The sequence below is a fragment of the Coffea eugenioides genome, chromosome 3 (genome assembly GCF_003713205.1).
Source record: "Coffea eugenioides isolate CCC68of chromosome 3, Ceug_1.0, whole genome shotgun sequence".
Classification (NCBI taxonomy): Eukaryota; Viridiplantae; Streptophyta; class Magnoliopsida; order Gentianales; family Rubiaceae; genus Coffea; species Coffea eugenioides.
In genome coordinates, this window is record NC_040037.1 from 16,729,016 (window position 1) to 16,795,844 (window position 66,829).

Here is a 66,829-nt window from a genome sequence, read left to right on the forward strand (position 1 = left end):
TATATATATATATATTTTCACGGCTTATGAACTTAATAGTTAACTTTTACTCTCTTCTGCTTGTTTATATTCATTGCCATCAACTCGATTCACTCTATTGTTCTTTTCTTTTTTTCTTTTTGTTTCTTTTCAAAATTTCTTTGCCTTGCTCATAAAACTCAAGTGCTTTTTTTATTTTTTTATTTTTTTGTATATTAGAGCTTTTCATAGTTGGGTGTGAAACGACCTATAATCATTATTAAAATATGAGTTAATAATTTTTAAGGAATGAAGGAGAGGAAAACAAATGTAACCTTGTATGCATTTTGGTTGTGGACTTCCAGAGTTATAGGATTCAATATTTCATTTGATTTGGACTAGAACTTTTTTTAAATCTAATTATTTTCCCTAACTACATGAGTGTTAAGTTACTCTATATACTTGACCCTATTCCATAGGTTAATCCAGTTGAATAGAATTAGGATATGAATTAGGGTTCGTGATTGGATCCTAGTTAACTATTGAAATCAAGTGTGTTGGTGGCTATTATCAATTGAACAATTTAATGGGTGGTATCCTTGTTTCAATTGCTTGGCAAGAAGCATTGATGGTGAAGGATGGGAAGTCGGAAAGTATGGAGATACTTGACGATGAATCTAGACAGGTGATTCAAGGGTTAAGGAAAAAGTGAAATCCAATGTTGATTTTGGACGTGAATCGGTGAAAATTTTCTCACAACTCTATCGATTGATACTTCATCCCGGTGGTTTTTAGATTCCAGTTATATTCTTTAGGCGGTGTGGCATAGGTTCTAAAAAAACAAAGGAATCTAATTTTTAAATGCTAGAAGACTCTAACAGTTACGAGTTTTCATTGCAAATGGAGTCTTAGAAACCACACATGGCGAGACAGTTCTGAAAATAGGAAGAGTATGGTAATTTTACCACTTGGTTATCTCAATGATTAGAAATAAAATTCACAGAAGGGGATCCCAAATAACAAGTGGTGATGAGAAGAAATCCTGTAAAGGGAAATGGTGAGTTGAGGCACCTTCTCGTGAGCCAACTGAAAGTTAGACTCGGGGTAACTACACATATTCATTTGTCGATTGAATCAATTGGGTGTCAGGGCTATATTGATTCGGATGTGTAGTTCGGTACCATATTATTTGGTAGTTAAACGAAAATAGTTGTTAAAAGAAATATTTGCCAAGGTGGAGATTTATTAGGAAATTGGTTTAATTTCTTTTAGATAAGTTTCTTAATTTGTGTGAAATTAACTAGTTTCCTAATTAGTTTTAATTACTTGAAGTAGTAACCATGGAATTTTCTTTTTTTGTTTAGGATTTAGAAGTTATTTCCTTTTATGTACAAGTATATGAATTAGTATTGGTTTCTTGTTGTTATTTGGTTTTAGCCAAATAATATTCTCTATAAATAAGTAGGTTAGCATACTACAAAGTGGCACACAGTGGACACACAAGACGCACAAAGGAGCACAAAAGTACGACATGTAGCTTTATACATGGGGTGAGAAAGGTTTCTTGGAAGATGAGAGATGGTATACAGGAGTTAGGTTTGGGTTCAAGTTATATTTTTGTATAGCGTTTTTCCTCTCATAATAAAAAAATGAGTTTTCTCTCAGTAGATATAGGTTCAATGATGTCAAACCACATTAAATCTTATGTGTCGTTTGTCTTTCATACTTGTAGCTTATTTATCATTAAATTGTTGTGTACTTTATGTATCAATACTTATTTGTTCCGTGTTTGGATCCCAATAGTAAGTGTTCAAACCTTTTTTATTGCACTTTTCTCCCCACTCTTTCAATCGTTAGATTGAATGCTTCTGTACAATTTTCAATTTAGTCAAAATCACAGAGTATTATAGTATAGGTTTCCAAACTAGAAAGAATTAAATTGAATAGTTGTTAAATCATATGGAGTTTTTTGGTATTTTACCCATTAATTACTGAAACGAGAGTATGATGCAAGGCTTACACAAGCGTTGATTTCTGCTGCTAAACTTAAATCCTTTTGCATGTTCTTCAATTGTCAAATCCTATAGAATAAAGCTTTCTGTTCCTAAACTTGTTTTTCCTTTACGTAATTGATGTTGCATTTAACGCCTTTCATTGATTTCGATGGTATCTTGGATATTGTCAGCTTCTTTGCATATTGTCACTTTCTAATGCGGTTTCAGCCTTTCTGGCAATTGGACTAATCTCTTCAGCTTATTGGCATCAATTAGTGGAGAAGTTCCAAAATAGGCTAACCTCTTTTTTTTTTTAACTTCCCAGTGACCACCCGTCGCCATAACCCTTCCCACCTCCAACTGTCAAACTCAGGATTCAAATCATAAACCCGATAGCAGGGAGAGGGCTAGCTTAGTTATACTTGCATGGAAATAGATCTATTCGCAAACAGATATACATACACACACACACACACACACATATATATATATAATATTATTTAACCAAATTAAAATTAAAAAAGTGGTATCATATAGAAGTATGATATATAAACATCACCCACGAATGTTCAATATGCATCCAGAAACTACAAATCTAAACTTCTATAAAAAGCATTAGCGACAGATCCGCAAAAGATGGAAGCTTAAGCCCAATAGAGCTTATTAAGAATTTAAAGAAATGACACCAAGCTAAGTTGCAATAGCAATGGTTACAGAAGTAACCTCTATACAAGAAAAAATTAAGGCGAGTTAGAACAGATGTATTTTCTAGTCTGTTCTTTAAAGGCACAAAAAATAAAAGACAAAATAAGCACATAAAATAGATTCAAACATTAATTGTTATCAACTCTAGAATTACGTCAATTTTCGCCCAAAAATTTTAATCTTTTGCAGACAATTAAACACTGATCGCACCTCTTATTTTATGCTTGAAGGGCACAGTATAGAAAAAATTCAAAAAAATTAAAAATTTTAGTTCCTGAATACAACCATTTTATTGTTATTGTTATTATTATTATTTGTTATAGTGTACAACTTTACAATATTATAATCGAAATCCTCAATGGTATTTTATGTACAAACGAATTACATATGATTAATAATCCTCATAAATATGGTGGGAACAACACAACGCGTCCAGGGCTAAAAAAATGGCTAGTAGAATCCAAGAAGCGTAGCCTCTTTGTTTTCCAGCAGTTTCTTGGTGCCTTCTTTAATAAATTTCTCACATTTAATTATAAATTTTAGGGTTAAATGCAAAAAAACCTCACAAACTATACACCCAGTTGCAGTTTACCCCCTAAACTATAATAATAAGCATTTTGCTCCCTTGAATGATATGTTTGGACAATACTACCCCTACTATCTTAAATCCTTTCTTCTTTTTTTTTTTCTCTGTTAGCTTTTTTAATTTTTTTCCTTTTATTTTCTTTTTGTTCTCATTCTCTCTTGGAACTAGCCAACATCTCTCTCCGATGTGAAAGACTTACATTAAAAATTTTAAAATTTTTTAAACTGCCTTTTAAATTTGTTTATTTGTTAAATTCATTCTTAATAATTTGTCATAACTCTTTGTTATTACAAAATATATGTAGCTTATATTGTAAAGTGTATTAATCTAGTAATTCAACAATTTAAGTACCTATAAACTAATTAAGAGTTCACAGTTACTCAACTACTTATAATAAAAGTAACATATTATATATCACATAAAAGAGAAAAGTTAGCAATTGTTATTTGTAATGAAATAAAAAATAAGAATAAACAACAATAGTAGTTCATCTTTTTTGTTATTGATACTACTGATAATTGATTAATCAATTTCTCTATTTTGTTATTATATATTTGAAAAGTTCAATTTCTTAAATGACATTGACTTTAACATTTGGAAAAAAAAATCTTGTATTCCATAGATTTTTTTTAATAAAATATTGACATACGAAATTAAGAAATAAACAAATTTTGACTAATCTAGTCTACTTATTTAAACAATGTTTAAAGAAAAAAAAGGAAGAATTTAAAAAGAAAATGATAGGGAAAAAGAAAAATAACAATGCTTAAAATAAAAGGGGTAGATTTGTCCAAACATATCATTCAAGGGGGCAAAATACCTATTATTATAGTTTATGGGGTAAACTGCAACTCGGTATATAGTTTGTGGGGTTTTTTTGCCTTTAACCCTAAATTTTATTAAAACTTTTCCCAAAAAAAAAGGCTAATTTTATTGGGAGTTGAGACGAGTTCATACAACTACCGACCAGTAACTTTTTTATTCTTCCAACAATTTTTTTTTATTTTGCATAGATCGCATCACAACAAATACAACTTCTCGAATAATCTACAATCCAACAGCACTCATTGCTCCTGTACCATCTCCACAAGAACCAACTCTGTGACTTGATTATATGGAATTTCTTCTTGAAGTAACTCTTATTTTCCGCTTGAGAAAGACAGCGTAGCTAGCCTCTTTAATGTACCTCTCATCAGACAGTATAGGATTCTCGATATATTTTTCTCTATGACGTTCGAGTAAGATATCAATTACTCCTTCACCAAAATGTTCCTTGATGAGTTCCCCAAGGACAGCTCTCAAGTGAAGGATACAGGCATCAACGTCAAGCAGAACCCGTTTGTTTGCGATTGAAGAGACGAGCTTCTCTATTTTCTTAATCTCAAACAATCCATTCACCTCAATCAGTGTTTTCAGCTCAGATGGTGATGGATAATAAAAATGCAAGTTAAATGAATCCACCATTTCTTGAGTGATGATTCCCTGCAAGGATACTATGGTGTCAACTTTCAAGTATGCTACTACTAAATTAAAAGATGGAAAACTGATTTTGTGAAAGTTGATGCAACTGGACCGCTTCCTTTACCATTTTGGCCATGTCCAGGAAACAGGATCCCAGAACGTTAAAATTTTCGCCTAAACTGGACTCACATATCTGGACATCATCAGGGAATCCAACTGCTACAATCATCATTAGTCCTCCAGGAACAAGCTCTTGTGCTCTGGCTCTTAAGAACAAATCAAAATCTTTTCCAAACTGAGTTGAATATGCATCTTCAACTTCTCTAGCAGCTCCAGTATAATGAATTCTGCCCTTGTTCCAAGCAGGGGAGTTTTTATCCGTCACTTCTACTGGGATCTTGGAGAGCCAGTGAAGAGCGGTGGAGCAGTGTGCAAAGTGTAGTGTGGAACGAGGAAGTAGGCGCCCATAAAAAGAACCCGGTACACCTGTTGCAAAGTACCGTCCTGTAGCAGGAAGGTTTCTGAAGAGTGTGTTGAAATCATTATTGACATGATCGTTGAAGAAGACGTGAAATTCTGGCATCTCTGCTTCCATTCGTAGGGATTTGTATTTGTTTTCAACAGCTTCGATGATGTTGTGCACTGCGTGGAACGTGTTAGGACCAGCAGAACATCCAAAATCTGCAACTCGAAATGAATTACTGAAAGGATTCATAGAGTGCAGATGGTTTTCAGGATGAAGATGTTGGTCAATCAGTTCATTCATCATTTTCTTAGCTGAATCCAGTGATTCTTTCTGCATCAAGTTAAAAACTTACACATTATGTTCCTCTCTTTTTGTGTCCACGAGAATTAAGCAAGTAAATTTGACTGTCACGTGGCAGATTAGTACCTGATAATTGGAATTGCGAGCATAGCTGTATGGACCATCACCACCTACCATGGGATATGCAGAATTGTCGAGTATCTCTTGAGCCATATTCATTCTCCCGTTGATCAGCCTGAAGCCTTTTGGTGGTGTTTAATTTCTGAGAAATGACAATCCCTTTATGAGGATTTAGTGAAAGAATTAAGAGCTTTTAGTTTTCTTATATTGTTTTCAGGCATTAGACACGACGGACGGATGTCATTTGTTTTTGTGCATGTATATATATATATATATTTTTTTTTTAAAATAAGGGTAATATATACTTTGCCACCTTACGGTTTAACAATTTTTCACATAATCTCCATGTGGTTTCAAAAGTTATACATAACCCCCTCATAGTTTGGATTAAAGTGACAAAACGACAGAAATAATTCTCTATAATGAAATCTACTCAAATGTTGAGATTATCCTTGTTTATAAACTAAAATGACTAAAGTGACAAAAATATATAAACATAATATGCATGACATTTTAACTCTTTATGATTTTGTGTTTGACTATATAACTCCCTCATGGTTTAGTCCTTTACCACATAATCTCTTTGTAGTTTTTAAAATATATACATAACTCTCATAGTTAATAAATAATTTCTAACTTTGCTTAAGAGTACTTTAGATATATTAGTTGATTTCGTTATAAAATTTAAATTTCATCATTTTGATACTTTAGTCCAAAATTTTTGAAATTATGGAAAAATTATGTGAAAAAACGTTAAATTGTAGGTGATAAAGTGGAATTTATCCAAAAATAAAGTTATAACAGATGATGATTGAATTATCCCGGTGTCTGTTGGGCTTGGTCCAACTTGATTGGGTTGCCCAAACACAACCAAAGCCCATCATTTATTGTCTTGGTCAAAGTTTTACTTGTGCATGGTTCCAGCCGGAAGATGCACCAATCAAAATTGAGTAGCGGCAGCCGCTGGTCGCGCTCTTGAAACTGGAAAGTATCAGCAGCCACTTTGTGAGGAACCAGGAGAGAGAAAAATTGAGACTGGGGAGAAAATGCTAGAGGAAGAAGCAAATTCATTGAACTTCAAGACCTTAATTGGATAGTCAAATAAAGCATGATTGGAATGAAATTTTAGTCTCGCGATCTACTTATTATGTTCCACCCATCTATTAATTCTGATTTTGGATTTCCTCTTCAATTGGTAATATCTTTCCGAACCCATTTCTTAAAAATTTGTAATTTTTTGGAGATGTATTATAGTAGATCACTTGATTGATATGATTCATGTTGTTGTTATTCAAATGCTCTGAATAGACTTGTGTCTCTTATTATTGCTATAGTGAACATTTTTTACTAAACTAAATTTCATAGTTTTTTTCAATTTAGGTTTTTCACATTAAAAGTCTTGACATCTTGTGCCTTTTACTTTTTCATGTTTTACTATTATTGTTGATATCATTTTGACAAGTCGTCGAGCCTGTGCAATAATAATAATAGAATCCTAGATACCACTAAAAACAGTCAATAATTAATCCTAGGTACTGGAGCAGGGACTCTAGGTATGCAATGGGTTACTTGATTCACCCTGTTCCCGAAGAGTTTGCTTAATCCGATATACCAGAATTAATTAGGTGACAAAAATTACTGAAAAGTAAACAGTGGCAAGCAGGGTCGTCTCCTCAGGGACTGGAAATATTTGTCTCTTTTAAATTCCAATGGGTAAGGGGGGGTTTCACCAGAATAAAACTCAAGAGAAAACAATTTAGCAACTCAACTAAAAATAAATAAATAATTAACCAGCACGAATATAGCAGGAGTTAAATCAAGAATAAATAAATTCTAGCCAAGGATGCAACTATTCAGACACAGTCCATTTATCCGATCATTGATGCAAGGGAGGTTCTCTTAATTTCTTAATAGGCTAGTTAAAGTCGTCGATGAATTCTAACAACCAATTTTTCCTTAAATTATTGGTAACCAAGGTACGACCATTGATCACCCCTAACCAGAAAATACTCCTAGGTACGACCGTAGGAATTAATTTTCCAATTGCATTAATAACTAGAAAAACCTAACCCTAATCAATAACACACTACGAGGGTTATTTAAATTAGATTGCACGTTCCCCTAATGTGTAAACACACCAGTTGCCATACTATTAATCAATCAAACAATTACGGATTTAATTGACTAAATTGGCACGAGATTAATAAATCACATTGAACATCGGGCCCTTGACATCCAATTAATAAAATAATCCCATGAAAATTCAAGCAGACAATGTGCAAATATTAATAAACGCGTGAAAACTAATTAGATCTCACAGATTTTCGGGACTGCGCCGTCGAGTTGACCCTTGACTAGATGGAAGGTTTAGCCACGCCGCAAAATTAAATCACCACACGAATTAATGGATTGCAAAGGCATTACGTTTTTTTACTAGAAAGCAAAGAATAAAAGATGTTTTTCCCTTTGGGGAATATTGTCGAACACCTGACGTGTGTCAGAGGCCAGTCTAAGGAAAAAGAAAGAAAACTCAAAACTAAACTAAAAGCTAAAACTCCCCGCCGTCTGTACGTTTCTTCTTGTCTACTTAAAAGGCAAAAGAAAGAACCTATTCTTCTCTCCAGTGGTCCCCACCCAATTGGTAGTCAAAGCTACCCAAAAGAAAGGCCTGCCGATTTGCTCCAGTCTCTGTACGTTACTTTCCTTTCTTTAGCCAAATGCGGATACGGGGCAGGGACGGTCCTTCTCCTAAGCGGTCCTCTCACAAAAGAAATGAGAGGACTGCAACAGGCCACGTATAATGGGAGCAACAGCAAAGGAAAACGACGTTGTTTTAGTAAGTGAGTAGGATAAAAAATAAAAAAACATTTGAGGGGCTAACGGGCTCCGTTAAAATGCCTCAGCTGTCCGTTCCAAAAATTCCCGCTCAAATTAATGAGGCACGACTCTTCATCTGAAATCTTCAAATGAAATAGAATTTTGGTCTCCCTCCAAAAACATATCTTGTGAACATTCATTCATTCACAATTCCAGAGTATCAGCAAAATGATATCCCTACCCCAAATTGGGAAGTTTCAGATGAGAGGTTTTTGGAGAAAGTGTTGCAGAAATATAGTGTCATCAATCAGAAGTATAGTGTTGCAGAAGTAACTGTTGCGGGACAAAAATTTTCCATAAAGGCTGCAAAAAGACGGAAGTTGGTGAGATCTGAAGCAGAGATAGACTCGATCGAATTGGACTAAATCCCAAAGGTAAGAATATTGCAAACTCATTGCACTATTTGGCTTGTTTTGCGACAGAAGGGGGATGAATTTACTTGCATGATTTTGTTTGTACAACTCGTTTAAGACAGTGTGACATGAATAATGAAATTGGAATTCTAGCGAAAACTCCTAAACAAGGAAATCATACGGGTAGCATAAATTATATACATTGAGAGCCAACTTAAAGAACGTATGCACAGGGAACTTATGCATGCCAAGTGTTTGTAAATTTGACTCAATAGACGAATTAAAGTTCTCACCTTTTAAAATCTGGTTGCATAGTATACATATGTCTTGGCTAAAAGAGGTTGAGTGGGGTGGCTTGTGTAGCAAAAATTATTAGGGTAGTTGATAAGTACATGTCTATCAAAATTTACAACCGCATGGCGAGAAATTTACATAACTTAGCTATTTCTTTGAATTTGCAATTGGGTGTTGGTTCATCGGTAATGTTGTCTACATGGCACATAATACGATAATAAAGTTGCTATACAGATGGTTAGTAATTATGTTGACTTCATCGCAGTGTGTATGTGTTGAAATGGGCCAAACGTGTACATATATAATTAATGACTTATGTGCAATCTTTTTGTTGATGGAACGAGTAAGTGCAATGGTTCACATTGTGATGACTGATGTACACGTGGTAATTGACAGAAAATGCAGTTGTTGATAGCAACAAGTTGACAGAGGATGGGATTCCTAAAATAGGAATGGGGTTTGACGCAGAAGATGAGGCTTATAAATTTTACAATACATATGGTTTTGTCATAGGTTTCAGCATCCAAAAAGACTACTTGAACAAGGACTAGGATGGCTTGACAACATCAAGAAGGTACACTTGTTGCAAGGTATCCCATAATACTTGTGTATGCTTACATGGTCATAAATTTATAGAAGTTAGCCTATTGTTTAAATTTGCAATTAATTGTTGGCCCTTACATACTATCACGTACACACACATAATGTGAAAATGAATTTACTATATAGTTGTTCGTTGGTTATATAGAATCGATATAAACGTACAAATTGGGATCTAATATGTTATACCCTGCATGCAATTGTTAATACATTATATCTTGTTCAATTTATTTTGCAGCATACCAAGGATAAATACAGCTTCTTTTCACAAATTAATGGATATCAATCAAAGGTGGTAGAGCAAAGAAGTTAGATTAGATAATTAGATGATTTTTTTTTTATTTTACCAAACTCATAACACTCATTAGAATATATTTACACTTAGTTCTTAGTGCATTACCACATGTTCAATCTATTTTATAATGTACTAGGAGAAAGAAAAGTTAAATTGCTAATTTTAGATTTTGTTTATTGATATTGCTAATATGCAGTTATTTGTCCACATGCATATTGCAATTAGTTATCGCAACCACATGCATAGTGCAATGGTATGCATACATTTGGAATGATTATTAGTGCTTTAATCCACCTGTGCATCTCCTTGCAGGCTACAGTGGGTGTGTAATTTTATTTGTATGACTAATACTAATTTGTCTATAAGCAAATTACATGGGATGATCTATCAGGTACAATCAGTTTACAAAAATGTACATCATATTAGATGTTAGTTACTTGACTGTGTATATCTATGAAAGGTAGTGCAATGGTATGCATAACTTTGGAATGGTTATTAGCCATTTGATCAACTTGTGCATCTCTCTACAATTGATGCATAATTTTACTTGTATGAGTAATACTAGTTTGTCTGTGAGTATCTTACACGGGGTGATCTATGAGGTACAATCAGTTTATAAAAATGTACATCATGTTAGGTGTTTGTTACTTGACTATGTATATCTGTAACAGTGAGATTAGATATAGTGCAATAAAAAGTAGCCACCTGAGTTGGAATGTATTTTAGAAACTTTGGTATAATACTATTAGCATTTTTTTTGTGAAGTGTACACGTTGTTAGTGGGTACGGAGTAGTGCTATATGTTATGTATGCTTACATAGTCATAAATTTATAAAAAGTTAGTCTATTGTTTAAATTTGTAATTGGTTGTTAACTCTTACACATTGTCACGTGCATATACATAATGTAAGAATGAATTTACCATATAATTGTTCGCTGGTTACATAGAGCTCATATAGGCATACAAATTAGGGTTTGATTAACTATACCGTGTATGTAATTGTTAACACATTATATCTTTTTCACCTTATTTTGTAGCATGTGAAGGGCAAATATAGCTTCTTTGACAAATCAATGGATTTCAATCAATGCTGGTGGAGCAAAAAAATTATATTGGATAATTAGATAGTTTCATTATGTTGTACTCATAACAATGTGTAGAATGTACTTACATTTAGTTCTTAATGCATTATCACATGTTCAATCTATTTTACAATGTACTAGAGAAAAAAAAGTTAAATTGCTAATTTTAGATTCTATTTATCAGTATTGTACATCTAGTTAGTATTTAAGTAGTATTTGTTGTTAATTTTTTTATTGTTAGCTCGATTTGTTTAACAATATATCCAAAGTAGTAACTTCGATTCTATCAATTGGTAAAAAAAAAATTCTATTGCTAATTAGTAACATCCCGATGTTGTACCCCATGTTAGTATTTATTGACTTTTTGTTGCTATCATCTTACAAACTGTTTAGTCCATTTTATGATATGTTTAAGAAAATAAAAATTTTTGTTTTACAAATTGGTGAAAACTAGTTACATTTAGTTATTTATAAGTTACATACATGTTGATTAAACACAAATTTAACTAGTCATATACCACTATTATGGAAATAGTAGCTTTAGGTAAAATTTTAGTTGTCAATATATTATAATCTCAAAAAGTAGTAATTGTCCATCAGTAAATTTGTAACACCCAATCATAGTGTCACTCGTTTCTGTTTTTATCAAACCCCAAACTAAAAACCTTAAAAACGTGGTTGGAATATCAATTTTGGCATACTTCTATCATTTAATTGATCTTTGAACAAATATCCTTAAGTTTATTAGCTGTGATGCATATAAAAATAAACCAAATGAATACTCTAGTTATAACATTATGGACAACAATTCTAATGGATATATACAATGCTTCAAACAAATCTACAAGTTGAACAAAAATCTACGATGATTACAATGATATCTACAAGGATTCTTACCTATCAGTACATAACATTTTGTATAAATCGAAATTGAAAATTTACAAATGTCGTGCTAACAAAAATCTATAAAAATAAATTAAAAGAGTTATACAATGCTGTTAACTGAGTTTCACTTGCTCCATTTCTTCTTCTCAAGTTGATTTCTTCTTTTTCTTTCTAATTATAAATGGTGGGATTGGTTCTGCAAGGTCAATAGTTCCCACTTTTTATATTTCTTCCTTTTCATTTGGATTCTTCTTTATCCTTTTCCGTGCCATCTTGCCACTACTCATGCAAATTGTAAAGGCTATTTACTTTATTCAATACATATCAGTTTGGCTATTAGTGATATATGACTAGTTAAATTTTTATTCAATCAGCGTGTATGTAACTTACAAGTAACCAAGGGTCCGTTTGGTTGGATCGAAATGGAAAATATTTTCCTAGGGACAAGGGAAAATATTTTCCATCGAAGTCATTTTTCTGAAAAATCACTTCCTTCTCTATAATTTTCCAGTGTTTGGTTATTAAGTGAAAATATTTTCCAAATTCCTTTTTTCATAATTTTCCAATGTTTGGTTTGTCAATGAAAATATTTTCTAATATGTTTGTTGATATGTTGCAAATATTTTTCTACTCTTAAAACATTCATTTCATTACAAGTTAATTTTAGTTTCTATCCATTATAATCATATTATCATTTCTATAAAATATTTATTCATATTACACCATGAATTCTTAAATGAAATTATTAATGATACTAATGAATTGGCTGGGAAAGAAGAATTAAAAATCAAACGAAAACCTAGCTGAACACTATTCTTTATTGGTATAGTATCATGTCATTATGTTGTTCCTTTGAAAAGGGAGAAGAACCTAAATGCAGAGAATCCTATATTGGAATATAAACCAAGATTTCAACTCCAGAATCAAAAATCTTATTCATGGTACAGAATTAGAACCATTGGTACATACAAGCACCCTAATCAAGCCTAGAGTGACTCAAATCCCTGCTTTAAATGTTGTTGGCCTCAGTTGGATAAAAAATCTGGAACAATTCAATACATACAGAGGCAAATATAAGCCAAAATATAAAATATTGCTCAACAAAAACGAAAATCACATCTCCAAATGGAAAATGGTCCCAAAAATATCAGTTGCCCAGGTAGTAAATCATGGATACAAAAGGAAACATCTATACAACACGTCACCAATGTTCATGTGAACGTTTTACAGGAAAAAATTTAGTGACCAGAGCTTTGAACAAATCCAGTTGGCGTGCACCTACAAATTCCCAAGGCCACTGCAAGTGGCAAGGTACTCAGTCAGCCCTCCTTTTTTCCACTTGTAGATCACCTCCAAGGTTCAATGGTGCTGAAACACAACAGGAAAAATAAATATCCTTATACGTGATAGGATCTAGTTCTTTCTTAACTAACCGATGCTTTCTTTTTATTTTAACCTGCCACATGCGTTGATAACTCAACAATGACACAATGGACATTGTGAATAGCCAGTAAATAAACCCCCAACAAGGATTTATAATGACTTACCTTACTATCTATGTGACATACATATGGGCATGTTGGACAAAAGAATCTGGCAGGGCGGTCCATATGCGGCAATTCATACTGCAATAACATCCCACAAGTCCGGCAAAATTCCATTGCAATCTCTTTTAGGATAATCCACTATTTATGTATGTCTCTATAAAATTAAAACAAGGGCAAAAAAGCATCAGAGTAACATAATATTAGCACACAAACTTAATCTTCACTTGATTGTTTCATTCACAATTTAAAATAAATAAGTAATACATATGCAAGATGCGCAAAAATGAAGCACTAACACAGTGGCCATAAAGAAAGGAAAACAGAAGTATCTAGATGATTAGAAAAGAAAACAAACTCTTTGATTTGACTCAAAATGATGAGCATTTCATTCCTTTCTATTGTTTACCTTTCGACACACACGCTCTCTCCTTTCTCTTCTTTCTTCTCCCTAATCCCAGAAGAGTATATGCGCAACTGAATGAATATTTAAGATACTAGAGAACCTCACCTTGCGAACGTCTTAACAACTTAACCTTTACCCCAATCTCAAAACATAAATCCTAAAATTTAAATTCTCTAGACAAGAAATCCCAACATTCAGTATTTTATCGGTCAGAGAAATCAATAACAACCATATACATTTAACAACAAATTTCTCAATAGAAAGACAAAATCAAACTCTAAGGACACCAATTGATTGATAATTTACCAAAAACTACTAAAGTTTCTTAATCTATCAATCAATTGATACAAAAACAATCGTGCAAGCTCAAGCCCTTACCTCAATAAGAATCGTCAGAAAAAGGGAGCGGAGCAATAAATTTTACCAGAATTCCTAGAGCTTCATATAATTATAGAAAAAGAAAACTTAAAACTAAAGACAAAAGAAGCATCTTTCAAAAAAAAATCCAAATTCCTCCGTGAAACTAGTGCCACAATTCTCAAGAACTATAGCATCAAAATTAAAAAAAAAAAAATCGATAGAATCCTAGACTGGAACAACCGATTTTATCAGATTTTTTTGGAAAAAAATAAAAGATATTCAAGACAAAGCCCTAAATAAGAATCTCACCCAAGGCACCTTGCCAGAGTTGGAGATGGCTGCCATCAGAAATGATCATATTGTTGGTGATTTCTCAGTCTCTCCAATCTCCATTGCTCACTCTCTGTATCTTTAGCCGCAAAGCCTTTGTTTGTTTTTGTTAGAATGTGGGAGTAGGGAGCTCTATTGTGAAGTGCAAGAGCCGCTCATTTTAATGAAGGAAAATAACTTCAGTAAGTCAAAAGAGGAAGTTATTTTCCACCAAGTGAAGTAAAATATATTCCCCGCGTAAATCTTTTTCCAAGATAAAATGATTACCAAACACGGGAAAATTTGAAAAATATTTTCAGGAAAACATTTTACATTCAAACAAACACACCCCAAATGTAACTAATTTTCACTAATTTATGAAATAAAAATCTTTATTTCCTTAAACATATCGTAAAATGGGCTAAACATACCTAATGTCTTTGCTTCACCAGTATTGATTGATATCCATTGATTTGTCAAAAGACGCTATCTTTGCCCATGACATGCTGCAAAATAAGGTGAATACGATATAATGTGTTAACAATTATATACAGAGTATAGCTAATCAAACTCCCATTTGTATGCCTATATGAACTCTATGTAACCAATTAACAACTATATATTAAATTCATTCTTACATTATGTGTATGCATGTGATAGTGTGTAAGGGCTAACAACCAATTACAAATTTAAACGATGGACTAACTTCTGTAAATTTATGACCATGTAAGCGTACATAACATATAGCACTATTCCATATCCACTAACAACGTGTACACTCAACAGAGAAATTTTAATATCAACTATACCAAAGTTTGTAGAATACATTCCAACTCACGTAACTACTTTTTTCTGCGTTATATCTAATCTTTCTTTTATATATATATATAGTCAAGTAACTAACACCTAACATAATGTACATTTTTATAAACTGATTGTACTTCGTAGATCACCTTGTGTAAGATACTCACAGACAAACAAAGACTACTCATACAAGTAAAATTACACATCTACTATAGGGAGATGTACAAATTGATTAAATGGCTAAATAACTGCTTCAAATTTATGTATACAATTGCACTACCTTTTATAGATATACGCATTGAAGTAACTAACATCTAACATAATGTACATTTTTGTAAACTCATTGTACCTCATAAATCACCCTGTGTAAGGTGTTTATAGGCAAATTAGTATTATTTACATAAATAAAATTACACACCCACTGCAGCCTGCAAGGAGATGCACAAGTGGGTCAAAGCATCAATAACCATTCCAAATGTATGCATACCATTGCACTGTGCATATTGCTGTGATGACTAATTACAATATGCATGTGAACAAATAACTGCATGTTTAACAATTTCTATGCATTGTATTGATGAATAACATATTGTACATTCTGATAAATATGGTGTACATCACACACCTTATCTAGGCCAATAACCATTTCAAAGTTATAGATACCATTGCAGTACCTTTCACAGATATACACAGTCAAGTAACTAATACTTAACATGATGTACATTTTTATAAACTGATTGTACCTCATAGATCACCTAGTATAAGGTGCTTATAGGCAAATTAGTATTACTCATACAAGTAATATTACACATCTACTGCAGCTTGTAAGGAGATGCCCAAGTTGGTCGAAACACCAATAACATTTCCAAAGGTATGCATACCATTGTACTATCTTGTATAGATATACACATTTAAATAACTAATACCTAAGATGATGTACATTTTCGTAAACTAATTATATTTATACATCACATTGTATAAGGTGTTTACAGACAAATCAATACTACTCATACAAGTAAAAAACATTTACTAAAAATCAGTACAAGTTGTAGCTGCAACGGCTAATTGCAATATGCATATGGACAACTAACCGCATATTCAATAATTTTTACACATTGTATTTGGTCGGTTACATGGTGTACCTTATTTCAATCAGATTGTACATTTACTAAGTATGTATGTACTGGCCATTCATTGAAGTAAACTATCTATCTAATTTAATGCACTCTCATAGGCACTAATTGTCAATTTCATAGACGATTGGAACAAATAACCATCTAGTAAAAATATCTGATATAAATGTTATTAATAACTAACATGCTATACGTTCCATTAAACACGGTGTACATCACATACCTTGTCTAGGCAAAATCTTACAAGTTTTCAAAAGTTTCGCCATACTTTAAAAGCAATTACAAGTAGTAAAATTTATACCGTGCAACAAGTTACACCATACTTTAAAAGCAATTACGAGTAGGCAAATATCATTGTAATCATGTTATGGGATACCTTGCAACAAGTATACCTTCTTGATGTTGTCAACCCATCCTAATCCTTGTTTAGTTAGACTTTCCGGATGCTGAGACCTATGACAAAATCATATATGTGAGTGATGGTCATATAGTGTCACAGTTGTGCACAATAGGTTTTCGATAATATACATGTTGTTAGATGACAGTTACGGTTTATAGTCATAAATGTACGCATTGTGAGTCAGGCATTGCAGTGTTGTACTCCCTATTTCATTTGTATAACTCACTTTACTTAACTTTTATCTTTGTATACTGTGATGTAAGCGTCCATACACAGTCGGTAATACAATTTAAACTATACGGTGTCACTGCTATTCTGCAACAAGAATAAAAAAAAAAAGGAAGTAACAATTACCTTCACACTTTACACTCTCCCTGTTATTTTATATACCTATAAACATTCTAAGTCATTTAATTCGTCTATTGAGTCAAATTTACAAACACTTGGCATGCATAAGTTCCCTGTGCATACGTTCTTTAAGTTGGCTCTCAATGTATATAATTTATGCTACCCGTATGATTTCCTTGTTTAGGAGTTTTCGCTAGAATTCCAATTTCATTATTCATGTCACACTGTCTTAAACGAGTTGTACAAACAAAATCATGCAAGTAAATTCATCCCCCTTCTGTCGCAAAACAAGCCAAATAGTGCAATGAGTTTGCAATATTCTTACCTTTGGGATTTAGTCCAATTCGATCGAGTCTATCTTTGCTTCAGATCTCACCAACTTCCGTCTTTTTGCAGCCTTCATGAAAAATTATTGTCCCGCAACAGTTACTTCTGCAACACTATACACTTTCTCCAAAAACCTCTCATCTGAAACTTCCCAATTTGGGGTAGGGATATCATTTTGCTGATACTCTGGAATTGTGAATGAATGAATGTTCACAAGATATGTTTTTGGAGGGAGACCAAAATTCTATTTCATTTGAAGATTTCAGATGAAGAGTCGTGCCTCATTAATTTGAGCGGGAATTTTTGGAACGGACAGCTGAGGCATTTTAACGGAGCCCGTTAGCCCCTCAAATGTTTTTTTATTTTTTATCCTACTCACTTACTAAAACAACGTCGTTTTCCTTTGCTGTTGCTCCCATTATACGTGGCCTGTTGCAGTCCTCTCATTTCCTTTTGTGAGAGGACCGCTCAGAGGACCGTCCCTGCCCCGTATCCACCAAATGCTAGTGCTCCTTATTCCGTGGGCCCCCACCGAATTGAGAAGATGAATTACCAAGGATAGGCCCTGCCGAATTGACTCTTGTCTTATTGCTAGTGGGACCTCTGCGTACCAGTCTTCTCCTCATCAGCAAAAGGGTAAGAAATTAGTTTTTGTTCCTTTCTTGTGGGCTGCGTTGATAGAGCTTTTTAGAAATCTCCCATGTGTGAAGTAATATGCTCTAGAAGGTCCCTCCTTTTGGTAATTTTCTGCTTCACTCCTGAAATTGATTCCAAATACCAAATATAAGTAAATATAAGCAATTAACACAATATTTGTCAGGGATAAAAGGGGAAATTAATAATAAAATTACTAACAAATGATACCCTATCACATTCCTTAGTGATTTGGTTTGTTCCTATTTTAATTGATAATTGGAGAAAAAGTAATTTATCTTGAATTAATTCTAATGTTGTGTACCTATACCAGTATCTCATTTCCAACATAGTAGTATTAAAGTAGCCAGGTTGGACTATATATTTGTACTAACTAAAATAAATGACTCGAATAGTGGTAGTACAATAAAATTGAATGCAATTAATTATTCGACATGAAAATCTAGAATAGAAGATTACTTGTATTGTTGAGATTTGTTTGAAACTGATCTAAGGGATAAAGTTAAGTCAAGCAATATGAGTGATGAAAAGTGGGATGTTATGCATAGAAAAACTATTGGCTGTATTAGAAAGTGGATTGGTTAGAATTTATTCCAACTCTTTGCTAATGACACCAATGCGAATATACTGTAGAACAAACTTGAAAGCATGTATAAAAGGAAAATTGGTTTAAACAAATTCTCTTGACTAAAGCGGATTACTTGGATGATATATAAAGATGGCGTAGATATGATTGTGCATCTGAGTAATTTTCAGGATTTAATAAAACAAGTAACTGCATTGAAACTTGAACTTAAATGATATGGTGTAGGTTTTGTTGTTGTTCAATTCACCACCGGATAGTTGGAAACAATGTTGGTCTCTATTTGTAATTTAACTCTGAATAGTGTGTTGACCATGGTCATAGCAAATGAGTCTGTGATGAATGCAAAACTCAAGAGAAAAGAACCCCGGTAATAGAAAAGAAAAAGCAAGGGAGAGAAGTAAGAACAGAGAATCTCACAACAAAAATGACAAATCTAGAAACAGGTTTGAGTTATAGAGAAATGATGAGTATTAGCATTGCAAAAAAAAAAAAATGAAGGAGCATTACATAAAATAGTGCTATTAGAAGGTTAATTGTGCATCTAATTACTGAATATTTTCCATTTTTATTATGGCAAAATATAGTGTCAAGTGTTAGATTCGACTCATATTTGGTGTTTGTATTGTTTCTAAGAATTTAGAGATAAAAGAAGCTAAGAAGCGCAATTTCTAGAAGATTTCTATCAGTATGACGTGGGCACGCGTTATTCTACTTTGAAGTCCGGATATCGTAGGATTGAGCATGAACCCCCAGTTGGAAATCTTGCTGATCAATGAAAATGAACTATTCATTTCCTTATAGGAAATGGAGTTGTTGGTTATTTAAAACAATATTTCTTATTTAGCAGTATTATTAATTATTCAAATGATATTAGTTGAAGAAATCATCTTCCTTTAGGTGCGAGAAACACAAGTAATATTTAACCTAGCGATTGTGACTTTTGGGAACAGTCTTTGGACGTAGGAAACCGAAGTAGTAGGCATGTTCTCTTTTTCTTTTCCTGCCGAGTGGCTCTTCTTTTATCCTTCAATTTATTTTCGTTAATAAACCCTAATCGGAGTTTTAGCTGCAATTCTATCATGAAAAGTGGCTAATCCCTTTTTTTAGTTGAGGATAATTAAGGATTTTAGTTCAATTATAATTGTGAGATCTAATTTGATTTTCCATATTTTACTAGTTCATGATTATTTATATATTCTCTATTTTTTATTTCGAGATGATTGTGTTCATTTTAGAGATGATTATTTTGCATGATTACATAACTAGCCAGTATTTAATTGTTCTAAATAATCTACTGCTATCTAAAATTTCAAATCAGTAATTGTTTAATAGTTTTAATACTTGTGGCGAGTGATTATCATTTGATTGTGGATTAATTATTTTTTGGGATATTTTTGGGATATTTTACTATATCATTGTATATGAAAAACTTTTATTGTACATGTTTTTGTGGTATTTAGGGAGGGGATTTTGGATTATATTTTTGGATACTTTCTAAAATTAAAATATTTTAAGGGTACCTTTAAAAATTAATACTACAACCCACAATCACAACCACCACTCACCACTGCAACACTGCCACCACCCTCTCCCTCTTCCGTTCTCTTCTCCCTCCCTCTTTCTCCTTTTCCTCCACTCCTCTCTTCCTTCTTTCTCTCCTTCCCTCTTCCTCCACCCATCTTCCCCTTCCCTCTTCCTTCTCCCCTTGACAGGTGCCGAACCTGTGCAATAATAAAAACCTACTCGAGAAAAATACAGATTTTGTATATAGTGGTGAGTAGGGTCGAATCCACAGGGACTGGGGATAATTCGTTTCTTCTAGAGTCCAAAGTATGGGGGGTTTTTGGATCAAATGCTAACCAAATAAATTAACTGCAGAAAATAATTAATTTAAAAGAAATAATTGGGGAAACTCTAGCCAAGGGTACACATCAGAAATGGTTCATGCAACTGATCATCGATTCAAATATAATTCTAACATTTATTAATAGATTAGTTATAGTTGTCATGCACGCGATAAACAACCAACCTTTCCTTACTTTTTCGATAGTTAAGGTACGACCGTTAACTATTTCTCTAACCCAAAAACAACCCTAGGTACGACCGTAGGATTTAATTTCTAGATTGCATTAAGAATTAGAAAGGCCCAATCCTAACTAACAAACAAACTAAGAGGGTTTGTTTAAGTTAGATCGTATGTTCCCCTGACATAAACCCAATTACGCCAGTTGCTACTGAGATAGAGATAACGAACAATTACGGATTCAATTACCCCTAATTAGCACAATAGCCTACGTGAATAATTAAATATTGCGCATCTATTCAATCATACACGATAGCTATAACAAAAATTAAAAGCAAAAAACATACGAATACCAATAAATGGAGGAAGCAGTTAAAATAAATTAGATCTCACAGTAATTGTTGAACCAAATCTTCAGTTGTCCCCTTGACTAGCAGTGTAAAATTAGTTCTCCATTAATGGAGAACAAGCCATGCAAATAATTGTTCCAAGCTTTTCCGTTGTTTCTTTCTACCAAAATCGGCTAAGCAGAAAAGTCAAGGCAAAGAGTACCAGCCGAATTGTTTTTTGATAAAAAAAAACTGCAGGGAACAAAGGATTGGCCAAATGGCCAAATGGCTCTGCCGTCCTCTCCTTTGCAGCCGACCCCGCAAAGATAATAAGAAGTCCCCGAAAACGTAGGTGGCTTCCTCCTTAGTTTCCTAATGGAAATCTACTACCAAATAGAACTAGTTTCCTAAATAGAAAAATAAACCACAAAAGAAAGTATTTCAAGTTTCCTAATTCAACAATAAGACTAGTAATTAGAATTCAAGTCTTCCAAATCTTCCTCTAAAGCTGCCCAGAGTTTGAATCGAACTTGGAAATCGATCCCGAACGTGCCACCATCAAATTAATTGGAAGATTGCCCCTTTTTGTCACGTTTTGCTCTTTTTCCTACAATTTAGCACCATTAACCAAATATAAGTAGAATCCATCAATTAACGTAATATTTGGCTGAAATCAAGGGAAGAATAATTATAGATTTAGCGACAAATAATGACCTATCACCCCTCTGCTTCCCCGCCACCTCTCATCCCTCCCCTCCACCTTGCTTTGGCCTAAACTAGGTCACGGCTTTCTTGTCGTGATCTAGCCGCAACCAGATTTCAGCCTCAGGTTGCAACCAATGGCCTCAATCTAGTCAATGCCATATTGGGCGGGGAGGGAGGGAGAGGTGGGTGGTGGCAAGGTAGGGGAGGGAAGGAGAAGAGGGGAGGGGGAAGAAGAGGGAGGAGAAAGAGGAAATGAGAGGGAAAAGAAAAATAGGGAGGAGGAGGAAGGAAGAAAGAAGGGGGTCGTGGCAGTGGTGGTGGGTGGAGATGATAGATGGAAGCACACAGGATTCTCAGTGCCACTTTTCCAGTGGTAATTCAGTGCCACTTCTATATTTATGCCAAGTGTCTTATTTATTTAATTTGTCATGTATTGTTTATTTAAATTTCTTCTACCATTACGTGATAAGTGGGATGGGCATTGGATTTGGCACCGAGTAGTGGTATAGAGGATCCCAACTGAGGTGGAAGATATTGTAGAATTTATTTTTTTAAAATTTTTAGTATAATTGTGAGTTGTTTTTGATAGATAAGTTGTTTTTTGTTTGTATATTATTGTAGCATTGTATTTGTAAAAGAATTTTTTAAAAAATAGGCCAATCCAAATGGTCATACCTAGGGTTATCTTTTAATTAAAGAAGTAACTAACGGTCGTACATTGATTACCGAATACAAAAAGACAAGTTGTTAGAACATTTGGATAACCATAACTAGTTTATTCATGAGTATGTAAATTGATCTTTGCATCGATGATTTGTTGAATGAACCAAAATTGAAATTATTGCTTTAACTAGAAATTGTCCCTCATTAATTTACTTTTATTAAATGTTGCTTTGTTATTCTATTAATTGAGTTATTTTAGTTTAATCCCTTGAAAATCCCCCTTTTCTATTTATTGTTCTTGTAAGAAATAAATCATCCAATCCCTGAGAAAATATACACTCACCACTACACTCGAATTTATATTTTGGAATAGAAATTTTTATATTTACTAGTTTGACACCTAACAAATGCAAAATTTTGAAATGGTAACTTGTTTAGAAAAAGGGCAAAGGTAAAGCAAAGGAAAAGATGAAGAAAAGACTATAGTAATTGTGACAACCTATGATGATATGGTTGTATTCTATGATGATGGTCATATCAGTGTCACTTGTCGTGACAGTGATTGAATGATTGATTCGAGTGCATTCTACCATGATACCCCATTTTCCATTCACAACCATTTTTTTTTCAACCTGCAATGAATGATAATTTAACTATGTTAGGATAGAAAATAAAGTCTCACGTAATGTAGTTGGCCAGAAAGACATATACTTAAACACAAATATTGAGTGCTAATTCTTACTTTGCAAACAAGAAATAAGTTTAATGGAACTCCCTAAATGGGATGGGATGGAGGGAGAGATTATTGGACTTGTCGATCTTCATTTGGTGGCCAAAACACAACAAAAATGCATCACTCATTCCTTGGTCAAAGTTTGACTTCACCAAATGGCTTCCAAGTGACTAATAGTCACCTGTGGGTTCACGTCACAAGATGCATCAATCAATTTAGGGGCAGCAGCCACAGTCGCATTCTTGAAACAAGAAAGCATTAAGCCGCCACTTTATAAGGAACGAAGAGAGCGAAAAAAAGAGACCGGGTAGAAATGCTAGAGAGAGAAGGGGATTCTTTGAACTTTAACGCCTTGGAATGAAAATTTAGTCATGTGATTATCTAAGTCAAATAGCCACTGGGCCAATGGCTCAGTGACCACCAGGGAGGGACTTGTGTCTCTCTTTGGATTGTAGGTGAGGGTTCGAATCTCACCTGCAATAAAAAAAATCTAAGAATTGTGTCATAGTACTTCCTTGGTCTAATTAGATCTGTATACCCACTAACCCCTACAATGTTGCTGATAAAAAAAAAAAAAAGATTATCTAGTCAAATTCTACTCATCTATTTATTCGGAGTTCAAATTTTGTCTTTAATTAGTAACAGCTTTTCAAATTTACTTTTTAAAAAGTAGTGGGTCTGTTTGAATAGAGTGTTATTTGAAATATTATTTTGAATAATTATTGTAGCACTTTTTATAATGTGATGTATGTGAGATAAAAATGTGATTAAAAATATAAAAAAGTGAATTGAAAAATATATTTATGATGCAAGCAAAATATTATTTGAAAAATTGGGATATCCAAACAAACCCAGTATTTTTGGGAGATGTATTATAGTTTATCCGCTTGATTGATGTGGCTGTTAGTATTGTTATTCGAATGTTCGGAATAGACGTGTGTATCTAATTATTGTTATAGTGACAATTTTTTATTGGATCAAGTCCCGTGAATATTGTGGCTTTTTTTTTTTTTGAGGGAAAACTGCTGTCTTGGGAAATTATTTGCAAGAATGTTATGGCTGATGTAAGGCAATTTATGCTTCCAAGTTCAACGAGCAAGATGATCCAGTAACATGGTCTCAATTGTCTCGGCCAAGATGCATTTGAGCAAACCTGATCGTGTTACTCCTGTTAGATGGCAGCCTTCACCTTTTACTTCGGTTAAGTTAAATTTTAATGGCTGCTGCAAGGGCAATCCAAGAGTCAGTGGAGGAGATGGCATTCTTCGTGATGGTCATGGTCTCTTTATTTTTGCATACTCTTGTTTTTTTTGGTAATCTTACAAGCTTGGGTCCTGAGGTTAAAGCATTATTGTTTGGCGTCAAGATGTGTTTGTCTAAAGATTCTAGGGCATTTCATATTCAGTCAGATTCTATGATTGTTATTAATCTACTTCAATATATGATTCTTTTGCATCTTTGCCAAGGCTGGTTAGAAGAGATATAAAAATGGATCGCTTAGGTGTTCCATACATTCGTAGAATGTAGTTTAGAATTTTGTATGGGAGTAGTATTACTTATTTTCTTTAGAAATTCCTATGTATCTTTTGGAGGTTAGGTTCATGTCTCTCTCCTCTTTTTTTTTTCTTTTTAAGATTTTAATAGAAATTAGGGGTAACGCCCCTCCCATGTGAATAAGGTTTGCCAATTAAAAAAATTAAAAATCTAGGTCAGTTCCCTTTTTTACTTTTCTACATTTTATTATTACTGCTGATATCATTATTCGATAATTTGGTTTATTCTTGTTTTAATTAACATTTAGAAAAGGGTAAATTTATCCTAAATTAACTGTAATGTTTTGTGTCTGCATCGATATTCCTTTCCCAATAGTGTCAAACCTAATTTGTCTTGAAGTGTGTTTGGATTGCCAATTATTCTACTTTATTTACACCTTATTTACATACACTGATTTGCTTGCATCATCAACACATTTTTCAGTCACCATTTTATTTCACATATATCATATAAAAAAAGTGCTACAGTGTTTTTTCACAAAATTATCTCAAATAGTTTACAATCCAAACACACTCATGGTACAAGAACAACTCTGGTTTAGGATCTAATATGATTGCATATTAAAAAGTTGTGCCGTCATCAAGTTTATAGTGATCATAGACAGAAAAGGCATTGGAGTTGTATTATCTATGCTGGTATCTTAAAAACATGTAGTTAGTGGCATCTCCTCAATAAAAATATTGGCAAAACGATGAAAACTAGCTTCTGGTAAATAATCATCTAGATTGAAGAGGCCAATGCAGGAATCAAACGTTTGTCTCTTTTTGCATACACCTGGTTTAAATGTATCGAAGTTTTAAGAGCTTGTATATTATGTGTTCTACCTTAATTGTTATTGATTGTCTCTGATATATGAGTGTGGAAATTTCCTTTTCTACTTCAAACCATTGTTACCCGTCTCACCAAACAAAGCGTGAAACTTAAAGCTTACTCCAGCAGCGCGCCAATGGTGACCATCACATCCAATACGCCCTTCAAAATGTCCAGACAAGGAGCATCGAGACCCATGAAATTGTTCCTGCTAAAAAGTCAATCTTCCATCCATATTCAGCACGTTCTCAACTTCCTCCAATCTTTATCATTTAGTACGTCGGCTGTTTGGTCCTATTCCCTACTCCTATTTGACCACTAAAATTAGGCCCCTCTTCAAATGCATGAACTTAATCCAGTAATGTCTCTTCTATCATTCAAGCCACTTATTGTTTACCCCATCTCCCCTATTTCTTTTGTCTGATTTCTTTCTCATTTTTTCTTTCCATTTTGTAATTATAGGCAAAATTCAAGCTTCCCTTTCATCAATGGTTGTCTTTCTTTAAATATTTTTTCCTTCCTATATTTTTTTCACCATGTCGAAAGTGTCAAAGAAAACAACCGAGTAAACTTCTCTGCCCGACCAATCTACCCATCGTCCAGAACCAATTTCTTTCTCTAATTATTCTTTACACGATTTCATCTTAGGTCCTCATATTGCTATTAGATCCTAGATGAAAATGGCTAACTTCATCCCCTTACACAACTTTAATCAAGAAAAACTTCTTCTAGATTCTTGAATCGTTTCTAAAAAAATGGTGGTTTTGTAATTAGAAGTCAGCCGTGGAGCATTGGCATTGAAAATCATTCTGATTTTGTTTCATAGGTGTTAAAATTTGAAAAATGCCAAGGCAAACTTGAAAATGGTTAGGATCTTAATTTGACACCTATAAATTTGCACTCAAACCATTTTACTCTTTTACAACCTCATGTGTGCTCTTTTATGCTTTTGAAGCAGAAGTTCTAACTATAATAATCAGTACTTTTCTTATATAATTAGTGAGTATTTTATTTGAATAGTAGTAATGGTTCCCATGGCTATAATTTCAAGTAAATATTTATAAGAGTTCATTTTTCAGAAATAAAGTAACAAAAAGTCTCTTCATAAGCTTAGATGTTTTCTTTGAAAATCTTGTGATTTAAATTTTTTTATTAGAGGAAAATGTGTTTTAAGGGCAATATGCATCTTTATTAATAATTAGTATGCAAAAATATGTTTTCAAACTATAATTGTTTGAGAAAATAATTACTCTATTTACAAGGTAGTGGAATCCAATTTTGTTTGTCAAAATATTTATATTTAATGTACACATAATTTTCTTTAGTAGAAAAGAATTAATAATGTTTTAAATATTATAGCTAGTGTTTTAGAACAATTAGGAAATGATGTTTCTAGAAGAAAAGAAATTTGGAGGGCCAAGTCATTGTCTCTTGCACAGACTTATATATATAAAGAATTTTAGATGAAAAAGAAAAGGAAATTCAATCGAGGGAAGAAAAAGAAAATCTAAGAGTGAAAAAAAAGTAACAAGGGATTCAAGGGATGCTAAGGTCGGTTTGTAAGTGGTGTTGAGAAAGGAAAAGGAAGCCACTTTCCAAAAGGATTTGGAAGTTGAGTCTTGCCATTGATATCTATAAACGCCTCCAAATCTTGAAGCTTTAAACCATTTGTTTTCTTTTAAATAAAGCTTCAGGGAGTCTCGGTCAAGGCCAGTGGGGAGAAACTAGGACAAGATGATCAAGAAAGTGAGAGGGAGGAGAAATCCTAGTTGAGATATTTTCTAATCTTCTTAGTAATTCAAGAATATTGAACTTTTTATGTATGTTTAGGTTAAACTTTAGAGCTTGTAGTGCTAAGATCTTATCCAAGAATCTTTTATTGAATCATTTCAAGATCAAGAAACCGTGAAACAAGTAAAATTTGGTATGAAAGAAAATCAAGAAACCAGAATTAGGGTTTCTATTTCTTAAGACTTTTCTGAAATTCTTTTTTAACTTTTAAGGTTCTTTGTTTGATCTGACATTCTTCAGGATTATAGCTCTACGTGCCTATTATGTGTATATAAAATTTCATGTGAAACTTTGATGTCTAACCCTAGTTCAAAATTTTGTTTTGAATCTAGTCCTCTTTGATAAAATATTATGTTAAATGAATTTTTATCAAGAAACAAATTTGGATTATTTGTTTTCTGAGAAAATTTTACAACAATTTTATAAAGTTTCTTAGAAGGTAGATTATGAAGATTTTTTAATTTTAGAAATTTTATAAACCTGGTTTGTTAATAGAGAAAATTAGGTTGTTAATCTGTCAAAATCCTTGACAGATTTAGGTAGTTAAAAGTTTTATGCCGCGGCTCTGTTTGGATGGAAGTGTTTTTCAAAAATTAGTTTTTCAAATACAATAAAAATTTTTAAAAAGTACTCTAAAAGGTAATCTAAAAATTAGTTTAATTTTTTTTAAAATTTTAAAAAATATCTCAAAATATATTCTAGAAACTCTTCTACTCTTAAATATCCCAAAATATTTTCTAAAAATATCCCAAAATATTTTCTAAAAACTCTGCTACAGCAAAATTTTTTAAAAACACCCCAAAAAACAGCTAATTCAAAATATTATGAATCTACCATAACAGCTAATCCCATAATTTGAAGCTAATCCAAATGTCCTATGAATCTAGAGAATTTGAGAATTTTTTTATTTGTTTAACATTTGTTTCTTTATTTTTTTTCTGAAACGTTAGAGTACTTGTATTGATCTATATAAAGACTTTACACTTTGAGCAACGGCTCGTTAAACAATATAACTCGTGTTCAATAACACAGAGGGAAAAGGCCTTCCTCATCCAACAAAATGCCAAAGGCATACGAGCTAACATTAACATTATCATTACTATCATCATTACTATCTAAGCAAAAAGAGCACATTCAAAACAACAACTTTAAGCTTAATATATCCTCTAGGATCGTTGTCAGTCTGCAATCAGATGATTTACCATGCATGATCTGCATCAGCACGTCCTTGTTTTGGAGTTGGATTCTGATGTTGCACCATCCTCTTTCCAGCGCTTTGCATAAGACCAGTCTGACTGTTGAAGCTGCATCAATGTTCTTGTTTCCATAGCTTCTGTCTTTTAATGCCCAAAAATTTGTTGCACCATTTGTCATTCTTTTGATAGCAACTCCAATTCCCAACAATGCAGGCCTCAATAAGCTTTTGTTGCCACTCTCAGCCTTATCAAATCCTGGTCCTCTTGTACATGATGTTCCCTCCTCCAGTTCTGGCATTATTTCCACTGTGCTCTGATCAATTTTCTTAATAACTACTTCCTCCAGCCACAAGGTTGGTAGCTGACTTGGTTCTCAAATTCCCTCTTGTTCCTTTCTTTCCAAATTCGCCATAAGATATTAGCAGTGAGACCAATATGGTTTTTACCCTCTTGCCTTGTTTTAGCTTCTGTGATCCTGCTCCACTACCTTGTGAAGTTGCACATCTAGTTTTTTGCTCCATCCCATATTACTGGGGCTACTTTCCAGACAGCTTTTGCTAGAGGGGGTATTGCAAAAGTGTGTGTTCTATTGTTTCTGGCTCCTATCCACATCCCTTACACATTGGATCACCAATTCCAACTTTCCTGTGGATTGCCTCTCTGACTGGTAGAGCTCCATTAACACATTTCCAGATGCACACCTTCATTTTGTGTTTGATGTTGAGCTTCCACAGTGTATTCCAAATATGCCTGCTTTGATTATTGCCTGCATCAAAACTTGTCCCAGTAGTTTCCTATCCCTTGTTGCTGCCTGAACTCTTATCTATGAGCCTCTTGTAACCAGATCTCACTATGTATTCACCTCTTTCACTATATTTCTAGTAATTGGAATCTTCTCTACCTGCTAGACTAATTGGAATACTGAGAATCCTTTCTGCACCAGTCTTGTTGAACAGTCTGAATATTACATTTGTGTTCTATCTGCTTTGGTTGATTAGCTGCTGTACTGATACAAATTCACAGTTTGGAGGTCTTGGGGTCGTAGGCTTACCAGTAAGCTGGTATCCATTTATGCTCCCATATGTTTGTGCTTCTCCCATTACCAATTCTCCTCCTTACTCCTTCTTCCATAATCCCTCTGACTTCCATCGGTCCTTTCCAAAACCAGGAAGCACTGCCCTGAACTTTACGAGTAAAAATTGACTCCTTTGGAAAATACTTGGCTTTCAATACTTTGCTGACTAGGAGATTTGGCTTGGTGATTAATCTCCAAACCTGTTTTCCTAGTAGAGCTTTGTTGAAGGCTTCTAGATCCTTGAATCCGAAGCCTCCTTCCTGTCTATCCTGAGCCATTCTCCTTCAAGAGATCCAGTGCATTTTGTTTTTGCCATTCATTTCACCCCACCAATAGTTAGCCATAGCTGAGTTGAGATCCTTGAGAAGTTTCCTAGGCAGTTTGAAGCGTGACATAACATAGGTTGGTATGGCCATTGTGACTGCTTTGAGCAGGACTTCCTTTCCAGCAGGACTTAGTAATTTATTCTTCCAACTTTCCAGTCTCCTCTTGATATTGTCTCTTATGTAGCCAAAGATTTGGTCCTTTGTTCTTGAAATAACCATAGGAAGACCAAGATATTTCCCTTGCTTCACTTCTATCATGCCTCCTAGAGCACTACAAATCTCCTGTTTCTGCCTACATGTCAAATTCTTGCTAAAAAACACTGATGACTTCTCTAGGTTGATCAGCTGACCTGAGGCCTGTTCATAATCTTGAAGAATCTTCATGAGTTCCTTTGCTTGTTGCACATCAACTCTACAAAATATAAGAGAATCATCCGCAAAAAAGAGGTGAGTAATGTTTGGACTCTGTCTACTGATCTTCAGGCCTTTCAAATTCTTGTTTTCTGCTGATCTTTGGAGCAGATTTGAGAAACCTTCTGAGCAAATCAAAAATAGGTAAGGTGAGAGGGGATCTCCCTGTCTTATTCCTCTTCCTGACTTCACAAATCCTTTGACTTCTCCATTGCAGTTGAAAGAGTAAGAGACAGTCTCCAAGCATCTTGATATCCAGTTTACCCATTTATCACAGAATCCCATTCTTGTCATCAAGGCTCTAAGAAAGTGCCATTCCACTCTATCGTAAGCTTTAGCCATATCTAACTTGATAGCCATATACCTTTCTTTCCCTTGCCTTTTGTTTTTCAGATATTGCATATATTCCTGAGCAATGATCACATTATCTAAGATTTGTCTATCACGGATGAAGGCAGGCTGATTTTTTACTGATGCACTGTTCAAGAACAGGTTTCAGTCTGTTAGCCAAAATTTTTGAGACGATTTTATACAAGACACTACACAGACTGATTGGTCTATAATTTTTTAGGCTTATTGGGTTCAGAGTTTTGGGAATGAGTGAGATAATTGTATGGTTAATAAACTTAACCATGCAGCCTGTCACAAAGAAATCTTGGACAGCTTGAACCACATCATTTTGAATCACTTTCCAGAATTTTTGGAAGAACAGTAGAGTCATTCCATCCACCCCAGGGGCTTTATCAGGATTCATGGAGAAAACAGCAGACCTGATTTCCTCCTCATGTACTGGTTTAGTCAGTTTGGAATTCATTTCCTTGGTAATAGATTATGAAATACCCCTCAGTATCTCTGAGTTAAATTCTTCCCCTTCACTAGTAAACAGGCTCCTATAGAACATGGAAATCTCAGAGATTAGTTCCTCATCATTTTTTGTCCAAGAACTATCCTCTCTTTGAACATTACAGATCCTGTTCCTATTTCTCCTTGCTCTCACATAAGCATGAAAAAAAACTAGTGTTCTTGTCTCCCTCTCTTAGCTAAGGGAATATATATTAAGATAGGGACAAGACCAGATATAAATTAAGTAGTAGCATTTGTTCGACTCTGCTGTATGAAAATGTAGATTGAATTTTCTGATGAACTTGGGCACACCACAGATCATGCAGAAGATAGGCTGGAGACTAGTAACAAATTTTCAAATGTTGTTGTAACTAGAAAATACTATAGAATCATACTGTGCACAAGTGTTAACAATGTGTAAACTGTTTAGTGATATACCAGCTAATCATGTTGTTCAGAAGTATCAACAATATAGGTACTATAAAAGAATACGTCCACTAGAAAGATGAGGCAAAATAAAGAAAATTTTCCAATCTTAGAGTTCTTGACAGCTTAAATGATCTAGCAACATAGATCCAACCTACTCTAGTAATTTGCTTTTAGGAAACAAGTAGTGGAGTGGGAATTAATATCAATAAATTGGAACATGTAAAATTGCTAGAAACAGATTCTGGCACAAAATGGGCACAGTGACAACGAAAATGCAGTTTCAATTCAGACCTTTCCCAGTTAACTGTATGAGTTGGCAGCAAATTCAAAAGGGATCTAAGCAGATAATGTTCATTGACACAGTAATTACTATAGCACAAACAAAAAAAATACTATAAATGTAAAGTACTTGAGGTGAAATTGGTTCGGTTATATCCTCAAATGAACAGCTCCTTTTGACATGATATGATTGACAAAACTATCTCAAACTCACCTGAATTATAGCCAAAGAGATTCTATACAACATGACATCAGTGCTATTCTTCCGAACTATTTGTACTTGCTCTCCAAGGATTCTAAATAAGTCAACAGCAGCTGGTGTATAAAGCTTTCCATCATCTGTTTTCTTAGGTGCTTGTACCTTGTCAGCCTCAAGTATATTCAAATACCATTTCTGCAGAACAAAGTTAAAAATGAAATTTGCAGTGCTGAATATATTTGTTAGAGGAGCAAAATGAAGAAATAGCAAAGCCAAGTAGACATCATATAGTTATTACCCTTGTGGTAGCTTGCATTCTTTCTACATATGCATTCATGAGGGGATCCATTGAGCCACTCTCGGAACAAACTTGAGCTAAGGACTCGTCCACACCAAGTCCAATTAAATTTTCTTGGTATTCAACTACCCAACCTGTAACCTAATTGAATATATTGAGAATTAATTTCTTTAAAAGAAAAAGAAAAACCAAATTACTAACTGATATGAGTAAAAGAGAGTGAAGATTAAACGCTTCCAATATATGCGCCATGTTTTTTTATCACCAAAAATACTCACAGGACTTACATAGTGTATATATAGAGAAAAGGAAAACCAAAGAGCAATTAGGCTGAATGGTTTTGCAGTCCTATTTGAAGTTATTTCTTTTTCACTCTTGACAAAACCCAAAATCCATTCTAGAATGTATTAAAATCTCTGACCTTCTCTTTCTGAGAGTTTTCTCTTTTAATTTATGAATTGACAGGAAAAGAAACACTAAAAAATCTAAACTTACCTTCTGACTATGACATTTCTTATAGACAAATTCTTGCAGATTTCAAATATACATTTAAAACAAATGATGAAACAGTTTCAGACATAATTTGTAAGTAAAAGATCTTCAAAATAACACCACTACTGGGGGATTTCAAATTCGTACTGAGAGAGGAATTTCAGAATCTGGGGAAACTCAGATATTAGGAAGTGGATGAAAAGGACATTAACATTTAAGAATCCAGAAATCTGCAGTTCATCCTTAAAGATAACATATCAGAATAGGTTTTGATCTGTCATGTGTTATTTCTATTTTTCTAAATTTTAATCTAATATAAGATGGCTAGTCCTCTATTCTTTATTTTACCATCATATCTTCAAACCCGACCTATAACAAAGCACCAATTAAATCCAGAATATGAAGAAAATAGATACAGCAAAAGAACACATGATTTTATACATATCCAAGAGTGACAGCATTTGATCCCATATTTTTAATTTGGGAGCAGGTGATCCTCTTTAAGATGCCTTTAAATCCTCTTTATATTTTGTCCCTCCCAGATAAAATTAAAAGATGTTAAAGCCAGATACCTCTACGATGTTATGGAACAAAGTCAATAAAAGAAGAACCGTACACAGAAATTTCTCAAGATACAAACTGAAAATGCAACATTTCAGAAGCCCAAATTGCCTCGGATAATGGCAAGGAAATGAAGCCTTTCGGGGGCAGGACAGAAGTCATTGGATAATGAGCTAACAAAAACAGGGGAAAATTAAAATGCAGGTTCGAAAATGGCAAGGAAATGAAGAACAAAGGGGGAATACAAATATGAAAATCTTAACTATTACAAAAGATTAACCATTGTATGACTAAACACACATTGCACAACAACATGTTAACGGCAATTGAAACCCCCAAACAGTTTTCTGGCCAGTTCCCAAACGTGCAAAATTCTAGTAAAGTGCATGCTTGATTACCAGAGAGAGAGAGAGAGAGAGAGAACCAGAGAGTAAATTACATGGTATGGCATAAAGTACATTTAAAACAGCCAAATAAATTAGGCAAATCAGTCAAGTTCTCTTCCCCTTAAGGAAGCAATTAAATGGCACGACAAATTGTTTAATTTCTCTTTCATCCAACCAAATTAATGCAGTCAAAAAATGCTCGCATTTCATAGCTCCTCAAAGAAAGCCGGTTCTGACCATCCCTAACACTGTTAATACTCCAGATCGCAAGTGTTTCGGATGCGATTTGGCCAAGAGTATTACCTTCCCCACTGCTAATTAACAATCTAGTTCATAAATTAGTCTTTACAATAGAAGGCTGAGCAGCTTTTGAAAGCAAAAAAAAAACACATACCGCACAATTAGCTGAAGAGGGGGTCGGAGAAAAGTCTAAGCTGAAGTCGCGGAACGAGGAGGGAGCTTGGAAGTGTTCTGACTTCGCTTCTTCGGCGAGCTTGACCTGAAGATTGGCACTCGTCAATGGTGCTTTAGAGGAGCATTTTACGGAAGCAGAAGGTGTTTGAGATCCAGAGTTTTTCGGTGTTCACCATAGGAAGGAAAGATTGAGAATGAAATTTGTCCAAGTGTTGGAAGAGAGAAGCGGCGAGACTTTTGTTTGTCTGTGAACAACCAAAAACGACGTCGTTTTGTAGAAATTTCAGCCACCCGCCTCGCGCCTCTTTCAGATTTCAGACTGGCGCTCTTTTTTTTTTGGCATCTAAGCACGTCTTTGAGATTCCAGGATTCACGCCTTTAGCTTCATACATCTTTTTTCTTTTTATTTTCCTTGGTCAAATTTTTTTTTCCAGGTTTCTTTTTTCATACTTAATCTCTTTTTTTTTCCTTAATCTCATGTATAAATATCAAATAAATTATTTGATATTGGTTTTTTTTTGTGCATGTATATATATATGTGCTTGTTTGTGTCTATATACATCTTTTTGGGTTTGGACAACTCAATATACAAATTATTTAAGAAATTACCTTACAATAAAACTTACACAATAAAACATGTTTCAAAAATTTAACATGCATAGAATTGCTTATATACAGTATAGCACTTCTTACTCATGCTTATCCTACTCTTTGTCTATTACTTAGTTTTTATAATAAATTAAAAGAAACATGTAATCAAATATTCTGTTAAATGTGTTACAACTCTCAATCTTATTGCACGACAGATATTTTACTGAATAATTTTAATTTCGTATATACCCATTCCATATGAAAATAATTATTACTTATGATGTATTACACGTTATACTAATCTTTCACAGTGCTAACATTAGACTACAAATTATATTCAATTACACTTTTTCAAATTATTTCAGTTATTGATTTTTGGGGGTTGTTATAAGTAATAATAAACAATTCATGAAAAAATTTTTATGCTCAGACATGTCTATTATGTCAACTTAGCAAAAATTACAAATATCTAAAAATAGTTTGTTATTATATCATTTGCATTTTGTTAATACATAATGAATAGGGGCTAAATTATAAAATTAGGGTGTCATATCTTCGGTGCTTTTGCTAATATAAAAGAATTGGGGGCTAAAAAATAAAATTAGGGTGTCATAGTAGAATTAGTGAAAGTTGATGAAAATACTGTAGTATACAGTGATGCAAAAAGTTGTCACAAAATTGGAACCGGGTAGATTTTCAATGACAACAAATTATGTTGTCACTGTAGAGAGAGCGTTTGTAACGACTTTACTTGAGTTGTCATAAAATCATTTCCCGCGGCATCAAATGAGATGCGCGCCAACTATTTCATGACGAGTTGAGAATGACAACTTCCAATGTTGTCACTGATTATGCTTGTGCTGTACTCATCTGTGATGACACCTAATGTCGTCACTGAATTATGTTATCTGTGACAAGATTTTTGTTGTCACATAAATTTTTGTCACTGAAAAATATATTTCTTGTATTGTAGCCAGTTCACTCTACCTTTTTGCCTCCAAAAAGATTCCTCCTCTTTATATGCCTCTTTGAGCTATTCCTTAAGCTCAGTCCTGATTACTCTTTTGTTCTCCAAATTTGACTCGTTCAATTCTCTAATCTACTCTTAATGTCATTGATTCTCACTTTGGAATTTGCTTGGAAAGTGTTTTTCCATTTCAAGATTTCAATTCTGCAATTCTTCACTTTCCTGGTCACTCTAAACATTCTAGTTCCTTGTTCCTCCTTGTTCCAAGCTTTCTCAATAACTTGTTGTATACCTTCCTTCTGGATCCATCTCTTATCAAAATAAAAACGTTTTCGTTTTTTCCTTTTCTCTGGTTCAGTATCCAGCAAAAACAAGCTGTGGTCAGAAGCAAAGGACTCTATGTGTTGACAAACTACCCCTTCAAACTTCTGTATTCAGTCACAGCTACTAAGGCATTTGTCTAATCTTTGTCTTACCTCCCCGACATTGTCCCAGTAATTACTCCAGGTCCAAGGGTGTCCCTCAAATCCTATGTCTACTAGCCTATTCTCAGAAATAAAATCCTTAAAAGCCTCAAAACTCCTTTCCTCTCTCTTGAGACCACCCCATTTCTCTTCATTGGACACTATGTCATTGAAATCTCCTGCTATCACAAACTTCTCCCCCCACAGTTTCCTCCTATCATTCAAAACTTTCTACTGTTGTTTTCTGATTTGAGCATCACAGCTTGCATACACTCCTATAAACCACCACTCATCCCGAGGTTCTCTCCCCCCTATCTTAGCTTCAATTGTGAAAGCTGTTTGGAGGGTAGACAAGACTTTGACATCATCTTTCCAAAGGAGACACATACCACCTGATCTATTCATGGCCTCAGTCACCACACTACGCTCAAACCTTAACCAGTTTTTAACTCTATCCATATATTTTTCCCTATTTTTGGTTTCACTAAGGAAGATCAAATCTGGAGAGAGGAGGTTGTTAACCTCCCTCAAGTGGGGAATTGTCAAGGGGCTCCCCACTCCTTGACAATTCCACACCACAAGCCTCATATTTCCTTGGGGGCCCCATTAGGGAAGGACCCCACCTCCACCTAATCAGGTTCTAGGACTACCATCATCTCAAAGGATTTTGCTTTTTTCCCATTCTGATTTTCACCACCTTCACACTCCATATCCTCATCCCTCAGAGTTATTTTCCTCTTCCCCATTCTTGTTTGATTACTCAGTTGTCTATTCAGCTCTCTTAAGGGTCTTCTAGTTTTGATGGGAGAATACACCTTTCTGTTCAATCTTTTTGTTTGTTTACTGACTGCCTCCTGGACTCTTTCATTGTCATTACTAGTCTCCTAAATCAGTAAACCTCTCTCATGTTCTCCCTCTAATAATCCAAGCTTAGCAGCAATAGATGCTTCTAATGTGTTATCCTCCTCCATCTCAGCAGTTTCCTCCACTGATAAAGTCTTGGCATCTTCTATACCCTTTGTTTCCACCTGTTCAACTTGTGTTCCTTCACCTTGTATCGGATGATCTTGTTGATTTTGGGAGCTGCCTATATGCACTAGGCTCTGAGAGGGGGGGGGGGAGGGCTTGATCAGTAACGTTTGTTTCTTTAAAAGTTTACATATTTTGCAAAACTGAAAATTTGCCTATCAAACCTGGTTTAACACTGATCTTTGAAAAATGATAACTCTTGATAGAGACCTTTGCTTTGTGTGAAACTTGGCTTGTTTGAAACCAAAAATAATTTGAAACTAGAAATAGTTTACGTGGTTAAAATTTAGAAGTCCTTTTGACAGATTACTGCATGAGGTTTAGGTTAGATTTAGAAAATAAAGCTTTCTAAACTTTGAATTATGATCTTCTTGAAAGTAGTAGTATTTTGAGTTTAGTTTCTGACAATATCTTTAGTTTTCTGATACGAGTTCTAGATTGTGAGATATGAAATTTTTCTAAAATATGGTCATTTTGAAAATCTGTTTTGAACTTGTTAATATTATAAGAGACCAAGGACAAGGTCATTAGAGCTCAAGGGAACCTAGAATAGTTTAATAGAATTTAAAATGATCTCTTATTCATTGATTGTGTAATTGTTTAGGTTAAGATTTGAAAGTTGAAAGAAAAAAAAATCAAGGAAATCCAGTATAAAGATACACGAAGTTTATTTCTCTAGTCTTTCGAAAAAAAAATGTGCAACAAAGTAATGATAAATAGTACACCAAATGACTCTATGAAAAATAGTACACTGTATAAAGCAATTGCTTATACCTTGTATAAACAAAATAGCACTTGCAGATTTAGCAAAAATAGCACACATCAAGAAACAGTTCCCCCAACTCGTTGCTGGATCGTTGCATCACTAACAAGATAGGATGAGTTAATGATCAGTCCCACTGCAGTTTATTGACAGTAATTCCTCCATCGACAGCTATAATCTGTCCTGTTATGTAGGAAGCAGCTGGGAGACAAAGGAAAGCTACCAGGGCTGAAACTTCTTCTGGTTTCCCAATTCGATTCAGTAAAGTTCTTGATTCCACTCTCTTCATATTTTCTTCATAAATGAGAGTATTATCTTTTCCTACTGAGGTTCTAATAGTTCCAGGCGCAACACAATTGACACGAATGTTATCTTCAGCCCATTCACAAGCCAAACTCTTGGTAAGAAAATTCATTGCACCTTTAGATGGTGTCACGATAGAGAAACCTCGCGCATTGACAAAACCTGCAACAGAAGAAATGAACACGACGTTTCCCATCCCAGATGCTTTCAGGAGAGGACAAGCAAGTTGGGAAAAATGGTAACAAGATTCAAAATTTGTAGACATCACAAAATCATAATCTTCAGTGGTAAGTTCTTCGATGGGCTTAATTATGCCGCCGCTCCCAACATTATTGACAAGGATATTGAGCTTTCCATTGAAGATGGAAGAGACCTTTTCCACGAGCTGAATTCTTTGCGCTCTTGAAGATGCATCACAGACTGAACCTGTGACTTTGAATCCCTTGGATGACCACTCTTGCAAGCGTTCATTGAGTTCGGCTTCGTTTCTTGATAAAGTGTGAACTGTGGCACCAAACTGTGCTAGCTCCTCCACAATTGCACGGCCGATTCCTCGAGTTCCACCAGTGACTAGAGCTGTTGTTCCTGAAAGAGACCATCTTGAACTGTTTTCTGCAAACCCTGACATGGATATTCTTTTAGTGCTTTTATGTTATCCTCAAGGTTGGAATGGATTGCCTGAATAAACTCTTTTAGATGGCACCCTTAATATAGCACAACACTGCCTAAGTAATGAGATTTTCTTTAAATACTTTGTTTTCTTGGAGGTATTTTGGAGATGTAAAGTGTAAAGTAAAAACAGTTAAAAAAAAGTTTGCATAATAAAACCTAATTCATGTCATTTTCAAAGAAAAAATGGATTTGAACTGTAGTATAGATGGACCTCAATTGAATGGCAAAATATCGAAAGAGAAATTACATTATAGTAGTGTATGTAGCAGTTCAATTGCCTGTAGGAATGGCAATGGGGTGGGTATTCCCCAACTAGGGAGGAATGGCAAGGGTTGGGGTGGGATGGGGGAATTTTTCTCTCCAGCATTAAAAATGGGGCGAGGGCTCCCTTGCCCTCCCCGGCTTATATTTTAATATATGTATATATGTATGTATATGTATATGTATATATCTGTATGTGTGTTGTATATTTTTATATGTATAATATGAAATAAATGTTATATTATTATTATTGTTATTATATAATATATTATATGAAATAAGTAACATATTATGTTGTTATGATAAAATGATGTAATTTTTTGCTAAATTTTCAAAACAATGATTAATAAAATTATTACTAGACCTATATAAATTGAAAAAATTAAATCAAATAAAAATAATAATAATGATAAGCAGGGTGGGGCGAATGCACCCGCTAGGGCAGTGGGATGGGGTGGGCAGGGTTCGGGCTTGGGAGAGCAGACGATGGGGCAAGGATGAGGGAAACTTTTGTGGAACGCTTCTCCCGTTCCAAAACTATCTCATTACCATCCCTAATTGCTTGTAATACTCTATGCTTATGAGTGTATTCTTCTTAGAAACTGGATCCCTGATCTGACTTCCAGCTACAGGCGCTGAAGGGCAAAAGGCAATCAATTTGAATAAAGGCAAATATGAAGTGCATAGAGAGTTTGATCTAATCTTAGGATGAACTTTCGCGGCATGCTTAACACATCCAATTCAGACGAAGTTTTGTTAGGAGTCTTAAGATTTTCATAATCATGTGAATTCTCATACTTTTTTGAGTGTCATGTTTCGTTAAATACATATGTGTATTAATTAAAATACCAAATTCCATATTCTTCATAGAGTTATCCTCACTGTACAATGTGAATTTTTGCTTGGTTGGCCAAGTGTTGGCCATTAAAAGCCGTTAAAATCTCTAAAAACCATCCCTACCCTTAACCTTGTATGGTCCTCTTTGGACTCTCATCCTGTTTTGTCTGGTATTTATTTCTTACTGAAAAGAAGAATGTGTTATTTGATTTGGTTTCTTGTTGCTTTATTCGTTTGTACAATTATTGGAAGTAAGTGTTGTTTGTGAGAAAAATTTGGTTGTAATGCATGATTCATTCAGAATGTGGTCGTCCCTTATGTGATAGTGGGTTTTTCTTCTCCGCTTTTGAAAGTAGAACGTAGGCATTCATACTATAACATCAAAACGTACAGAGTGGTTTTATAAATAGACTATGTGATAGTGGTTTTATGAATAGACTGTGCAATCCCACCTATTTATTATTTATAACTAGAAATTGAAATAATTTTGATTTCATTATCTTGATTTAGTCAAGCTTACTCTTGAAAAAAAAAAAAAAATAGTCAACTCTTGGTTCCATCAGACATAAGACACTTTATTGAATTGATATTATAAGTGTTAGTTCACCAAATGCACCTTGATTTTGTAACTTTTTTTTTCCCATGAGATGGGCCAACATTAAATCACGAAATGGTGGCTTTTCTGAAGACATACCAAGAAAGAGTTGTGTAGGAAAGGTGGTGGACTATTTGAATATCATAGATCCAACTTTTGTTTCAGTGGATGAGTTGAATGAAATTGTGGGGAGCACTAAGAATCCACAGCCTTGTAGTTTATGCTATGGACTAAATTCACTAAAAAAAAAAAAAAAGTGTTTCTAAAGAACTTCTCAAATGTTGGCATCTATTGAACGTATTTCCAAAAGGTGGACAACGGAGCTGATTCCCAAATAGTGCTGATTTTTTAAACGAATCACAATAATTAATGAATAAGTTTGTGATGAATACATTGTTTGTCTAAAGCAAGCATTCACAAAGTGGGTTCTCATAATAATTGAAAAAGCACGGTGCAGTGGAAGAACCCTTGGTCTAATAGCTAAAATTGAAACTTAAGAAATTAAAGGTCTTGAATTCTTTTTTCTTGTCGTCACTTCATTTTTTAAGGTCTCATCCTTCTCCTAGGATCCCTACTAGAAAAAAAAATTTTAAAAAGGATCATGCAAAGAGTACTTAAATTGTTAAACATGGTTTTCATAAAACTCATTCAATGAATATATTTTCTCAAAGACATGCTAATTTTGTAAATGGGTTTTTTAAGAAACTAGCTCATTTAGTGAATGCTTTTTCTTTCTTTAGAAAATCATTCTACAAACACCTTATTTGAGCAACTTAGAGAACCAGCACTTCTTGAAAATTGATTAAGTGTCAGGCTCAAATTTTTAGTGAATGAAATTGTTATTCACATATTTCAGTTAAAGAGTTTTCAAGAAAAGCATTCATTGGTTTTCGGGAAAACATGTTAACGAATGCATGTTGCCCATTCTCTCTCTCTCTCTCTACGCTTTTTCCACGATTGAAAGGATGTTCATTTGTGAATGGGTATTAAGACAAAAACATACCCCAAATGCATTCTTCACCCTTTGGGAAAGAAATTCTGAAAAGATCACTCTTTGAGAAGTCTTTTGATAAAACCCGATAGTGAGTTTTAATAGATGTTTCATTTGTGAAATTCCTCTCTTAATTTTGGTAAAATATTGTGTTAATTCATAAATATTCTCATATTCTGTCTTTGGTAATGAATATAGGGAGGGGCTCGTGATTAAAAGAGGTTTAAAAGAGGGAATTTCCTGTGAAATCAAGAATTTTCAGGAATTAAACAACAATCTTATCTCTTGAAGAATTGTAGGGGCCACAATTAATTCTGGTGTTTATTGAAACATTGATGTTTTGGGAGTTTTGACACATGCTTTATATATATATTTTTTTGATAGGACTCAGTCAACACTCAACAGCTATTTTACGTTATTAGTAGTTGAACTCTCGGCACTTCTATTTTCGCGTTTGTTCATTATTTCTCTCAAGAACAAACACCCTAGTTTTACTTTTCTCTTGATTGATTTCCTGTATGACAAAAAGGTAAGGCGTTGTTCTAGTTGAAAAATAATCAAGATTTTGGCTCTACAATAATTGTAAGATCGAATTTATTTTTATTATTTTATATATTCATGAGGATTCATATATTTCTTGAAATTATTGTCTAGGATTATTTTGGGTGATTAGATAACTGACCATTATTTAATTATCTAAATATTTTATTACCAATTCAAATATTAAATTCGTAATTTTTTTATTATTTTAATATTTGTGGCGACTGACATATATAATTGGATTTGTGTCAGAAAAATATATAATCTAATCCAATTGAATAAATGAGCTTTACTTGTGATTAGAATTGGTTAGAATTGGTAGCTCTTCTAAAATTTTAGAAAATTTTAGTGAGAACATTTTAGTAGCTTTTCTAAATTTTAGTTCTATCAATAGATAAAATCCTAAAAACTTATTTAGGATTGTCTGTTGTCAAGTGAAGTAATTAAAGAGTTTGTTTTAATTGTCAAGAAAATAAAGAAAGACGTGGAGTCAAAGTTTGTTGATAACCATAACCAATTTATTCATGAACATATAAATCTATTTTTGCATCAATGATCAATTGTTTGAGCCAAAAGTTGAGATTACCTTTTTGACTAGAAGCTTGTCCTTATTGATTTGGTTTTACCTAAATTTTTCACTATTATTTTCTTTACTATTAGTTGAGTGATTTAATTTCTCCAAAATCTTCATTTTAATTCCTCAAATTGCAAAGGGAATAAATTCACCAGTTTCTATGGATACTACCCTCCTCACTACTATTTGTAAATTTATATTTTTGTTGAGCAGGAAATTTTATTTTGTTGGATTCAACACACCTACCACACCACTAATTAGGAATTAAGTTGTGTTCCTACCCAAATTGTCATCCTCCACATTTTCTTCTCATATCATATCAAACTAAACCACCATCTTAAGTTCAAAACTGGGTAGGAATGGACAATCGTCCCAAGTGAAAATATTTCCAAAAAAAAAATTCACAGTTCCAATTTCGTGCTAAAAATCTCGTTTTGAACCACTTCCTTTTTGAATAAACAGTAACTTATTTTTTGCCAACACTTTGTCCTCTGGTACCTATTGCTACGTCAGGATCCAATTGGTCATGAACATTGTAAAGTGCTGCTCTTTGCACATCTATACTATCAAATTGTACAAATTATTTCATATATTTATTGTTCTGAACCATTCCAATCACTTCCCTCTTACCTCTTTCCCTGGCAAGTCTCAAGTTATGGGAGAATTATTGTAACTAATGGATCAATAAATAGTTGGATGCCATGCAATTGACCAGATTTAAACTTTTCATGTTAAGGTCAATTTTACTGGGCTCTTGTGCAATTGATCATTTACTAATAATCTTGAATTAGAACTGATGACCATAGTATAAAATATTGTTGTGAAAGATAAAAAGATGAACTATTTGTAAGTTCACATTTTCCATGCAGGAATAAATTGGATTCTCAAGAATGGCCTTCTTTTCCAGATATTTGACTCAAGAATGGCCTTCTCAAGATATTTTTTTCATTTGACTCAATCGATAACCTACCGATATGCCAAAAGAAAAAGAAAAAATTGTTAGGTAATCAACTTAATTTATACATAATACATATTGCATATATTTTAAATAAATATTTAATTGAGTGTTTACTTCTCAATGTAAATTAAAAAAAAAAAGATAGAACTGATTATCAATTAACTATTCATAGTGCAAAACAGTAAGTACGCACATTATGCCAAGTTTGAGACAGTAAGATGAAGTATGCAAAAGCATTAATTTCAAATACGCAGAATAGAAAAAAATATTTGAGAAATTAATAGCATGAATAAATAAAATAAAACCAAAAGAAATGTTAATTACTTTTCATGACTTCTTTTATTAGAATTACTAGTACATATATCGAATACACACCTTATTTCATATTTAACCTTTCATTATTTGAAACCTAGGGGACTATAATAATTCAAAATCCATACGTCAGGAACCAAAAATACAAAGTCAAAATTGTTGACTAATTACAATTTGATTTTGATCATTAAAAGTTGTTCAATTTCCATTTTCCTAGAATTGCCTAAAATTAGAAATTTTGGAAACCACACTTAGCAATTTTACAAATCAATTTGATTCAAATATTAGAGATCAAAACTGCATTTTTTTTATCTCATTTTCAAATATGTAAGAAAGCATGCCGTGACATTCAACTTCATTCTGTTTAAAGGTTATATTGAATTGTTATGGGTTTGACTGGCAGGGGGTGATATTGAATACGGTACTAAATGCAAAACAAATAATAACAATAACAATAACAATAACAATAATAATACTGTATAAATCATATATTTTTGATAAATAGTGTTATCATCCACTACTATCTTAGTCAAACTAGCTGGCTTTTGAAATTTCTTATATTTTTCAAATCCATTTATAATTTTTCAAATTTATTATATTTGTTAAATTGAATATCTATAATTTCTAATTCATGTTTAACCTACCATTAGAGTAGTAATATATATCCAATTGTGTTGGACTATTTTCAATAATTTGTTCGTGAAATTTGCTTTTTATAAAAAAAAGTTTGAGGAATTAATTAATCCAACGGGAGCCTACTTGAAAAATAGAAGGACAAGCACATATGCATCTAATCGAAGGCAAGTAAGGAAGTAAAATAAATTTCTACATTTACCATAGAATATCATACTCGAATTCCTTCTTTTTCACTTAGTCACTTGCCAGGCCATCTTAATTTACATTTCCCACATTCGCAAAAGTTGGTTGTCTCTTTTTTATAACCGGATATTGATTATTGCATACTTTGACATAATTTCAGTCTTTGTTATTGCGCCATGACAATACTGTTATTGTAATGTCACTTCAGAAAATATCTAGTACAATGAGATATACGCTAGCATAATTGCATGCATTATTCAGCAGTATAATATCCTATTGATTTGTAGGTGTATACTTTCTACTGTATAACACAAGCTGAACCTCCATTTTTGAAGTTCATACTGGATGAAATTTCACTTAGTCTATAGCTAAGTCATTCATCCTTTTGAAGATTGTGAATATGTATAAAATATGTACAAACTCATTTTACATCTATAAAGTCTATGAAGAAGCCAATGTCATGAAGCAGTTTGACTTAATTCAATTTCAATGATGAAATATGTCACATGTATAAAGTCTATACGTGTCACATCTGACAGTCTATGATGAGCTAATGTCGTGAATTAGTGAGTAAATTTCATTTTCAATGGCATACGTATAAACCCATGCCACATCTATAAAGTCTATTTGTTTAACTTATTATTGAAATATGTGTAAAATTGTACGGATTATGTAATTCATGTCACATCTATAAAGTCTACTGTGAAGCTAATGTCATGAACCACGTGTAAACTGATAATTTTGTGTTGATCAATTTTATCTTTTTGACTGGTTTGGGAAGAATTGGATTGAATCGTAATGTAAAAAAAAATTGTAAATAGGAGACCTTAAATTTAAAATCTCCGTCAATTCAAAAAAAATCACTCAAATATACTTTTTGACTAGCTTAATGTTTGAATGCTCTTGTGTATGACTTATAGACACGTGCTTATCTATTTGTGTGTGCTACTTGTAAAAGTTTGTAATTTGTGATGGATTCATCAAATGTTGATAAGTTTTTGAATACCAACGTTTTTAGTTGCTTTGATGTTAATTTGCCTAGTCTGCTTGATTTATTCTTGGGCTTAACAAGGATGATATAGAAATTTAAAAAATTAACAAAGAATTTAGAGACTCCACTGTGAAGATCATCAACAGAAGAGATAAACAAAAGTATGGTGAAGTGCTTGGCTTTGGAATAGATTTGCTTCGAATGTTGTTTTAGGCTTATTATGATGCTGACAAAAAACTTTTAGCAGCAAGCGTGGAGTCGAGTACTGACAATGCCTGACATGAATAAATTCATGCATAACTAATGTGTTTCTTTGTGAAAAACATCAGTGTGAACCTCTCTCTAAAATGAGAGCTTTCCCTGTCTAAGTGAGATCCTCCTCTCCACTAGGTGGGAGCAAGAGCCCGGCAAAATTCAAAATTCACAGGTTCAAAAACTCAAAAACACTCTACTTCCAAAAGAGCTACATTACACACAAAAAACTACAGAGCAATTCCAGAAGTTCAAGAATCCTTGTAAAGACAGGGAACGTTGGAAGACTCGAGCTGGAGAAACAGAGGACCAACTTCATTGAAGTCCACGGAGTAATTAGAAAGGTTACAAACAGATTGTCTGACTATCTCCACTAAAGGAGACAAAAAGTAGTGCGGAAGAAAGATTTCAAATACTAGTGGCCCATTGCGGAAACCAAGAAATCAGGTATAATAGGTGTGTTTCCCTCTACTACGTCTTAAATACTGCATTCATTGCATGGTTGGGGTTGTATTATGCCTATCTGGTTGTACATTTACGTAGAAAAGATAGTAGCTTGAGTCATTTTGTTTACTGGTTTTTCAAGTTCTTTTCATTGTTTGGTTGTAGTTAGAGGAATCCCGTCTGTTTGCTCTAGATCCCATGGCAGATGAACTGGAGGAAGTGTTAAAAAAGTTTGCTTTGTCTAGCCTAGAGCAGGAGGGGATGTGGTTAGAGCTGAATGATGTGGATCTAGGAGTTTTTGAGTGTGCAAATAGTATCATTGGGAAAATAAGAGGAGAAAAAATGGCAAATTTTACTGGGGTCAAGAATTTTGTCTCAGCTGCTTGGGGGTACCCAAAGGAATTATCAATGTCCGAGTTGGGGCCAAATTTATTCCAGTTCTTTATACCTGAGCAGAATGACAGAATAAGAATACTCAATGGAGGACCATGGGTAATTGATAATCAAATCTTAGTGCTCAGTACGTGGGAGGAAGGAATTGAGGAAAGTACAGAAGCATTTAGATTCGCCCCACTATGGGTACAAGTGTGGAACCTCCCAATTCACTGGGTCTCTAAGGATGTTGGAAGGAAAATTGGAATGGTTTTCAAGGAGGTTAAGGAGGTGCTCATATCCCATTCAGGAGGAAAAGAAGGGAAACATATCAAACTGCTAGTAAAAGCTGATATGACCCAACCACTGTTACGAGGTACTGCAGTTAAGATGAATGGAGTTCTGAAATGGGTTAGTTTTAGATATGAGAGAGTTCCGGATTTTTGCTATAAGTGTGGAGTTATTGGCCATAGCGAAAAGAAATGAACAATTGAGGTAATAATCAGCAAAGGCCAAAAGGAAAATCAGTATGGTCCCCGGTTGCTACAAATGAAAAGAACTGGACCTATTTATAGGCAAGCCAAGAACACTACACATCTCTAGAGAATTCTACAAAGTGTACACCTAAGCATGTTCTCTAGAAATCTCTACACAATGTGTATGTACATTTAGACTCTAGAAACTTCTACACAAGTCTCATCTTATCCACAAGATTCTAGGCCATTCCACAAGGCTCTTGGATAGCTTAGAACGTTCCACAAGTTTCTAGCATATGCTCCATAATTCTAGCAAATTATGGCACAACCTCCATACCTTAATCAAGCCCACAAGGCTTGGCACTGAATTGGAAAAATGAGATGGGGGCCTACTAACAGTCCCAACTTTTGTGTCAAGACTACTATGTATAGTGCTACGGAACTTGGCCGATTGGACACCCACGCGCACGGACAAGCACAATCGCACGCGGGCTGGGTGCGATCTGTGTCACTAGGAACTTATGGACTCTCTCGTTGGGTTTTGCCCTTTTTTCTTGCCACCTTTGACTTAAAAGGTCAAAGCATATCTAGTTGTGATACCAAGCCCAATACCCTTACCTTATCGTCATTTAGTCCAACAAGTTTTTGAGGTTGCTTGGTGTCTTTGCATTTGCATGGAATTTATGTAATAAGCTTAAACTCAGAGCCTAATGTAATACAAATGAACTTTCATTGGGAAAGCGGTCATTTACCAAAACCCAGTCTCTTTCCAAGTCTGTCTTTCGCTCTCTCATAATGTTTAGTTATTTGATAAGTAAATGATAGAATTGGAAAGAAAACCGCTGTTGATTACACAGTACGATCCCAAATGCCTACAAGCCAATGGTATGGCACTATTATTTTCCTATTATACCCTTACTTTTACTTTGATTTCATTTTCATTCTCACAAAATCACATCACATCATCCCTCGTGACCATGGACCAGCCAGTCAAACCGGTTGAACTAAATAGGAACGGACAATTTGATCCGATTTGAACCATTTAGTTAAAATGTAAAACGAACAACTTAATGAGAAAATTGAGAATTTTTCCTCCTTTCCATTTCAATTTCAATTAGAAAATTATGTCACTTTTATGTTGGGCTAGTGCTTTTATTTTACCAAAGGGAGTGATAAAAAAAAATAGAAAGTCTCATGTCCTCTTTCCTTTGGGCTGGGGAGGTCAAGAGGCATCATGAAGCAAAAATATGTTTGGGAGATACATGTAAACCTACAAAGGAAGGCGGGTTGGGACTGTTTGATCTAATCCTGTGGAACCAATGTCTACTACTCAAGCAGATCTGGAACATTTGTTCCAAGAAGGACAATATGTGAGTAAAATGGGTGCACACCATCCACCTTAAGAAGACTTCATTCTGGGGTGCCAAAATGCCATTTGGCTGTTCTGGTGGAGGAAAATCCATAAACTAAGGCCCAAAGCCCAACCTCATATCAAGCAGGTGATAGGTAATGGCTATGGAACTTTTTTCTGGTATGATCAATGGCATCCTGTTGGGCCATTATACCAGAATTTTGCTGTGCCTCTACTGTCAAGTCTAGGATCAACTAGAAATGATCATGTTGCTAAGTGTATGCAAGGTGCTGAACGGAGATGGCCGTGTGGGAGGAAATTTAACGCTGAGGTACGAAGATTGAAGTAGCTTACTCCCTATGAGCTTGTCCCTATACCAAATGAGATGTGCCAAAGGTGAGACACACATAAACAAAATGGTGGTTTCCAACAATATTCACAAACTGATGCCACGTTAAGGAAATGTAGAACAGAGTAAAGAAAATTAGAAGGACGAAAGGAAACAAATGGAAGTATAATTGCACACCTATTTGAAATGCACATTGTACATGCTATAATTCTTGTTAAGTATCTTTAATGTAGGCAAAAAATGCAACATATGTAGACGGCGGCTGGACCAGCATCCCAAAACTAGTGGGTCAACAATCACTTGGTTCAATAGAATATGACACAAGCATTGATTATTGCTATATAAAAGAAAACATTAGGGTACACTACAAAACCTTATAAAAATGTTCGTGTTTAGTTTCAAAATCTTCTGGATTTAATTTCTATCAATGGTATTTTTTACTTTTCATATAGAATAGTGGAAAAAACTTCTTTTTTTTGGGGGGGGGGGGTGGGGGTGGGGGTGTTGTAATGTGCTAATAAAAGCAGAATTTGCAATGATTTACGAGGTTAATTCCACTTTGTCCTCCCAAACTTTGGACGATTACCCACTTCAGTTCCTAAACTTCAAAATGTGACACTTAAGTCCCTAAATTTATAAAATGGAACACTTAAATCCCTAAACTCTTATAAAATGGGGACACTTCGACCACCAACGGCATTCAAAATTTGTTAACAATTTTCCTTAAGTGGGAGGTATTTATAAATTTAGGGTCTTAAGTATCCCATTTTGAAGTTTAGGAACTGAAGTAGGTAATCGTCCAAAATTTGGGGGGACAAAGTGGTATTAACCCTTTGATTGCGAGGTGCAACTGCAAGATAAAGCTGAAAAAGTATGAAAAAACCGTAAGCCTAATTTTAAATTTTTTACTATTGAAAGAGAAATACTCGCCCTCCCAAACACGTAGCACGGCCACCTGCATGTAGATAGGCCAGGATGTACTAGCTTTTAAGTTCTGATAATATGTTTTGAACCATGATTACGAGGAACAATTTCAGGGGCTAATGTAGTCTGAAATGTCAAGGGGCCTTCCAGGGGGTTCTCCTTAATCCTGAAAATTTCTCTGGGTTAATTTCACTTTGTCCCTCTAAACTTTGAACGATTATCCACTTTAATCTCTAAACTTCAAAATGGGACACTTAACTTCCTAAACTTATAAATACCTTCCACTTAAGTCCCTAAACTTATAAAATGAGACACTTAAATCCCTAAACCCTTATAAAATGGGATACTTCGACCATCAATGACATTCAGGATTTGTTAACAATTTTCCTTAAGTGGGAGATATAATAAGTTTAGGGACTTAAGTGTCCCATTTTAAAGTTTAGGGACTGAAGTGGATAATTATCCAAAGTTTGAAGGGACAAAGTGGAATTAACCCAATTTTCTCTGGTACATGCATGAATTATTTAGCAAGAAGGTACACAGGATAGGCGAAGTCTTGGTCTAGTAATTAAAATTAAGACTCTAAAAATAAGAGGTTTGAGTTTAAATATTTCTTTCACGTTTTAAATCTCATCATTCCCTTGTTTAAAAAGAAAAAAATATTTTTTTTTAAAAAAAAGCAGTTGAGATTGATATTCCAAAAATTTGAAGCCCTCGATTCAAATCTCTTCTTTTTCCCTCCCTACCTCTTAAATCACACCCTCCCGCTCTTTAAAAAATTTTTTAAAAAATCACACGAGACATTCTTATATGCCGTGGAGTCCACCATACCCTGTAAAAATAATTGATGACAAACAAGAAGATGTATAGAGCATAATTTCTTATATCCTGGTTCTGTCTATGTTTTTCCATTCACATGCTTCCCGAGAGATTCCAGTAACCACTAATTTCTAATTAACACTGAGGTAGAGCAGAAGCTAATACAAAATTTCGAGTCTTGAGATTCCCTTCTTTTCGATAAAGATATCTAACATCACTCGCAGTTTGATAATGTGGAGGTTGTGATCACATTTTTAAAGCAGTAGTCCAACTATATTTCCTTAAATTATTATATAAACATTGGAGTTTTCTATTTTTATCAAAAAAAATTCTAATAGGGAAATGATAGGATTTGAGAAGCCCGAAGGAGAAATGAGAAGTTGAATTTAGGTTCTTTAATTCCTAGATACCATGTACACTCATTATTAGGACACCAACTTTATATAATGTATCATCCCAATACTATATATTCTCATTTATACCCCACCCTTTGTGACTGTAACATTTCCAATTTGATTTCACTTTTCCTAATAAAACAGAGAACGGGAGAAATTAAGCAATTCAAGATTGAGATTTTATTGATAAAACGGAATGATGTTGAAATATCTATCTTATGGCTAATGCATAGCAGCTTACAAGAATGCAAAACAAATGCCTAATAAATTCTGGCAACCTATTCTACTTCAGCTTATAATCCCAGAATTCAGAGAAGCATAAGCAAGGAACTCCTGATCACTTTCCAGAATAGCCATCTCCTGTTGCTCCAAAATTAACCATGCTTCAATGCCACCATCTGATCCATCAAGAAGAACCACAAAATTTTTATACATGGATTCCACCTCTGTACCCCCAACCAGACTAGTCCAAATCGGTTTTCCCCAACCAAAATCCACTTCGTTTAATCCCATTTTGCACCAACAGGTGAACTGGTAAGTATTCAGACCTTTTCTACTGCATTTTTCGGCCCAGTCTTCCAAGAACTTCATCATAACATCATACCCTTTAGAACTCTGGATTTTCGGCACAAATTCATTCTTGTATTCTTCCTTAACCATTCTCAGAAGTTCCACCAATCTACCAAATTTTACCTCACATTCATCTATTTCATCATACTCTGCAATAATCATGGAGATGATATTCCCAGCGGAATAATCTGGCAGAGGTGGCACCATTCTTCGTCGCATATCTGCAGCATGAACTAGCACAGATGGCTCTTGAACCCCCTGTACCACTTTTGCAGCAGCCATGGCATGCTTCCAGATGAAAGATGACACAACTTCAACACTTGTAGGATCCGGAACACGACCGCTGGAACCTTTCACTTTCAGATCATATATAGCTGCTGAACTAAACACGAATCTTTTTCGTGTACTTCTTCCTTCATTCAGGGACAAACTCTTGATAATCACTGAAAAACCAAATGGAACAGAGTCTTTCACAGGGAAAAGAACGGCTGATTTGTACTCAGGATAATAAAATGCAGATTCATGATCCTGAGAGCCACTTGCCATTGCAGCCCAACATTTCAGGAAAACACTAATTGTTGTGATATCCATGATCATGTGATAGAAACACGTGAAAATTGCCACCCTACCACATGAAAATGTATTGAATTGGACAGAGACTTGAAAAGATCCATCTCCATAAAATCTTGAAGAGGTCCCAAGTTTGTGGAATTGCTGAAACTTTGGATGATTTATTAGCTCATTCATGTTGCAGTGAACATGGGCCGTGACAAATAGAGCTCCTTTATCATTGCATTCAATTGTTGAATCATCCTTGTAGATGCCTGCGAGGGGATAATAACGAGTTAAAGTTTGGGAAAGAGAAGTTTTCAGTTGATTTGTGACTTCATTGATCTTCAACTTTGACTCCTTTCTCGGATAGAAGGAAATAAACCTCACAAGATATCCACCAGTGATTTGATCGATGAAGGATCTTTTGAAGATTTTTAAGTGATCAGGTGTTGGGAGTGACGGTTTGATTATTTCTTGGGAAATGATCTCTACTTCCATTTAGACATTCAATTTTGGATCTTCCTCAGATGTTGCAGGCCAAAATGGTAGGATAATCTATATATAATGCATTCATTCCTTGTAGGATAATTGGCTCTACTTTTGTCTAAAAGAAATACTAATAAAAAATGAAACAAACGAACGAACAAATAAACAAAGAAACAAACGAATAAGGCAAGAAAAACCAACAAATGAGGCTAGACGGCAGAAAAGTTTTGTATATATTAAAAAAACCATGAATTGAGATTTACTTTTCTTTTTTCTTTTTTTCCAGAAACGATAGAAATGAATTGAGATTTACTTCATTTCTCTTAAAGGTCATTTATATGGTAGAACCGTAATTATACCATACATTTGATTACTATATCTGAGCCGACAATTCCAAATTGGCATTTCTGATATTGGAAATTTGATTTCTTTTGCGGGTGATATTGAATATATATGAATCAAGGGTTTGGCTTAACTATTGCCCTGGGCACTCATTAAGATAGTATTAGGCGTTAATTTTTTATGAGAGTGAAACTAATTCAAAAAGGTATTTAAATGCAGCGAGACAATAAATACAAGTATGTGTGTGTATTCACATAACACATTTAACATAAGACGTTAGACATAATTTAAGTGTTTTAATGAATGCCTCAGAATACTCATTAGAAAAATCCATAAATCAATTACTGCATAAGTTAATTGTATCTATTTGAAAATGAAAGACATGTTTTTACATGAGTTGACACAATTTATGTATTTTGTTATTACACCATGACAATGGCGTACTGATATCATTTCAGAAAATACTACGTACAATTAGAATTTACAAGGAACTATCAAAGTGCATGCATTTTTAGAGCCACTTCCATACTTCAGTCAGTAATCAATCTTTCAAAGAAAGAGAAAGAAATTTGTAAAGAGTGAATTTTGAGCGAGAGAATGACTTTACCATTTTGGTATCAATTTATAGATCCATCAAATTGGCATACATCTTTTTTGTCATGAAAAATTTGCCATTGGTGAGCGGTTCCTTTCTGCCATGTGACAGGATATTATGGGGTATTGAAAACCGATACATAAAATGAGCCCATAATTCCAGATGTTAAATTTATATAACATCAATCAGTAGATGCAAACTAAAACAGCAAAGAAGGATGAAATCCAAATACTTGCAAAAGCCAAAACCAGAAAAGGAAGATGAAATCCAAATATGTAAAACCACTGATTCTGCAGTTTAGTGCATGAACATGTCTCCTAGCTATGAGGCCCTTGTGAAACAGTAGCCGTGCACCAGAGAAGCAGGCAGGTACCGGCTAGGCAGTCTAAGAAATGGAAAATGACAAGTAATTTTTATTTCTCTATAAGACAAACCGGTCCACCACTTTAATGTAGTCTATTTCTTGCTCTTTTTTCACCTTACGGCTTTTGATTTCTTTTTCTTCCCCCCTCAAGAAACAACCAAAAAAAGTTAGGCTTTTTTTTCAATAAAGGCTGTCTAGCGTAATGATCTTTAATAAAGGCTTATATAGCATAATGATTCCGACATTGGGAACAAGAATTTTCAATAGAGCCTTATTGGATCTGCCATTTTCAAACAAGTCCACAACAATATAGTTTACTTCTTGTTTTAGTTATCCATGAAAATTGAAAGGAAAATGTTATTTGCACTCCCATTTTTGTTAGTCGTACTCCAACTATTCTAATTATATAGTTTTCATTTATTAGACTATATGATAAAATAAATTGTGAGAGTGTAAATAATAAAAAATTGAGTGCAAATAACATTTTCCAATTGAAATTAAATGATCTAAGTTTTGATGTGTTTTAAATTGTTACAATACTTGTTGTGATTTACCCTATTTTGCACCATGCAAATTGCATGACTAGCATTCTCATATGAATATGAATTCAAAACATGTTTATCTACTTATAAAAAACCATTAACTACATAACTAGACAATTTTCTACTCTTAAATTATTTGAATACAAGTAAATTGATTGGTAATTAAAGGAGGATCCAATGTGTACTTCCTTCTTATTTCACTCTCTTAAACGGTCAAGTTCTTGTTTATTTCCATGAGGCCCTTCATCCTAGAATGTAGTACAAATTAAAACATAATGATGTGATACAAAAGTGTGATAAACTAGAGTCTTATACCAACGCACTCCACACTAGAGAAACTAAGGACAATACACGATCAACTCCCCAAAGATAAACAAGATTCAAATCAAAATCTTAACCCAAGGCGTACCCAATGGAACAAGATATAACACCAAGGCAGTATTAAAGTTGATAAAATATGTCAAGAGCTATAAAATAAAACCATAGAGATTCCTAACTACAAGTAGTCTAAACTAAAAAGGAAACAAAATACAACGAAAATAGGAAAATAATTGGAAAATCGTGACTCCGGCCACGACAATATTCGGCGCCTATTGTGGCGCTGGTCATGCGGTCGATCGTCGCCTATTGCCGTGTCCGGCGCTAGTTGTGGCGCTGGTCATGGCGTTGGTCTTCGGCTGTCCAATGCGAACGATTCCTGCATGAATCCTATTCTTGCCTTCCTTAGCATAATTCCTCGCCACCAACCATAACAATAAAATTTTATCAATAAAATAACAATAAAATTATATCAAATGTCCTATTTTAAAACACTAAATTAAGTAATATCGATACAGACAAGGACATGAGAACCCAAGGATCCTCGTTCTGTATCACGTAAAGTGCTTAGATCAAAATTGCAAAAATGTTACAGTGATAGGAATAACCTAAGCACTCTCTGTTTTGGATTAAGGGAGATTCTACGTATTAAAAGCAAAAAGGGAAAAAAATGTTTAAATGTCAAATCAGTGACTCTACAGTTACTTGCTAATCCATTTACCAACTCAATGAGGTCTTGGAAACAACCTAAGCCATCTCAAAACTAAAATTAATGTTAAATGCGTTGTGCATTAAAATGTTTAGACACTATAAGAAATCATATAAATAATGACAAGATAAAAGTGACAAAATAAGCTTCATCACAGTACGAAAAGAGATAGTGATGATAGAGTAGAGTTGTCACTCCTGCCTCAAAACTAGCGACAAGATTGAAATGGAACTCAAATTCTCGTCGTTACGACCTTTTACTCGAGTCAAAACCTTGTTTTACCACTCCTTTGCTTCTTAAACTTACTCCCGTCCCTATGTCTCCATTTCTATTTTTCGTTCTCCACAGATAAAAAATATCCAAATGTTATTAGAAGTGGCCTTTTAAAAGGGTCAAGAATAATTTGATTTTTGTTGATAGATTGAGTGACAATTGAGTTATTAGCACTTATCTCATGCACTAAGAAATTGTAACTAAAATTGGTTCTTTGTTATAACTTTTTCTTGTTTAATGATGATAATTTACATGTTTTGTGACAACTTTAGTTGTCATTGAATGGATTTTATTTTGTAATGACTTTGACTCTTATCACATTACATGGCACATAGTGGCAACTCCCAAAAGTTATCACTAAAAAGGCAGTCAGTGATGGAACTATATGGACAAGGAAATGAGGTATGCTGTCAGCCAAATTTCTCATGTTTTCTGTAGGAAGTCGGGGCCAACTCCAAGTATCAGCATGTATAATTTTTGCAACTTTGTCAAATCTTCCCAAGGCTGGATTGTCAGAGAATTTGCCTTCAAGCAAAAATGGAAAGGTCCTGCTGGATGCCAATTGTCCCATCAAAGAAACGTTTATTCACCAGTACCAATAACATGTTTAAAACACCAACTCATCTCTTGTCTCAATTTTATTAATTTTAACCAAGTCCAAGAGCAATCAGAAGGTGGTTTAACAGCCCAAAAACTTCAAACTTTAAGAAAATTAGATCTAACCCATTTGGTCCAAATTGATTCTGAATATAAACAAACAAGTTCCAAACCAAATTAACTAACTTTTCTCATTGTTCATATCTTAGTTTAGAACTTTGGTTTTTACAAGGGTTCTTTATTCTTTGTTGTATTCTAGAGATATATTGCCTTAACTCAGTAGTAAACTTCTGAATTTAAAGGAACAATAAACACCTTGATAAGAGTTTATTTTACGTATTTTTTGTGTGTTTTATTAGTTAATTTTGGTTTGATTATTTAGTTTAATAACTAAAATAACTAAGGTTTTGGTAAAAAAACTACATTTTATGTTAAAATGGCTAAACATTGCATTTTATGGATTTTTATGGTAAAAACTTCATATTTTGTAGGTTTAATGATTCAATCATCAAATGAAGTGCATTGAGAAGATATTTGGATGATTGAAGATGGATTAAAGTGGTGAAAATAAAATATGAAGTGTAAAAAGGAAAAATGCAATTTGAATCAAGAAAAGTCAGGTTTTGACAACTCTGACACGTTTTGGTATTTTGACTATATCTGGAGCTACACAGATCGGATCAAGGTGATCTTGGTACCATTTTGAAGCTAAGAGATATATCTACATTTGGTATGAAGACATCAAAGTCCAGTTCAGCCGTTTTCATAGTCCAAAAGTTGAAATACCGAAATTCAACTCAGCTGTCCAAAGTGGAAAACAGAGCTCTGACCAGTGTTTAGTATTTCGATCATATCTCAGGCTACAAAGCTCAGATTTGGATGATTCTTGAAGCATTGGAAAGCTAACTCAAAGGGATACAACTTTGGTGTTTTACAAAAAATCCAGTTCAGCCTTTATGATAGAGAAAATCGCAGCTGAAGTAAGGACAAAGTGAATACGCGAGTACACAAAACGTGACTTGTAACCGCGTTTTGTGTAGGCGCGTTTTCCGGCCGCAATTCTGCAATTTTGCTCAGTCAATTCTCTTGTGTTCTGACTACTTTCCAGCTACAATCTGCAAGAGAATTCGGTGCACATGCTTTAGAAGACAAAAGGGCAAGAAAGTTGGCATATTTTCAAGTCAAAAACAATGGCTATTGACTATCTTAACAATTTCAGATTTGGAAATCAAATGCAGCAAGTTTGGACCAATGGAAAAGGAGCTTTTGGAGCAGTTTATATAGGGAGCAACCAGGACATGCAGAGCATACGGGAGAAGCTTGGAAGTGAGAAATGTAGTTTTTCCATTCTCTTAGTATTAGATTAGTGTAGTATAGTTTAGCTAGTTAGTTCATCCACTCTTGTATACTATCTAGATTAGGATGAAAATGGAGGATGAAGGAGGCAAGGAAGAAAGCTCATGTGACAAGGGTTGTATTCCTTCCAAACTCTTTATCTTTTGTATTTGATTCCAAGTTTAGTTAATATACAAGTTCTGGATTTTGTGTTCATTATGTGTTTCTAAAGTTTATACCTTGGGTTTGGTTGAACTTTCTATGATTGTTAGTATTTATTATTTGGTTATTTGATTGCTAGGATTTGAGCAAGTTATTTAGCACTTTGGCTCTTTAAATCATGATTAATCTGGTACCATTAATTGTGATTATCTAAGGTGTTGTTTCTGCAATGAAAATTGAGATTTAACACTAGTTCAAGAAGTGCTAAACATAGGAAGTACACTCACGAAAGTAGAGGTGCATCTATGTGGTTTTTAGTGATTCATTTCATGTAATTTCATTGAAGAAATGAACTTGTAGCTAATTTCATAACCATGAGAATAGGTATGAATTAGTTATAAGTATAATTGATTCACTACGATAGTAGGATTCAAATGCATAAGGAAATTACACCATAATTAGCCTAGATGTAGTAATTAATGATCCAAATATAGCACTTGCATGAGTAGTTAGGGATACCACAACCTAAGGAGCTTTTATTTGTTAATTTCTCGTATAAGTGTAGTAGGTTAAATTTCTTATTATTAATTGATAGTCTAAATAATAGAGAAACTTTAGTAATACCGGTAATTGTTCACTCTTCCCTGTGGGATCGACCCGATATATACCCTAAACTACTAGTTGATCTGTATACTTGCAGTGAACGGGTGTAATTCGGTATTTTTTAGCTTGCACGTATGTAAAATACCCGTCAAGTTTTTGGCGCCGTTGCCGGGGAAGATTTGGCAATATCGGTGTGAAGAGCAACTTTATTAATTTAGACAATTTTTCTTATTTTTGTTGTTTTTGCTGTATCTTATGTGTTTTATGTCATTTTTTTTTTAATCAACTTTTATTTTATTTTATTTTTTTCTGTTTTTGTTTGTGTCTTGGAATCTATCCTTCTTAACTAATCTTACTTTTGAGATTGTTTAAAAGTAATTTTAGATAATGAGGAGGGTAGGTGAATTTGGAGGACAATGCTTGAGAAGTGGAAGATTGGCAATGGATGGTTACCAAGTGCAAAACTCCTTCAACAGAGGTAACCAAGAAATTACTGAAGGTATGTCTTTTGAAGATGGTTTAAGGTGCTTAAAGGCAAAATTTGATGTAATTAAGTTACAAATTCAAATGGACACCATGATGCATGAAATTGAGCAGAGAAGGAATGTTAATGCTTTTAATTCTTATCATGTGATTTGTGACTTGTGTGGAGGTTATCATGCTACTAATACATGTATGCAAGCACAAAATGTGGATTATTATGATGAATTAGAGCATTACAATCCTTGTTTTGATCGATATAGTGCTAATGCTTATGGTTGGGATAATCATGGTACTTATAGTGATTCTTCATATTTTTATAATTACCAACCTGAATGTGTCCAATATGAATCAAAACCATCTTGGGAGTTAGCTATAGAAAAATTAGCTAATGTGACTTCCGACCGTTTTGATAGGATTGAAAAAAGAATAGATGAATTAACTTCTCACTTTGGCAGAATAAATGAGCAATTGAGTGTATTGTGTGAAGTTATTTCTTCTAATAATTTGCAAAATGATCCTAGCATGAATGGTGGAAATGTTGTATGTGAAAATGGATTGCATTTGGATGAAAATGATGAATCTCAATTATATTTCAATGAGCAAATATCCATTTCACATGATAATACCTTTGAAACTAACTTTGAGTCTCAAGAGGTGAGTTTTAATGACTCATTTTTCACCCCTCTTGAGGAGTGCAGTGAAAGTATATGTTTTAAAGGTATTGCTGTCCAAGATACTCTCATGACATTTTCTTTGGTGAATTCTCAAGTGGTGCATATTCAAGGTAATATTTATGAAACACTTGGGATAGGTAAGTCAATTCCATTTCTCACATCATTAGATCATGTGACTTTTGCGATAAAGCCACCTTTTAATGATCCACCACGGCCTAAAATGGTGGATTATTCGTTAACTAAACCTCCTTGAAAAATAAGGTGAACTAGTCAAGCTATTGACTATAAAGAAGCGCTTATTGGGAGGCAACCCAATGTTTGTTTAAGTTTATGTTATTTTGGGGTGATTTTATGTTTAAAGTATGTGTTTGAGTTATTTTGTTATTTTCATTTGTAGGTATTGGAAATGGAAGCAAAAGTGACCAAATGAGGTAAAAAAGGCGAAGTTTGATCAAGGAACTCAACCCCTCGATTTGAGTAATTGTTGTTTTTGATTCGTTACAAGGGGTTAAAATGCATGTTTTGATCATTTTACATGTGCATGCATTGAGTATATTAGCAAACAAATGATCTATGATGCATTTTGGGAAATTGGGGTATCATTTGTAATTATTCAAAAGTTAAATTTCTGCTAAATTTCGCAGCAGAAAACGGGTTTTTCAATGAAACGCGCCACTGAATCGCGTTTTCAATTCTGTGCCTATAATGAAGAAAACGTGCCTTCAAAACGCGACAGGAAGTCGCGTTTTCTACAAAGTCGCGTTTTCCAGCCTGTTCAGAAACCAAAAACGCGCCTTCAAATACGCGACTTAAAGTCGCGTTTTCTCACGTAGTCGCGTTTTCAATGCTGCAAGTTTTGTGAAGAAACGCGACTTCACAAAACGCACCTTGAGGCGCGTTTTCTTGAGCCGCGTTTTTTGAGCACCTTTTTTTTTTAAAAAAAAAATGCAGCTTCCTTGATTCTCTTTTTTCTTCTTTTCCTCATAAATTTTCTTGTACCTTGAGTTGCTTATTGTGTATTTTATATAGGTACATCACCAAAACAAAGGTTTGAAATTACGGATCGCCGTTTTGTTTTATTAAGCCTTTGTTATCACTTTTGTTTCTTATTTTCTATGTTTCGATTATTATTACTAATGGTTATTCAATGGAACTTATGAAGCGTTGGAGTTACACGGACAATGGATTTTGAAGCTTCATATGCAATCACAACAATAGGGGAGTATTATTTTTCTTTATCTTCATTTTCCTTTTTACACATTGAGGACAATGTGTATGTTAAGTGTGGGGGGAGAATTGAGATTATATACATTGTATGTGATTGAATTATTAGTTGCAAATATTGGGCTTGTGTTAAAATTCAAAATTTTTCTAAAATCTTGTCCAAAATTGCAAACTTGCCCCAAAAAGTTTCATATTTTTTCGATTTTATCCAAGGGGTAACAAGTTCCATACCATTAGTAGTTCAAATTTCTCCTACATTTGAGATAAATATATGTGATTTGGAAACTTCTTTTCTCATTTAACTTGGAAATGACTATTATGTGATTATAATTTTTGCATTTGTAGGAAAGTATATCGTGTAAAGTGGAGAAAATTATACCTATATTTTTTTGCATATTTGATGAAATTTCTTTTCTTTATTGGATTTTATAAGTTAAGTGATAAATATGGTCAATAAGTGCAATACTTTTCTCATGATTATTCTTTTGAGGAATTTATTATTATCTATGCTGTAAAAAGAAAAAAAAAGTGGAAAGAAAAAAAAAAGAAAAAAAGATTTATTCTACTCCAATGATTCTCGTACTTAGTAACCGGGAGTCTTCATCTACAAATGTCGACTTTCGCGTAAAACGGTACTTGAATTAAGAGTATGCAAAGCAACTTGAGTATGTGAAGTGTTGAGTAACCGGTGATCTTCATCTAAAAATGTCGATTCTCGCGTCAAAAGACACTTTCACAACTTAAGTAATATTTAGCTACATTATATGAATAAATATCTGTTTAAGTAGAATAAAAAGATTATCATGAGTTTAGGAAGCATTTTATTGACCATATGAGTTACTTACTTGTAAGATTGGGTAAGGATGAAAAATTGATTTAAATTTGTTATAATGACGGTATAATTGGCTCTCCTTTACTTGATATTATGAGTACTTGAACTTAATTGAATAATTGCATAATGGTTATTTACTTTGTTTTGAGGAAATGAAGTTGAAATGCTACATATGTTTATTTTCAAATCATTGTTGGTTTGTATTTCTTATTGCTTGAGGACAAGCAATGGTTCAAGTGTAGGGGTATTTGATAAGAGTATATTTTACGTATTTTTAGTGTGCTTTATTAATTAGTTTTGGTTTGGATTATTTAGTTTAATAACTAAAATAACTAAGGTTTTGGTAAAAAAAAACTACATTTTATGTTAAAATGGCTAAACATTGGCCATTTTTATGGATTTTTAATGGTAAAAACTGTCCATATTTTGTAGGTTTAATGATTCGAATCATCAAAATGAAGTGGCATTGAGAAGATATTTGATGATTGAAGATGGATTTTAAAGTGGTGAAAATAAAATATGAAAGTGTAAAAACGGAAAAATGCCAATTTGGAATCAAGAAAAAGTCAGGTTTTGACAACTCTGACACGTTTTGGTATTTTTGACTAATAATCTGGAGCTACACAGTATCGGATCAGAGGGTGTCTTGTACCATTTTGAAGCTAAGAGATATATCTCACTTTGGTATGAAGACCATCAAAGTCCAGTTCAGCCGTTTTCAAATAGTCAAAAGTTTGAAATACCGAATTGCAACTAGGCTTGTCGCAAGAGTGGGAAAACAGAAGCTCTGACCAGTGTTTAGTATTTCGATCATATTCAGGCTACAAAGGGCTCAGATTGTGGATGATTCTTGAAGCAGTTGGAAAGCTAACTCAAGGGATAACAACTTTGGTGTTTTACAAAAAATCCAGTTTGCAGGCCTTTATGATAGAAGAAATCGCAGGCTGGAAGGTAAGGACAAAGTGAATACGCGAGTTACACAAAACGTGACTTGTTAACCTGAGGTTTTGTGTAGGCGCGTTTTTGCCGGCCGCAATTCTGCAAGTTTTGCTCAGCTCAATTCTCTTGTGGTTCTGAACTACTTTCGCCGCCAGGCTGACAATCTGCCAAGGGAGAATTCGGTTGGCACATGCTTTTTTAGAAGACAAAAGGGCAAGAAAGTTGGCATATTTTCAAGTCAAAAACAATGGCTATTGACTATCTTAACAATTTCAGATTTGGAAATCAAATGCAGCAAGTTTGGACCAATGGAAAAGGAGCTTTTGGAGCAGTTTATATAGGGAGCAACCAGGACATGCAGAGCATACGGGAGAAGCTTGGAAGTGAGAAATGTAGTTTTTCCATTCTCTTAGTATTAGATTAGTGTAGTATAGTTTAGCTAGTTAGTTCATCCACTCTTGTATACTATCTAGATTAGGATGAAAATGGAGGATGAAGGAGGCAAGGAAGAAAGCTCATGTGACAAGGGTTGTATTCCTTCCAAACTCTTTATCTTTTGTATTTGATTCCAAGTTTAGTTAATATACAAGTTCTGGATTTTGTGTTCATTATGTGTTTCTAAAGTTTATACCTTGGGTTTGGTTGAACTTTCTATGATTGTTAGTGTTAATTGTTTGGTTATTTGATTGCTACGATTTGAGCAAGTTAATTTAAGCACTTTGGCTCTTTAAATCATGATTAATATGGTACCCGATTAATTGTGATTATCTCAGGTGTTTGTTTCTGCAATGAAAATTGAGATTTAACACTATAGTTTGTCAGAGAAGTGCTAACCATAGGAAGTACACTCACGAAAGTAGAGGTGCATCTATGTGGTTTTTAGTGATTCATTTCATGTAATTTCATTGAAGAAATGAACTTGTAGCTAATTTCATAACCATGAGAATAGGTATGAATTAGTTATAAGTATAATTGATTCACTACGATAGTAGGATTCAAATGCATAAGGAAATTACACCATAATTAGCCTAGATGTAGTAATTAATGATCCAAATATAGCACTTGCATGAGTAGTTAGGGATACCACAACCTAAGGAGCTTTTATTTGTTAATTTCTCGTATAAGTGTAGTAGGTTAAATTTCTTATTATTAATTGATAGTCTAAATAATAGAGAAACTTTAGTAATACCGGTAATTGTTCACTCTTCCCTGTGGGATCGACCCGATATATACCCTAAACTACTAGTTGATCTGTATACTTGCAGTGAACGGGTGTAATTCGGTATTTTTTAGCTTGCACGTATGTAAAATACCCGTCAAGTTTTTGGCGCCGTTGCCGGGGAAGATTTGGCAATATCGGTGTGAAGAGCAACTTTATTAATTTAGACAATTTTTCTTATTTTTGTTGTTTTTGCTGTATCTTATGTGTTTTATGTCATTTTTTTTTTAATCAACTTTTATTTTATTTTATTTTTTTCTGTTTTTGTTTGTGTCTTGGAATCTATCCTTCTTAACTAATCTTACTTTTGAGATTGTTTAAAAGTAATTTTAGATAATGAGGAGGGTAGGTGAATTTGGAGGACAATGCTTGAGAAGTGGAAGATTGGCAATGGATGGTTACCAAGTGCAAAACTCCTTCAACAGAGGTAACCAAGAAATTACTGAAGGTATGTCTTTTGAAGATGGTTTAAGGTGCTTAAAGGCAAAATTTGATGTAATTAAGTTACAAATTCAAATGGACACCATGATGCATGAAATTGAGCAGAGAAGGAATGTTAATGCTTTTAATTCTTATCATGTGATTTGTGACTTGTGTGGAGGTTATCATGCTACTAATACATGTATGCAAGCACAAAATGTGGATTATTATGATGAATTAGAGCATTACAATCCTTGTTTTGATCGATATAGTGCTAATGCTTATGGTTCGGATAATCATGGTACTTATAGTGATTCTTCATATTTTTATAATTACCAACCTGAATGTGTCCAATATGAATCAAAACCATCTTGGGAGTTAGCTATAGAAAAATTAGCTAATGTGACTTCCGACCGTTTTGATAGGATTGAAAAAAGAATAGATGAATTAACTTCTCACTTTGGCAGAATAAATGAGCAATTGAGTGTATTGTGTGAAGTTATTTCTTCTAATAATTTGCAAAATGATCCTAGCATGAATGGTGGAAATGTTGTATGTGAAAATGGATTGCATTTGGATGAAAATGATGAATCTCAATTATATTTCAATGAGCAAATATCCATTTCACATGATAATACCTTTGAAACTAACTTTGAGCCTCAAGAGGTGAGTTTTAATGACTCATTTTTCACCCCTCTTGAGGAGTGCAGTGAAAGTATATGTTTTAAAGGTATTGCTGTCCAAGATACTCTCATGACATTTTCTTTGGTGAATTCTCAAGTGGTGCATATTCAAGGTAATATTTATGAAACACTTAGGATAGGTAAGTCAATTCCATTTCTCACATCATTAGATCATGTGACTTTTGCGATAAAGCCACCTTTTAATGATCCACCACGGCCTAAAATGGTGGATTATTCGTTAACTAAACCTCCTTGAAAAATAAGGTGAACTAGTCAAGCTATTGACTATAAAGAAGCGCTTATTGGGAGGCAACCCAATGTTTGTTTAACTTTATGTTATTTTGGGGTGATTTTATGTTTAAAGTATGTGTTTGAGTTATTTTGTTATTTTCATTTGTAGGTATTGGAAATGGAAGCAAAAGTGACCAAATGAGGTAAAAAAGGCGAAGTTTGATCAAGGAACTCAACCCCTCGATTTGAGTAATTGTTGTTTTTGATTCGTTACAAGGGGTTAAAATGCATGTTTTGATCATTTTACATGTGCATGCATTGAGTATATTAGCAAACAAATGATCTATGATGCATTTTGGAAAATTGGGGTATCATTTGTAATTATTCAAAAGTTAAATTTCTGCTAAATTTCGCAGCAGAAAACGGGTTTTTCAATGAAACGCGCCACTGAATCGCGTTTTCATAGAATCGCGTTTTCAATTCTGTGCCTATAATGAAGAAAACGCGCCTTCAAAACGCGACAGGAAGTCGCGTTTTCTACAAAGTCGCGTTTTCCAGCCTGTTCAGAAACCAAAAACGCGCCTTCAAATACGCGACTTAAAGTCGCGTTTTCTCACGTAGTCGCGTTTTCAATGCTGCAAGTTTTGTGAAGAAACGCGACTTCACAAAACGCACCTTGAGGCGCGTTTTCTTGAGCCGCGTTTTTTGAGCACCTTTTTTTTTTAAAAAAAAAATGCAGCTTCCTTGATTCTCTTTTTTCTTCTTTTCCTCATAAATTTTCTTGTACCTTGAGTTGCTTATTGTGTATTTTATATAGGTACATCACCAAAACAAAGGTTTGAAATTACGGATCGCCGTTTTGTTTTATTAAGCCTTTGTTATCACTTTTGTTTCTTATTTTCTATGTTTCGATTATTATTACTAATGGTTATTCAATGGAACTTATGAAGCGTTGGAGTTACACGGACAATGGATTTTGAAGCTTCATATGCAATCACAACAATAGGGGAGTATTATTTTTCTTTATCTTCATTTTCCTTTTTACACATTGAGAACAATGTGTATGTTAAGTGTGGGGGGAGAATTGAGATTATATACATTGTATGTGATTGAATTATTAGTTGCAAATATTGGGCTTGTGTTAAAATTCAAAATTTTTCTAAAATCTTGTCCAAAATTGCAAACTTGCCCCAAAAAGTTTCATATTTTTTCGATTTTATCCAAGGGGTAACAAGTTCCATACCATTAGTAGTTCAAATTTC

General features: G+C 33.9%; 4 protein-coding genes across 4 annotated transcripts in view; 1 reads left to right on the forward strand and 3 right to left on the reverse strand.

Annotated features, from left to right (window-relative positions):
* Positions 1-4,353: 4,353 nt before the first annotated feature.
* Positions 4,354-5,689, reverse strand: LOC113766197 (probable S-adenosylmethionine-dependent methyltransferase At5g38780). Its single transcript, XM_027310410.1, has 3 exons — positions 5,597-5,689; positions 4,829-5,500; positions 4,354-4,725 (listed from the first exon to the last, which is right to left on the reverse strand). Exons 1-3 carry the CDS (start codon positions 5,687-5,689, stop codon positions 4,354-4,356), a joined length of 1,137 nt encoding a protein of 378 aa, XP_027166211.1.
* Positions 5,690-38,306: 32,617 nt separating this feature from the next.
* Positions 38,307-39,110, reverse strand: LOC113766199 (tropinone reductase homolog At5g06060-like). Its single transcript, XM_027310411.1, has one exon. It carries the CDS (start codon positions 39,108-39,110, stop codon positions 38,307-38,309), a length of 804 nt encoding a protein of 267 aa, XP_027166212.1.
* Positions 39,111-51,702: 12,592 nt separating this feature from the next.
* Positions 51,703-53,034, reverse strand: LOC113766200 (vinorine synthase-like). Its single transcript, XM_027310412.1, has one exon. It carries the CDS (start codon positions 53,032-53,034, stop codon positions 51,703-51,705), a length of 1,332 nt encoding a protein of 443 aa, XP_027166213.1.
* A 3,455-nt stretch (positions 53,035-56,489) lies between these two features.
* Positions 56,490-66,829, forward strand: part of LOC113766201 (probable aldo-keto reductase 2) — an 18,756-nt gene continuing 8,416 nt past the window's right edge. The window contains exons 1-2 of the mRNA XM_027310413.1: positions 56,490-56,567; positions 56,669-56,757. Of these exons, the coding sequence (XP_027166214.1) occupies positions 56,490-56,567; positions 56,669-56,757 (167 nt within the window). The remainder of the gene's footprint in view (positions 56,568-56,668; positions 56,758-66,829) is intronic.

Bases quoted from the DNA above. Each gene is read 5' to 3' on its own strand.
- LOC113766199 (XM_027310411.1), bottom strand. From the start codon at position 39,110: ATGTCAGGGTTTGCAGAAAACAGTTCAAGATGGTCTCTTTCAGGAACA.
- LOC113766200 (XM_027310412.1), bottom strand. From the start codon at position 53,034: ATGGAAGTAGAGATCATTTCCCAAGAAATAATCAAACCGTCACTCCCA.
- LOC113766197 (XM_027310410.1), bottom strand. From the start codon at position 5,689: ATGAATATGGCTCAAGAGATACTCGACAATTCTGCATATCCCATGGTA. The intron at 5,501-5,596 runs GTACTAATCTGC...AACTTGATGCAG, and splicing joins CTCGCAATTCCAATTATCAG to AAAGAATCACTGGATTCAGC. The intron at 4,726-4,828 runs GTAAAGGAAGCG...GTATCCTTGCAG, and splicing joins TCCTGGACATGGCCAAAATG to GGAATCATCACTCAAGAAAT.